Source organism: Oncorhynchus kisutch, linkage group LG17 (assembly GCF_002021735.2).
Source record: "Oncorhynchus kisutch isolate 150728-3 linkage group LG17, Okis_V2, whole genome shotgun sequence".
Lineage (NCBI taxonomy): Eukaryota > Metazoa > Chordata > Actinopteri > Salmoniformes > Salmonidae > Oncorhynchus > Oncorhynchus kisutch.
Genome location: NC_034190.2, coordinates 73,969,036 through 74,041,124, shown reverse-complemented (window position 1 = coordinate 74,041,124; position 72,089 = coordinate 73,969,036). Strand labels below are relative to the sequence as shown.

The 72,089-nt window shown below is 44.0% G+C and overlaps 1 protein-coding gene across 1 annotated transcript; it reads left to right on the top strand.

Annotated features, from left to right (window-relative positions):
- The first annotated feature begins 26,107 nt into the window (after positions 1–26,107).
- On the top strand, positions 26,108–29,952 carry LOC109908301 (homeobox protein Hox-C1a-like). The gene is given in 3 exon segments (XM_020506920.2): positions 26,108–26,702; positions 29,453–29,766; positions 29,769–29,952. Coding segments are annotated over 3 exon segments (984 nt in total). The 3' UTR covers positions 29,844–29,952.
- Positions 29,953–72,089: the final 42,137 nt, after the last annotated feature.

Here is a 72,089-nt window from a genome sequence, read left to right as displayed (position 1 = left end):
TATCTGTCCTGTCTCTATCCTGCCTCTGTCCTGTCTCTGTCCTGTGTCTGTCCTGTCTCTGTCTTTGTCCTGTCTCTGTCCTGTCTCTGTCCCTGTCTCTGTCTCTGTCCTGTCTCTGTTTCTGTCCTATCTCTGTCCTGTCTCTGTTTCTGTCCTGTCTCTGTCTCTGTCCTGTCTCTGTCTCTGTCTCTGTCTCTGTCTCTGTCTCTGTCCTGTCTCTGTCTCTGTCTCTGTCCTGTCTCTTTCTCTGTCTCTGTCCTGCCTCTGTCCTGTCTCTGTCCCATCTCTGTCTCTGTCCTGTCTCTGTCGTGTCTCTGTCTCTGTCCTGTCCCTGTCTCTGTCCTGTCTCTGTCCAGTGTCTGTCCTGTCTCTGTCTCTGTCCTGTCCCTGTCTCTGTCCTGTCCCTGTCTCTGTCCTGTCTCTGTCCTGTCTCTATCCTGTCCCTGTCTCTATCCTGTCCCTGTCTCTATCCTGTCCTGTATCTGTCTTTGTCTCTCTAAAACGGCATACTGATCATGCACTGCTATTGTTCTCTTACTATTCATATATTCTAATTGGTTGTTTTCATCCGTAGGTTAAGAAGAAATAAACGCGTATTGCTATGCTGCCTGAAGAATCGGAGCGGGTTCCTCGGGCGCCATTAAGTTCCTTTCAGACTATTGGAGGACACCTGCAAGTGACTTCACGGTTTATCCATCTGGTTATATCCAATACAGTCTTACATCTTATTCAAAGTCATTTAAGTTCTGTGTAAAGCTATATATTTATCATGCAAAAGTTCATTCCTTCCCAACTTTTGAGGTCATATCCATTTGAAGTGCACCCTGCTATATCTATGGACCACCACCATATGTCATCCACAGGGCTACTACAACACTAGCACCTGCTGGATATGGCACTGGACACAGTAGAGGCCACGCGCCACAATTCAGAGAGATCCCACTCTTTCGTCCTACTGTCACATCTTCTGCTTGTGTCAGCTGCACTCTGTTCCTGTCTGACCTGTTCTGAGGCACGCCTGACCAGGTGGATACCCGCCATGTCTGGTGAGAGCGCCTAGATCTCCAACCCTCCTCTTCATAGATTAAGATGGTGCCCCTGCTCTGGTTGATTTTAACAGTAGAAATGACAGTGAATGTTTTTGTCTTTCCTCCATGGATCTTCCCCATTTCACCACCATACCTGCACCTGTCTCTTACTGTTAGAGACAGCAGTTGTTTGTCCACAGGTCTCTCAGAACCTTCCTCATGGCACAATGATGCACACCTATCTTATGACATCAGTGCATGCTTCAAACGTCACGGCTTCCCCCTAGAACCTCCTACTCACCCTTGAGAGTAGGGCACAACCCTAACACCAACAGTGAGGGAAAAAGTATTTGATCCCCTGCTGATTTTGTACGTTTTCCCACTGACAAAGAAATTATCAGTCTATAATTTTAATGGTAGGTTTATTTGAACAGTGAGAGACAGAATAACAATAAAAACATCCAGAAAAACGCATGTCAAAAAAGTTATAAATTCATTTGCATTTTAATAAGGTAAATAAGTATTTGACCCCTCTGCAAAACATGACTTAGTACTTGGTGACAAAACCCTTGTTGGCAATCACAGAGGTCAGACGTTTCTTGTAGTTGGCCACCAGGTTTGCACACATCTCAGGAGGGATTTTGTCCCACTCCTCTTTGCAGATCTTCTCCAAATCATTAAGGTTTCAAGGCTGATGTTCGGCAACTCGAACCTTCAGCTCCCTCCACAGATTTTCTATGGGATTAAGGTCTGGAGACTGGCTAGGCCACTCCAGGACCTTAATGTGCTTCTTCTTGAGCCACTCCTTTGTTGCCTTGGCCGTGTGTTTTGGGTCATTGTCATGCTGGAATACCCATCCCGACCCATTTTCAATGCCCTGGTGGAGGGAAGGATGTTCTCACCCAAGATTTGATAGTACATGGCCCCGTCCATCGTCCTTATGATGCTGCGAAGTTGTCCTGTCCCCTTAGCAGAAAAACACCCCCAAAGCATAATGTTTCCACCTCCATGTTTGACGGGACAGGACAAACCTCCAAACACGGTGAGTTGAGTTGATGCCAAAGAGCTCCATTTTGGTGTCATCTGACCACAACACTTTCACCCAGTTGTCCTCTGAATCATTCAGATGTTCATTGGCAAACTTCAGACGGGCATGTATATGTGCTTTCTTGAGCAGGGAGACCTTGCGGGCGCTGCAGGATTTCAGTCCTTCACAGGACTACCAATTGTTTTCTTGGTGACTATGGTCTCAGCTGCCTCGAGATCATTGACAAGATCCTCCCTAGTAGTTCTGGGCTGATTCCTCACCGTTGTCATGATCATTGCAACTCCACGAGGTGAGATCTTGCATGGAGCCCCAGGCCGAAGGAGATGACAGTTCTTTTGTGTTTCCTCCAATTGCGAATAATTGCACCAACTGTTGTCACCTTCTCATCAAGCTGTTTGGCGATGGTCTTTTAGCCCATTCCAGCCTTGTGTAGGTCTACAATCTTGTCTCTAACATCCTTGGAGAGCTCTTTGGTCTTGGCCATGGTGGAGAGTTTGGAATCTGATTGATTGATTGCTTCTGTGGACAGGTGTCTTTTATACAGGTAACAAGCTGAGATTAGGAGCACTCCCTCAGTTCATTACCTGTATAAAAGACACCTGGGAGCCAGAAATCTTTCTGATTGAGAGGGGGTCAAATACTTATTTCCCTCATTAAAATGCAAATCAATTTATAACATTTTTGACATGCGATTTTATTTTATATATTTTATCCTGTCTCTCACTGTTCAAATAAACCTACCATTAAAATTATAGACTGATTACTTCTTTGTCAGTGGGAAAACGTACAAAATCAGCAGGAGATCAATTACTTTTTTCCCTCACTGTAGATTGTGAGTCGAAGGGCTCAATTCAATCAAACCAGCCCTGCAGACGTTACCTTTCATTCAACGTTTTGATAGCGGCTTCCTGAACAAGGCATAATTATTACCTGTAGGTTATCCTGAGTATCCCTGGGACTAGGTTTCTATTCCAAAGCAACCACCACTGCCCCCTCTGTTGCTATTCTATTATACCTTGTGGCAGATGTAAGGCATGATGTACTGTACATAGCATACCAGTAATCTTTTGGCATAATTGACCTGATTTAGCTTATAGCAATAAACTCCTCAAATACCTTCTACTGGTATTATTGTACTGTTTTGCATGATGAATGCATGTTTTGAGTACATTATAAATCTGTGTCAGATAATGTATCAGATAATTGACTTGTGGTTGTCATCTCTGTAAATCGTAGAGAAAATAATTTTACTTTGCTATAGTTGTTAGATGTTATGTTCTGATCGTGTAAGTAACATAATTTACTAGCCATCAATTTAGTATTTTCAAGACCTCCTCCTGTGTCAAATACATGTGGCTGTTGTATCCGTAGATCAGAGGGAGAGACTTGACTTTGGCTGCAGGTGTCATGTGTTAGGTCTTGTTTCATGTGTTCTTATCATGTTCATAGCTGCTCATATGTGTAAGTTGTTTATATGTGTAAGTTGTTAAGGCTAAGTGTGAAAACAGAAGCAAGCATATGTTCATACTGAACAAAGTTCTATTTTTGTTATGTATGTATTATGTAAACTAAAATCAGTTTTTGATACTGTTCTTGATTATTTGAGATGTTTAATAAATGCATTTGTGTAAAATCAATATCAGTGGAATCCTTATCTTCATTCATTTCTTATCAGAATGACTTCATTCTCCAACAGCATTTTATTGAGATTAAAGAGCATATGCTACTTCTGGAAAACAGGGTTTGTAATGAAATGAACCCATTCTGTAGAATAGATTCTATAACAACTCTGTGATATTATGTTTTCATGTTACACAATCTCTGGAAACAGCTTCTCCCTGGCTCCTGCTTCCTAGCTACCATACATTAATCATGGAGACAAGGTAGCATTACCAGCCATCCAATCACAGGCTCTCAACTCAACCCTCTCCTTTTCAATTGGCTAATCGAAGAAGTGCAAGCGGGGACTAACAGGCTTAGAGTATTGGTTTCTTGGCCCAGCACCCTATAGGCTACAGCACCCTATAGGCTACAACACCCTATAGGCTACAGCACACTATGGGCTACAGCACCATATATGCTAAGGCACCTGTAGTAGGCTTTCAGGCAAAACAGTTTCTACTTGTAATTACACATAGAGAGAGAGAGTGTGTGAGACAGAGCGTGTGAGAGAGAGGGAGAGAGTGTGTGAGAGTGACGGAGAGAGAACGGGAGGGAGGGAGATGGGGAGAGAGAGAGAGAGAGAGAGAGAGAGAGAGTGAGAGTGACAGAGAGAGAACGGGAGGGAGGGAGATGGGGAGAGAGAGAGAGAGAGAGAGAGTGTGTGTGTGAGACAGCGTGTGAGAGAGAGGGAGAGAGTGTGTGTGAGAGTGACAGAGAGAGAACGGGAGGGAGGGAGAGAGAGAGAGAGTATAGAGTAAATGTCAGCAGTGTTCAAATCAAATCAACCTTTCATTTCTCACTTGAGCTGAATACAACAAGTGCAGACCTTACTGTGAAATGCTTACATACAAGCCCTTAACCAACACTGTAGTTCAAGAAGAGTTAAGAAAATATTTACCAAATAAACTGAAGTAAAATATTATAAAAGGTAACACAATAGAATAGCAATAACTAAGCTATGTACAGGGGGAACTGGTAATGTGCGGGGGTACAGGTTAGTCAAGGTAATTTGTACATGTAGGTAGGGGTGAAGTGACTATGCATAGATAATAAACAGCGAGTAGAAGCAGTTTGGTGGCGATTTGATTAATTGTTCAGCAGTCTTATGGCTTGGGGGTAGAAGCTGTTAAGGAGTCTTTTGGTCCTAGACTTGGCGCTCCGGTACCGCTTGTTGTGTGGTAGCAGAGAAAACAATCTATGACTTGTGCGACTGGAGTCTCCAACAATTTTTGGGGCTTTCCTCTAACACGCCTATTATATAGGTCCTGGATGGCAGAAAGCTTGGCCCCGGTGATATACTGGGCAGTACGCACTAACCTCTGTAGCGCCTTACGGTCAGATGTTGAGCAGTTGCCACACCAGGCAGTGATGGAACCGGACAGGATGCTCTCGATGGTGCAGCTGTAGAACGTTTTGAAGATCTGGGGACCCATGCTAAGTCTTTTCACTCTCCTGAGGGGGAAAAGGTGTTGTCGTGTCCTCTTCACAACTGTCTTGGTGTGTTTGGAACATGATAGTTCATTGGTGTGGACACCAAGGAACTTGAAACTCTCGACCCGCTCCAATACAGCCCCGTAGATGTTAATGTGGGCCTGTTCGGCCCACCTTTTCCTGTAGTCCACGATCAGCTCCATTGTCTTGCTCACATGGAGGGAGAGGTTGTTGTCCTGTCACCACACTGCCAGGTCTCTGACCTCCTCCCTATAGGCTGTCTCATCGTTGTCGGTGATCAGGCCTACCACTGTTATTACCACTGTTATGTTGTCAGCAAACTTAATGATGTCGTTGAAGTCGTGTTTGGCCAAGCAGTCGTGGGTGAACAGGGAGTACAGTAGGGTTACTAAGTACACACCCCTGAGGGGCCTCAGTGATGAGGATCAGGGTGGCAGACGTGTTGTTGCCTACCCTTACCACCTGGGGGCGGCCCATCAGGAAATCCAGGATCCAGTTGCAGAGGGAGGTGTTTAGTCCCAGGGTCCTTAGCTTAGTGATGAGCTTCACAGGTACTATGGTGTTGAACGCTGAGCTGTAGTCAATGAAAAGCATTCTCACATAGGTGTTCCTTTTGTCCAGGTGAGAAAGGGCAGTGTGGAGTGCGATTGAGATTGTGTCACCTGTGGATCGGTTGGGGCGGTATGCGAATTGGAGTGGGTCTAGGGTATCCGGGAGGATGCTGTTGATGTGAGCCATGACCAGCCTTTCAAAGCACTTCATGGCTACTGACATGAGTGCTACTGGGCAGTAATCATTTAGGCAGGTTACCTTAGCTTCCTTGGGCATAGGGACTATGTTGGTCTGCTTGAAACATGTAGGTATTACAGGGAGAGGTTGAAAATGTCGGTAAAGACACTTGTCAGTTGGTCCGTGCATGCTTTGAGTACACGTCCTGGTAGTCTGTCTGGCCCAACGGCTTTGTGAATGTTGACCTGTATAAAGGTCTTGCTCACTTTGGCTACAGAGAGCGTTATCACACAGTCACCCAGAACAGCTGGTGCTTTCGTGCACGTCTGGGTTTCCCTTTGTCTGTAATAGTTTTCAAGCCCTGCCACATAAAAGCGGCAGTTCTAGCCTTTGGCTTGAAGCGGATGTTGCCTGTAATCCATGGCTTCTGGTTGGGATATGTACGTACTGTCACTGTGCGGATGACGCCGTCGATGCACTTATTGATGAAGCCGATGATTGAGGTGCTATACTCCTCAATGCCATTGGATGAACCCCAGAACATATTCCAGTCTGTACAAGCAAAACAGTCCTGTAGCGTAGCGTCCACATCATCTGACCACTTCTGTATTGAGTGAGTCACTGGTACTTCCTTCTTTAGTTTTCGCTTGTAAGCAGGAATCGGGAGGCAAATGGAGGGTGAGGGAGAGCTTTGTATGCTGTATGCATCGCTGTGTGTGGAGTAAAGGTGGTCTAGAATGTCTTTCCCTCTGGTAGCACATGTGACATGCTGGTAGAAATTAGGTAAAAACCAATTTAAGTTTGCCTGCATTAAAGTCCCCGGTCACTAGGAGCGCCGCTTCTGGATGAGCTTTTTTTTTCTTCTAATGGACTTAAATAGACGGCTACAAATAATATAGAGAACTCTCTTGGTAGATAGTGTGGTCTACAGCTTATCATAAAGTACTCTACCTCAGACAAGCAATACCTGAAGACTTCTTTCATTTTAGACATCTTCACCAGCTGTTTTTGATAAATAGACACACACCCCCACCCCTCATCTTAACAGACTTCTCTGTTCTGCCCATGCATGGAAAATCCCACCAGCTCTATATTATCTGTGTCATCGTTCAGCCACGACTCTGTGAAACATAAGATATTACCGTTTTTAATGTCCCACTGGTAGGATAATCTTGATCGTCAGTCATCGATTTTATTTTCCAATGATGGCACGTTGGCCAATAGAACGGATGGCAGTGGGAGTTTACTGCTCGCCTACGAATTCTCAGAAGGCAGCCCGACATCCACCCCTTTATTCTCTGTCTTTTCTTCACGCAAATTACAGTGATTTGGGCCTGTTCCCATTAAAGAAGAATTAAAGAAGACTCATTAAGGAAAAATTATTCTTCCAGTTTGAGGTGAGTCATCACTGTTCTGAGTTATTTTCAGTCATAAGAGACCGTAGCAACAACATGATGTACAAAATAAGTTAAAAAAATTATTACAAACAACGCGAAAAACAAACAAAATAGCACAGTTGGTTAGAAGCACGTAAAACGTCAGCCATCCAATAGGCGGTGTCAGAGGAAGGCCCATAAAATTGTCAGAGACTCCAGTCACACAAGTTGTAGACTGTTTTCTCTGCTACCGCACGGCAAGCGGTACTGGAGCGTCAAGTCTAGGACCAAAAGGCTCCTCAACAGCTTCTTCCCCCAAGCCATTAGACTGCTGAACAATTCATAAAATCACCACCAGGCAATTTACATTGACCCCCCCTTTCCCTTTTGTACACTGCTGCTGCTCGCTGTTTATTATCTGTGCATAGTCACTTCACCCCCACCTACATGTACAAATTACCTCAACTAACCTGTACCCCAGCACACTGATTCGGTACCGGTACCCCCTGTATATAGCCTCATTATTGTTATTCTTATTGAGTTACTTTTTATCATTATTTTTTATTTTAGTCTACCTGGTAAATATTTTCTTAACTCTTCTTGAACTGCACTGTTGGTTAGGGGCTTGTAAGTAAGCATTTCATGGTAAAGTCTACACTGTTGGTTAGGGGCTTGTAAGTAAGCATTTCATGGTAAAGTCTACACTGTTGGTTAGGGGCTTGTAAGTAAGCATTTCACGGTAAAGTCTACACTGTTGGTTAGGGGCTTGTAAGTAAGCATTTCACGGTAAAGTCTACACGTGTTGATTAGGGGCTTGTAAGTAAGCATTTCACGGTAAAGTCTACACTGTTGGTTAGGGGCTTGTAAGTAAACATTTCATGGTAAAGTCTACACGTCTTCGTTAGGGGCTTGTAAGTAAGCATTTCACGGTAAAGTCTACACTGTTGGTTAGGGGCTTGTAAGTAAGCATTTCACGGTAAAGTCTACACGTATTGGTTAGGGGCTTGAAAGTAAGGACTTCACGGTAAAGTCTACACTGTTGGTTCGGGGCTTGTAAGTAAGCATTTCACGGTAAAGTCTACACTGTTGGTTAGGGGCTTGTAAGTAAGCATTTCACGGTAAAGTCTACACGTGTTGGTTAGGGGCTTGAAAGTAAGGACTTCACGGTAAAGTCTACACTGTTGGTTCGGGGCTTGTAAGTAAGCATTTCACGGTAAAGTCTACACTGTTGGTTAGGGGCTTGTAAGTAAGCATTTCACGGTGAAGTCTACACTGTTGGTTAGGGGCTTGTAAGTAAGCATTTCACGGTAAAGTCTACACTGTTGGTTAGGGGCTTGTAAGTAAGCATTTCACGGTAAAGTCTACACTGTTGGTTAGGGGCTTGTAAGTAAGCATTTCACAGTAAAGTCTACACGTGTTGGTTAGGGGCTTGTAAGTAAGCATTTCACGGTAAAGTCTACACTGTTGGTTAGGGGCTTGTAAGTAAGCATTTCACGGTAAAGTCTACACTGTTAGTTAGGGGCTTGTAAGTAAGCATTTCACGGTAAAGTCTACCCTGTTGGTTAGGGGCTTGTAAGTAAGCATTTCACGGTAAAGTCTACACTGTTGGTTAGGGGCTTGTAAATAAGCATTTCACGGTAAAGTCTACACTGTTGGTTAGGGGCTTGTAAGTAAGCATTTCACGGTAAAGTCTACACGTGTTGGTTAGGGGCTTGTAAGTAAGCATTTCACGGTAAAGTCTACACTGTTGGTTAGGGGCTTGTAAATAAGCATTTCACGGTAAAGTCTACACTGTTGGTTAGGGGCTTGTAAGTAAGCATTTCACGGTAAAGTCTACACGTGTTGGTTAGGGGCTTGTAAATAAGCATTTCACGGTAAAGTCTACACTGTTGGTTAGGGGCTTGTAAGTAAGCATTTCACGGTAAAGTCTACACTGTTGGTTAGGGGCTTGTAAATAAGCATTTCACGGTAAAGTCTACACTGTTGGTTAGGGGCTTGTAAATAAGCATTTCACGGTAAAGTCTACACTGTTGGTTAGGGGCTTGTAAGTAAGCATTTCACGGTAAAGTCTACACTGTTGGTTAGGGGCTTGTAAGTAAGCATTTCACGGTAAAGTCTACACGTGTTGGTTAGGGGCTTGTAAGTAAGCATTTCACGGTAAAGTCTACACTGTTGGTTAGGGGCTTGTAAGTAAGCATTTCACGGTAAAGTCTACACTGTTGGTTAGGGGCTTGTAAGTAAGCATTTCACGGTAAAGTCTACACTGTTGGTTAGGGGCTTGTAAGTAAGCATTTCACGGTAAAGTCTACACTGTTGGTTAGGGGCTTGTAAGTAAGCATTTCACGGTAAAGTCTACACTGTTGGTTAGGGGCTTGTAAGTAAGCATTTCACGGTAAAGTCTACACTGTTGGTTAGGGGCTTGTAAGTAAGCATTTCACGGTAAAGTCTACACGTGTTGGTTAGGGGCTTGTAAGTAAGCATTTCACGGTAAAGTCTACACTGTTGGTTAGGGGCTTGTAAGTAAGCATTTCACGGTAAAGTCTACACTGTTGGTTAGGGGCTTGTAAGTAAGCATTTCACGGTAAAGTCTACACGTGTTGGTTAGGGGCTTGTAAGTAAGCATTTCACGGTAAAGTCTACACTGTTGGTTAGGGGCTTGTAAGTAAGCATTTCACGGTAAAGTCTACACTGTTGGTTAGGGGCTTGTAAGTAAGCATTTCACGGTAAAGTCTACACTGTTGGTTAGGGGCTTGTAAGTAAGCATTTCACGGTAAAGTCTACACTGTTAGTTAGGGGCTTGTAAGTAAGCATTTCACGGTAAAGTCTACACTGTTGGTTAGGGGCTTGTAAGTAAGCATTTCACGGTAAAGTCTACACTGTTGGTTAGGGGCTTGTAAGTAAGCATTTCACGGTAAAGTCTACACTGTTGGTTAGGGGCTTGTAAGTAAGCATTTCACGGTAAAGTCTACACTGTTGGTTAGGGGCTTGTAAGTAAGCATTTCACGGTAAAGTCTACACTGTTAGTTAGGGGCTTGTAAGTAAGCATTTCACGGTAAAGTCTACACTGTTGGTTAGGTTGCTTGTAAGTAAGCATTTCACGGTAAAGTCTACACTGTTGGTTAGGGGCTTGTAAGTAAGCATTTCACGGTAAAGTCTACACTGTTGGTTAGGGGCTTGTAAGTAAGCATTTCACGGTAAAGTCTACACTGTTGGTTAGGGGCTTGTAAGTAAGCATTTCACGGTAAAGTCTACCCTGTTGGTTAGGGGCTTGTAAGTAAGCATTTCACGGTAAAGTCTACACTGTTGGTTAGGGGCTTGTAAGTAAGCATTTCACGGTAAAGTCTACAATGTTGGTTAGGGGCTTGTAAGTAAGCATTTCACGGTAAAGTCTACACTGTTGGTTAGGGGCTTGTAAGTAAGCATTTCACGGTAAAGTCTACCCTGTTGGTTAGGGGCTTGTAAGTAAGCATTTCACGGTAAAGTCTACACTGTTGGTTAGGGGCTTGTAAGTAAGCATTTCACGGTAAAGTCTACACTGTTGGTTAGGGGCTTGTAAGTAAGCATTTCACGGTAAAGTCTACACTGTTGGTTAGGGGCTTGTAAGTAAGCATTTCACGGTAAAGTCTACACTGTTGGTTAGGGGCTTGTAAGTAAGCATTTCACGGTAAAGTCTACACTGTTGGTTAGGGGCTTGTAAATAAGCATTTCACGGTAAAGTCTACACTGTTGGTTAGGGGCTTGTAAGTAAGCATTTCACGGTAAAGTCTACACTGTTGGTTAGGGGCTTGTAAGTAAGCATTTCACGGTAAAGTCTACACTGTTGGTTAGGGGCTTGTAAGTAAGCATTTCATGGTAAAGTCTACACTGTTGGTTAGGGGCTTGTAAGTAAGCATTTCACGGTAAAGTCTACACTGTTGGTTAGGGGCTTGTAAGTAAGCAATTCACGGTAAAGTCTACACTGTTGGTTAGGGGCTTGTAAGTAAGCATTTCACGGTAAAGTCTACCCTGTTGGTTAGGGGCTTGTAAGTAAGCATTTCACGGTAAAGTCTACACGTGTTGGTTAGGGGCTTGTAAATAAGCATTTCACGGTAAAGTCTACCCTGTTGGTTAGGGGCTTGTAAGTAAGCATTTCACGGTAAAGTCTACACTGTTGGTTAGGGGCTTGTAAGTAAGCATTTCACAGTAAAGTCTACACTGTTGGTTAGGGGCTTGTAAGTAAGCATTTCACGGTAAAGTCTACCCTGTTGGTTAGGGGCTTGTAAGTAAGCATTTCACGGTAAAGTCAACACTGTTGGTTAGGGGCTTGTAAGTAAGCATTTCACGGTAAAGTCTACAATGTTGGTTAGGGGCTTGTAAGTAAGCATTTCACGGTAAAGTCTACACTGTTGGTTAGGGGCTTGTAAGTAAGCATTTCACGGTAAAGTCTACCCTGTTGGTTAGGGGCTTGTAAGTAAGCATTTCACGGTAAAGTCTACACTGTTGGTTAGGGGCTTGTAAGTAAGCATTTCACGGTAAAGTCTACACTGTTGGTTAGGGGCTTGTAAGTAAGCATTTCACGGTAAAGTCTACACTGTTGGTTAGGGGCTTGTAAGTAAGCATTTCACGGTAAAGTCTACACTGTTGGTTAGGGGCTTGTAAGTAAGCATTTCACGGTAAAGTCTACACTGTTGGTTAGGGGCTTGTAAATAAGCATTTCACGGTAAAGTCTACACTGTTGGTTAGGGGCTTGTAAGTAAGCATTTCACGGTAAAGTCTACACTGTTGGTTAGGGGCTTGTAAGTAAGCATTTCACGGTAAAGTCTACCCTGTTGGTTAGGGGCTTGTAAGTAAGCATTTCACGGTAAAGTCTACACTGTTGGTTAGGGGCTTGTAAGTAAGCATTTCACGGTAAAGTCTACACTGTTGGTTAGGGGCTTGTAAGTAAGCATTTCACAGTAAAGTCTACACGTGTTGGTTAGGGGCTTGTAAGTAAGCATTTCACGGTAAAGTCTACACTGTTGGTTAGGGGCTTGTAAGTAAGCATTTCACGGTAAAGTCTACACTGTTAGTTAGGGGCTTGTAAGTAAGCATTTCACGGTAAAGTCTACCCTGTTGGTTAGGGGCTTGTAAGTAAGCATTTCACGGTAAAGTCTACACTGTTGGTTAGGGGCTTGTAAATAAGCATTTCACGGTAAAGTCTACACTGTTGGTTAGGGGCTTGTAAGTAAGCATTTCACGGTAAAGTCTACACGTGTTGGTTAGGGGCTTGTAAGTAAGCATTTCACGGTAAAGTCTACACTGTTGGTTAGGGGCTTGTAAATAAGCATTTCACGGTAAAGTCTACACTGTTGGTTAGGGGCTTGTAAGTAAGCATTTCACGGTAAAGTCTACACGTGTTGGTTAGGGGCTTGTAAATAAGCATTTCACGGTAAAGTCTACACTGTTGGTTAGGGGCTTGTAAGTAAGCATTTCACGGTAAAGTCTACACTGTTGGTTAGGGGCTTGTAAATAAGCATTTCACGGTAAAGTCTACACTGTTGGTTAGGGGCTTGTAAATAAGCATTTCACGGTAAAGTCTACACTGTTGGTTAGGGGCTTGTAAGTAAGCATTTCACGGTAAAGTCTACACTGTTGGTTAGGGGCTTGTAAGTAAGCATTTCACGGTAAAGTCTACACGTGTTGGTTAGGGGCTTGTAAGTAAGCATTTCACGGTAAAGTCTACACTGTTGGTTAGGGGCTTGTAAGTAAGCATTTCACGGTAAAGTCTACACTGTTGGTTAGGGGCTTGTAAGTAAGCATTTCACGGTAAAGTCTACACTGTTGGTTAGGGGCTTGTAAGTAAGCATTTCACGGTAAAGTCTACACTGTTGGTTAGGGGCTTGTAAGTAAGCATTTCACGGTAAAGTCTACACTGTTGGTTAGGGGCTTGTAAGTAAGCATTTCACGGTAAAGTCTACACTGTTGGTTAGGGGCTTGTAAGTAAGCATTTCACGGTAAAGTCTACACGTGTTGGTTAGGGGCTTGTAAGTAAGCATTTCACGGTAAAGTCTACACTGTTGGTTAGGGGCTTGTAAGTAAGCATTTCACGGTAAAGTCTACACTGTTGGTTAGGGGCTTGTAAGTAAGCATTTCACGGTAAAGTCTACACGTGTTGGTTAGGGGCTTGTAAGTAAGCATTTCACGGTAAAGTCTACACTGTTGGTTAGGGGCTTGTAAGTAAGCATTTCACGGTAAAGTCTACACTGTTGGTTAGGGGCTTGTAAGTAAGCATTTCACGGTAAAGTCTACACTGTTGGTTAGGGGCTTGTAAGTAAGCATTTCACGGTAAAGTCTACACTGTTAGTTAGGGGCTTGTAAGTAAGCATTTCACGGTAAAGTCTACACTGTTGGTTAGGGGCTTGTAAGTAAGCATTTCACGGTAAAGTCTACACTGTTGGTTAGGGGCTTGTAAGTAAGCATTTCACGGTAAAGTCTACACTGTTGGTTAGGGGCTTGTAAGTAAGCATTTCACGGTAAAGTCTACACTGTTGGTTAGGGGCTTGTAAGTAAGCATTTCACGGTAAAGTCTACACTGTTAGTTAGGGGCTTGTAAGTAAGCATTTCACGGTAAAGTCTACACTGTTGGTTAGGTTGCTTGTAAGTAAGCATTTCACGGTAAAGTCTACACTGTTGGTTAGGGGCTTGTAAGTAAGCATTTCACGGTAAAGTCTACACTGTTGGTTAGGGGCTTGTAAGTAAGCATTTCACGGTAAAGTCTACACTGTTGGTTAGGGGCTTGTAAGTAAGCATTTCACGGTAAAGTCTACACTGTTGGTTAGGGGCTTGTAAGTAAGCATTTCACGGTAAAGTCTACACTGTTGGTTAGGGGCTTGTAAGTAAGCATTTCACGGTAAAGTCTACACTGTTGGTTAGGGGCTTGTAAGTAAGCATTTCACGGTAAAGTCTACCCTGTTGGTTAGGGGCTTGTAAGTAAGCATTTCACGGTAAAGTCTACACGTGTTGGTTAGGGGCTTGTAAATAAGCATTTCACGGTAAAGTCTACCCTGTTGGTTAGGGGCTTGTAAGTAAGCATTTCACGGTAAAGTCTACACTGTTGGTTAGGGGCTTGTAAGTAAGCATTTCACAGTAAAGTCTACACTGTTGGTTAGGGGCTTGTAAGTAAGCATTTCACGGTAAAGTCTACCCTGTTGGTCAGGGGCTTGTAAGTAAGCATTTCACGGTAAAGTCTACACTGTTGGTTAGGGGCTTGTAAGTAAGCATTTCACGGTAAAGTCTACAATGTTGGTTAGGGGCTTGTAAGTAAGCATTTCACGGTAAAGTCTACACTGTTGGTTAGGGGCTTGTAAGTAAGCATTTCACGGTAAAGTCTACCCTGTTGGTTAGGGGCTTGTAAGTAAGCATTTCACGGTAAAGTCTACACTGTTGGTTAGGGGCTTGTAAGTAAGCATTTCACGGTAAAGTCTACACTGTTGGTTAGGGGCTTGTAAGTAAGCATTTCACGGTAAAGTCTACACTGTTGGTTAGGGGCTTGTAAGTAAGCATTTCACGGTAAAGTCTACACTGTTGGTTAGGGGCTTGTAAGTAAGCATTTCACGGTAAAGTCTACACTGTTGGTTAGGGGCTTGTAAATAAGCATTTCACGGTAAAGTCTACACTGTTGGTTAGGGGCTTGTAAGTAAGCATTTCACGGTAAAGTCTACACTGTTGGTTAGGGGCTTGTAAGTAAGCATTTCACGGTAAAGTCTACACTGTTGGTTAGGGGCTTGTAAGTAAGCATTTCATGGTAAAGTCTACACTGTTGGTTAGGGGCTTGTAAGTAAGCATTTCACGGTAAAGTCTACACTGTTGGTTAGGGGCTTGTAAGTAAGCATTTCACGGTAAAGTCTACACTGTTGGTTAGGGGCTTGTAAGTAAGCATTTCACGGTAAAGTCTACCCTGTTGGTTAGGGGCTTGTAAGTAAGCATTTCACGGTAAAGTCTACACGTGTTGGTTAGGGGCTTGTAAATAAGCATTTCACGGTAAAGTCTACCCTGTTGGTTAGGGGCTTGTAAGTAAGCATTTCACGGTAAAGTCTACACTGTTGGTTAGGGGCTTGTAAGTAAGCATTTCACAGTAAAGTCTACACTGTTGGTTAGGGGCTTGTAAGTAAGCATTTCACGGTAAAGTCTACCCTGTTGGTTAGGGGCTTGTAAGTAAGCATTTCACGGTAAAGTCTACACTGTTGGTTAGGGGCTTGTAAGTAAGCATTTCACGGTAAAGTCTACAATGTTGGTTAGGGGCTTGTAAGTAAGCATTTCACGGTAAAGTCTACACTGTTGGTTAGGGGCTTGTAAGTAAGCATTTCACGGTAAAGTCTACCCTGTTGGTTAGGGGCTTGTAAGTAAGCATTTCACGGTAAAGTCTACACTGTTGGTTAGGGGCTTGTAAGTAAGCATTTCACGGTAAAGTCTACACTGTTGGTTAGGGGCTTGTAAGTAAGCATTTCACGGTAAAGTCTACACTGTTGGTTAGGGGCTTGTAAGTAAGCATTTCACGGTAAAGTCTACACTGTTGGTTAGGGGCTTGTAAGTAAGCATTTCACGGTAAAGTCTACACTGTTGGTTAGGGGCTTGTAAATAAGCATTTCACGGTAAAGTCTACACTGTTGGTTAGGGGCTTGTAAGTAAGCATTTCACGGTAAAGTCTACACTGTTGGTTAGGGGCTTGTAAGTAAGCATTTCACGGTAAAGTCTACCCTGTTGGTTAGGGGCTTGTAAGTAAGCATTTCACGGTAAAGTCTACCCTGTTGGTTAGGGGCTTGTAAGTAAGCATTTCACGGTAAAGTCTACACTGTTGGTTAGGGGCTTGCAAGTAAGCATTTCACGGTAAAGTCTACACTGTTGGTTAGGGGCTTGTAAGTAAGCATTTCACGGTAAAGTCTACACTGTTGGTTAGGGGCTTGTAAGTAAGCATTTCATGGTAAAGTCTACACTGTTAGTTAGGGGCTTGTAAGTAAGCATTTCATGGTAAAGTCTACACTGTTGGTTAGGGGCTTGTAAATAAGCATTTCACGGTAAAGTCTACACTGTTGGTTAGGGGCTTGTAAGTAAGCATTTCACGGTAAAGTCTACACTGTTAGTTAGGGGCTTGTAAGTAAGCATTTCATGGTAAAGTCTACACTGTTAGTTAGGGGCTTGTAAGTAAGCATTTCATGGTAAAGTCTACACTGTTGGTTAGGGGCTTGTAAGTAAGCATTTCACGGTAAAGTCTACACTGTTGGTTAGGGGCTTGTAAATAAGCATTTCACGGTAAAGTCTACACTGTTGGTTAGGGGCTTGTAAGTAAGCATTTCACGGTAAAGTCTACACTGTTGGTTAGGGGCTTGTAAGTAAGCATTTCACGGTAAAGTCTACACTGTTGGTTAGGGGCTTGTAAGTAAGCATTTCACGGTAAAGTCTACACTGTTGGTTATGGGCTTGTAAGTAAGCATTTCACAGTAAAGTCTACACTGTTGGTTAGGGGCTTGTAAGTAAGCATTTCACGGTAAAGTCTACACTGTTGGTTAGGGGCTTGTAAATAAGCATTTCACGGTAAAGTCTACACTGTTGGTTAGGGGCTTGTAAGTAAGCATTTCACGGTAAAGTCTACACTGTTGGTTAGGGGCTTGTAAGTAAGCATTTCACGGTAAAGTCTACCCTGTTGGTTAGGGGCTTGTAAGTAAGCATTTCACGGTAAAGTCTACACTGTTGGTTAGGGGCTTGTAAGTAAGCATTTCACGGTAAAGTCTACACTGTTGGTTAGGGGCTTGTAAGTAAGCATTTCACGGTAAAGTCTACACTGTTGGTTAGGGGCTTGTAAGTAAGCATTTCATGGTAAAGTCTACACTGTTAGTTAGGGGCTTGTAAGTAAGCATTTCATGGTAAAGTCTACACTGTTGGTTAGGGGCTTGTAAATAAGCATTTCACGGTAAAGTCTACACTGTTGGTTAGGGGCTTGTAAGTAAGCATTTCACGGTAAAGTCTACACTGTTAGTTAGGGGCTTGTAAGTAAGCATTTCATGGTAAAGTCTACACTGTTGGTTAGGGGCTTGTAAGTAAGCATTTCATGGTAAAGTCTACACTGTTGGTTAGGGGCTTGTAAGTAAGCATTTCACGGTAAAGTCTACACTGTTGGTTAGGGGCTTGTAAATAAGCATTTCACGGTAAAGTCTACACTGTTGGTTAGGGGCTTGTAAGTAAGCATTTCACGGTAAAGTCTACACTGTTGGTTAGGGGCTTGTAAGTAAGCATTTCACGGTAAAGTCTACACTGTTGGTTAGGGGCTTGTAAGTAAGCATTTCACGGTAAAGTCTACACTGTTGGTTAGGGGCTTGTAAGTAAGCATTTCACGGTAAAGTCTACACTGTTGGTTAGGGGCTTGTAAGTAAGCATTTCACGGTAAAGTCTACCCTGTTGGTTAGGGGCTTGTAAGTAAGCATTTCATGGTAAAGTCTACACTGTTGGTTAGGGGCTTGTAAGTAAGCATTTCACGGTAAAGTCTACCCTGTTGGTTAGGGGCTTGTAAGTAAGCATTTCACGGTAAAGTCTACACGTGTTGTATTCGGTTTGATAAAGTTTTATTTGATTTGATCCCCTCCGGCGCCAATATTAGAATGACCCAGTGGCCTATGGCCTCATTATTGCAGTCTGTCTTAGATAAAAAGGTACAGTATAATGAAATCGATTGACTCTGAACACAAAACAGAAAATGCAAACCCACTTAATTAAGCATAAAATATGTTCATAGGATTCAAACTTGTACCTTTACAAGAAAGAGAGAAAGCGAGCGAGAGAAAGCGAGCGAGAGAAAGCGAGCGAGAGAAAGCGAGCGAGAGAAAGCGAGCGAGAGAAAGCGAGCGAGAGAAAGAGAGAGAAAGAGAGCGAGAGAAAGAGAGAGAAAGCGAGCGAGAGAAAGCGAGAGAGAGAAAGCGAGCGAGAGAAAGCGAGAGAGAGAAAGCGAGAGAGAGAAAGCGAGCGAGAGAAAGCGAGAGAGAGAAAGCGAGAGAGAGAAAGCGAGCGAGAGAAAGAGAGAGAAAGTGAGACAGAAAGAGAGAGAAAGGGGGCGAGAGAGAGCGAGCGAGAGAAAGAGACTGAGACAAAGAGAGAGAAAGCGAGCGAGAGAAAGCGAGCGAGAGAAAGCGAGAGAGAAAGCGAGCGAGAGAAAGAGAGAGAAAGCGAGCGAGAGAAAGCGAGAGAGAGAAAGAGAGAGAAAGCGAGCGAGAGAAAGCGAGCGAGAGAGAGAAAGCGAGAGAGAGAAAGCGAGCGAGAGAAAGAGAGCGAGAGAAAGTGAGCGAGAGAAAGAAAGAAACCAATCAGGGAGAGATTGAGTGAGAGAGAATAGAAGGCAGGCAGCAGCGTTGGAATCTTTGCATTGTTGCATGTGCTGTGTGAGTAGAACAGATGGAATTTATGGTTGTAATACAGAGCATTGCTTACATGAGGCCTGGCCCAGTATCTGAGGAGCTCTGCTGTGCTCCATCCTAAACATTAAACTTTTAGACATTTAAAACCAGAGACATATCACACTAAACAATTCCACTACAAACACTGTCAGTGCCATTGCAGAATACAAAACAGAATCCAGGTTTAAGAATGCATTACATTATACATTCAGGAACTTGAGGTCAGATTCTAGCAGGCTAGCACTTCAAAACAGAACATCAATTGGTGGTTACATAAAATAAGAGACAGTCAGACTCTCTCCCAAACTGCCCATAACACTTTCAACGTGAGATCGTTCTTGGTGACCATTTTTTTATCATTGTGTTGTTATATTTTCATTAGGTTTATTTTTGGCCAAGCAAGTAACTATTATAACTGTATTATACTTGACTCCTCCAATGATTAACGAGACACTAAACTTCACGGGTGGCCTTTAGCCAATCATGTCTCTCTCTCTTTCTTTCTCTTTCTTGCTCCCTCTCTCTCCATCCCCAGCAGTAATTCCCACTGTTCATGACTCTTTCCAGGTGCTTGTTGCTCAAGAGAGAATTGTTAAGTATCAATTTCCTGTGTCATCTTTATAGGTTGTATTTCTTTGTCTGCTCTGTGGTGTGTAACGGAGCGAAGGAGAGCATCACTCAGGTAGATGGATGATAATAACTCACCTGCTCACCCATCTCACGATTTGACTTCCTGGTTGACCAGACAACTGTTACTGTCATATTTAAGCAAGATCAATTACATTTTAAATGCATCCCAGTTAAGGACAATCTGTGACAATAAAAAAGGTAAAGCCACTGATGAAAGTGTGTCAGACAGTACAGGAAAGGAGTGCTCAGAGTAAACAGAGAGTGTGACCTACTGTACTTGCAGAGTGGTCCTGTGTGGCTCAGTTGGTAAGCGCCTTGCTAAATAGCAATGCTAAGGTTGTGGGTTCAAGTCCCAGAAGCATGATGTACTGTTAAAATTGCTTTTGTTAAGAGAGTTTTCTGACTGGCATCTTTATCTGCCGCTAGAACAAATTGTACAGTTAAATGAAGTTATAATCACACCAATCATCATGGATAAATGTCAACATGTTGATCGCCAGTGATCTTTCAGGAAGGACAGGACATATGATGGAAAGACCAGATGGCTTCACTATACAGCTTCAAAATCAACACATTCTATGGTAAAACATGAAATTAAAAACCAGGCCATTTGTGTTACAAGAATTTGAAAACTATTAATTTCCACAATAAAGGTTTTAAAACGGCTTTGTCTTCCTGTTCATATTCTATTTCCCACATTTAATTGTGTGATTGTGGACAGAGAATGCCATATGGCAATGTGCTGCTATGATGAACACACCGACACACACACACGACACACACACACACGTTGAACCCTTTTCATTTCCGTTAGTAAGTGCTCTGGAAAGAAACAGACAAGTGTGCACAGCAGCTTGTGGGGAAAGGAGATGATGGATGCTTTGTTGTCATGATGTTTGGGATACTGCTTGCTGAGAACCTCTCTGGGGTCCAAGGATCTGTGAAGCATCATACATACATATTGTTGTGAAGCCCCAGAATGTATTCATATTGTTGTGGAACACCAGGATGTATTCACATTGTGGTGGAACACCAGGATGTATTCATATTGTTGTGGAGCATCAGGATGTATTCATAGTGTTGTGGAGCATCAGGATGTATTCATAGTGTTGTGAAGCCCCAGAATGTATTCATATTGTTGTGGAGCATCAGGATGTATTCATATTGTTGTGGAGCATCAGGATGTATTCATATTGTTGTGGAGCATCAGGATGTATTCATATTGTTGTGGAGCATCAGGATGTATTCATATTGTTGTGGAGCATCAGGATGTATTCATATTGTTGTGGAGCATCAGGATGTATTCATATTGTTGTGGAGCATCAGGATGTATTCATATTGTTGTGGAGCATCAGGATGTATTCATATTGTTGTGAAGCCCCAGAATGTATTCATATTGTTGTGAAGCCCCAGAATATATTCATATTGTTGTGGAACACCAGGATGTATTCATATTGTTGTGAAGCCCCAGAATGTATTCATATTGTTGTGAAGCCCCAGAATGTATTCATATTGTTGTGGAACACCAGGATGTATAGATATCATTGTGGAACACCAGAATGTATTCATATTGTTGTGAAGCCCCAGAATGTATTCATATTGTTGTGGAACACCAGGATGTATAGATATCATTGTGGAACACCAGGATGTATAGATATCATTGCGGAACACCAGGATGTATAGATACAGGATGTATAGATATCATTGTGGAACACCAGGATGTTTAGATATTATTGTGGGACACCAGGATGTATAGATATCATTGTGGAACACCTGGATGTATAGATATCATTGTGGAACAACAGGATGTATAGATACAGGATGTATAGATATCATTGTGGAACAACAGGATGTATAGATATCATTGTGGAGCCCCAGGATGTATAGATATCATTATGGAGCCCCAGGATGTATAGATATCATTGTAGAACACCAGGATGTATAGATATCATTGTAGAACACCAGGATGTATAGATATCATTGTGGAGCCCCAGGATGTATAGATATCATTGTAGAACACCAGGATGTATAGATATCATTGTGGAACAACAGGATGTATAGATATCATTATGGAGCCCCAGGATGTATAGATATCATTGTGGAGCCCCAGGATGTATAGATATCATTGTGGAACAACAGGATGTATAGATATCATTGTAGAACACCAGGATGTATAGATATCATTGTAGAACACCAGGATGTATAGATATCATTATGGAGCCCCAGGATGTATAGATATCATTGTGGAGCCCCAGGATGTATTGATATCATTGTGGAGCCCCAGGATGTATAGATATCATTGTGGAGCCCCAGGATGTATTGATATCATTGTGGAGCCCCAGGATGTATAGATATCATTGTGGAGCCCCAGGATGTATAGATATCATTGTGGAGCCCCAGGATGTATAGATATCATTGTGGAGCCCCAGGATGTATAGATATCATTGTGGAGCCCCAGGATGTATAGATATCATTGTGGAGCCCCAGGATGTATTGATATTATTGTGGTGCACCAGGATGTATAGATACAGGATGTATAGATATCATTGTGGAGCCCCAGGATGTATAGATATCATTGTGGAGCCCCAGGATGTATTGATATTATTGTGGTGCACCAGGATGTATAGATACAGGATGTATAGATATCATTGTGGAGCCCCAGGATGTATAGATATCATTGTGGAGCCCCAGGATGTATAGATATCATTGTGGTGCACCAGGATGTATAGATACAGGATGTATAGATATCATTGTGGAGCCCCAGGATGTATAGATATCATTGTGGAGCCCCAGGATGTATAGATATCATTGTGGAGCCCCAGGATGTATTGATATTATTGTGGTGCACCAGGATGCATACATACAGTTGAAATCGGAAGTTAACATACACATTAGCCAAATATATTTAAACTCAGCTTAGTGATCCCCACTAAACAGATTGCTGCAGGCCTCAACACGTATATCACCTAGCTGCTTACACTGCTCGGGTGGGCCCCACTGAGATCCTCACCACTGTACAGATCGCCCAGCTTTAACCGCTCAGCCCCACACTGCATTAAAGGCCGGCTGTGACCTCTCTGGTTGGTGGTGACAGTTATCTGTCATCGCACAGTTAATTCCCAGAGCTCCCAGGGTCGAGAGATGACACATAATGAGTCTTTGACGGTGTTCCTGGGTTAGACCAGGGCCTCATCCTCATCGTGTCAATGTCAGCATCATCACCACTGCAGCATCATTACCGAGCACTGTCAGCAAGGTATGTGTGTGTGTGTGTGTGTGTGTGTGTGTGTGTGTGTGTGTGTGTGTGTGTGTGTGTGTGTGTGTGTGTGTGTGTGTGTGTGTGTGTGTGTGTGTGTGTGTGTGTGTGTGTGTGTGTGTCAGCAGGGTGAGGGGTCAATACAAACCTATAGGAGATGATCCCATCCGGGCATCACCACCACCATGATCCCTGGGCCTCAGCAGTTCAGCTCCTCTATTGACGACAGATCACAGACATCACTGACATCAGAGGATGGAGGAGAAAACTAATTAGCAGTATCAGTTAATCAATAATCCCTGGGGGGGGGGGGGGGCTACTGGTTTGTTTTATTCCAGTTGTATTTTTTAAGCTTGAATCTTTCCCTTCTCCATTCTGAACATGAGCCCAGATTGTTTATCATCACCTGTCCCTGTAAATGTGTCTGTTTTGGGGATACAAGCTGTTGAGAGGGAGACTCCAGATTACTTGTTTTTCTTCCTGGGGTCTATGTGATAATATCACTCCTGTTGCCAGGAAGTGTACAACCACTTGTATTTACGCCACTGAAAAGATGGTTGCACTTTTTCCTTGTAAAAAAAACTATTTTTAATTTGTCCAGTGGCTACTGGGATCATTATTATTTTTCATTCAACAATGACATGTATTTCCATGAAGGAAGAGGAGAGATGCTCATACCACTTTTTTTCTTTATATCCCTGCAAGCCCCTTTCCTCCTCCCTCTGATGAAAGCCGTTAGAGAAATACAATTTCTAATATCTCCACACAGGTCTACGATCGACTGAAAACAAATTTATATTCAGGCGGTAAACAGAACGAGTTTTATTTATTGAGTGTAGGGGAGAGAAACAGGCTAGCGTGTGAACCCTGGGTAACCTCGCGAGCTGACAACAAGATGGATAAGTGTTGCATGCAAATGCGCGGAGGGAAGGAATATATCGCACTCAGTCATTCAGCTCATCGCTGCCTGTAGAATTCCATTACCTCCCCCAGCTGCGACCGGGTTTCAGGGGTGTAGTCTATAGAAGGTTGTATGCCGTTATAGGCCTAAATCGTTGATTATATAGAATTGCTTTGTAATTACTGTTGTGGATAAATATGATGTGATCAGGTTAGTGATATGGTCTTTGATAGAAAATAATGTTATATGTGATAATAATAATTTAAACAAAAATGCAGATTGCAAATACAATGAATAACAAGAAAACAAGAACAGCATAGTAACAATGATATATGCTTTATAATAATCATAATAATACGATAATTAGTAGGCCTACAATAATACAAATAAACAAACCATTACTTTATTGCAATGTTGGTGTACCGGTATATGTTATATTACACACTAAACACACTAAACTCAAGACTATCCACAAATTAATTTGAAGGAGAAAAAAACTAAAGTTTTGTGGCATCCCCACCTACTTCGGTCTCACCCAGTCAATATCTGGAGCGCAACAGACATGATTACTTTATCATTAATAACGTTGTAATTATCTTTATTTCTAAATACAATACAATACAACAATACAATTGTGTAACCTTTCTAAATTATTTTGTTCACGAGCTAATACTAATATGTTTTCTCATGTTATGTGAATGTGGTGGTATAGATTTTTCTATGTAATCTGAAAATATACAAATTTAATGTAAAGGGCAATTAAACAGGTTTAGCTCTGCTTGTAGTACAATGAAATGAGGATAAGCGTCTAGGAATATACACGTAACTATGGGAATTATATCGGATGAACCAAATGGAATATACACGTAACTATGGGAATTATATCGGATGAACCAAATGGAATATACACGTAACTATGGGAATTATATCGGATGAACAAAATGGAATATACACGTAACTATGGGAATTATATCGGATGAACCAAATGGAATATACACGTAACTATGGGAATTATATCGGATGAACCAAATGGAATATACACGTAACTATGGGAATTATATCGGATGAACAAAATGGAATATACACGTAACTATGGGAATTATATCGGATGAACCAAATGGAATATACACGTAACTATGGGAATTATATCGGATGAACAAAATGGAATATAAAGTTTGATGTTGTATTCCTTTATTTATTGAATTAGCACTTTTACAATTTCCCATGAAAATATACTTTACTGTCGAGAAAAAGGCTTGCTGTGTTTGTGGAATAGTAAAGATCAAGTCCTATTTATCTGAAATAACAGCATTGAATGTGCAATATTGACATAGTTAGATCATTTATAGTTACTAACTTTATATTAGTTTAGCATCCCATTTCATTAAGTAAACTGTGTAGAGGCTGCATAGCTAATTGTCGGTAATTGGGAACACAAACCGGAACGTGCATGTCCACCTGTCACCACCGATGTTCCTAGTTATTCGGAGACTATTGACAGTTCCGATGCCAGTGGGTAGCCTAGCGGTTAAGAGCATTGGGTCAGTAACGGAAAAGTCGCTGGTTCGAATCCCCCAGCTGACTAGGTTAATCTGTCGATGTGCCCTCGAACTAGGCACTTAACCCTAAATGCTCCTGCAAGTCGCTCAAGATAAAAGGGTCTGCTAAATGACTAACGTGTAAATGTCAGTAAAGATCTCAACAGCCACGGTCACGACCTTTGAACCCATTAAGTGTGTCTTTCACATGACCTTTAGCCCTGCACTGATCACGGCCTCTGCTGCTGAAGAAACCATAATTGTGTACGAGACTAATGTCAATCAATGACTAGTCTGGATTCCCTTAGTCTATTATATTTTGAGGGTTTTTGTATAATGAACGGCTTAGGCCTATATTCCTATTGGCAAACATTTAAATCCAGGACCTGCTAACAAATTTCATTACTTTCATTGGACCTTAAAACCAGTTATAAAAAAACATCTAGCCCTAATCGTTAATAATTGATAACAACAAAGCTGGCATGATAGTCACAAAGTTGGTAGATCACCGCAGGCCTGCAGCACTGTGTGGTACAAACATACCACAGCTGACGTCATCTTACCTGTGCCTGTTTTAAAAACGAGCAGTGATACTTTGATGAAAGCCAGACTTCCGAAGCGTCGGTCCATCGTCTTAGCAAACTTGACTTACTTGTTTCTCCATATCCCAGTCCTATTTGATGACCAAGTACCTCTTCTATGTCCATCTAATGTGTAAATCCTACTCATTTAAACAGCCCTGTTTGAGAAAAGAAAGTTACCATGAACGATGGGGACTAAACAGCTATTGTCTGCTGTACTGGAGTTTGTTAATTTGACCACATGAAATGAGTCTACAACTTGATTGGCTTGATTAATCATTGTGTTGTCCCCGGTGGATGACATAGATGTCCATCTATTGGCCAAGACCAAGAGGGCACGTCATCTCCATCAATCAGAGATCGAATTTCTCCAGGGCATGTCCCTCTGACTGTCTATGGTCGCTATCTCGGTCATCCATGCGTTATTGGGTGTTAGCTAGAGGCCACCCGTCCATGTGTCCTATAACCGTCCTATAACCGTTTAACCGATCCAATGTGTAGGTGATAATGAATTTGTATCAAGAGTTAACGTGCGATGGGGAGAGTAGCGCTCTGTTCGCAGGGGGACACCGACCAGGGGAGGTCAGGATAGGTGACTTGGGCCAGATCATTTCTCCAGAACTTGGAGCTGGCAATGAGGGTAACTCTTTATCAGAGGGTGACCCGGGATATTCATTACAACACAGTTACCCGTATTTCTCCGGTGCCAATTCTGCGACCGACTGCACGGTAACTCAGCTACCAGTCTACTCAGGCTCGAGCAGCTCTCCTCTGACACAGAGTCAGGGCTTTTCAACCACGCCACCGGCCTGCATTCACTACTCTCGTCTCCCCTCCTACCTCCGGGTGCAAGAACACGACTTCCCGGGACTTGGATACTCCTCTTCCACACACATCACCGGGACTGAGGCGCTAGCGCACGCAGAATTCGGGTCTATAAATGCGCACATTAAAATCTACACTCACGATGGGTCTAATGTTCACTTTGCTGTTGTGGACAGTAGCTCTCACTCCGACCCCAAGTGTAAGGTACCCGAACTAAGTCACAGGAGCAAAACTTTTGATTGGATGAACGTGAAGAAGAGAAGTCAAGTCCGGACGGGTAAGTTTTGGAGTTTACATTTCCATTTGGAAAGACAATAAGCATCTTATTGACAAACTACTTTTTAAACATTGTATTTATTGTTGATACGAAAAACAATAGCACCTATAAACTTTTAGTAAACTGCCCATTGATTCATCAACATAGCCTACTATTGGAAAGTATACATTTTAATGTGCCATATTCACAATTCAGTATGAAGGACAGTGCTGTGCTGTGAGAAAGTACAGTCTAGGCGACTGTGCAACGGGCAACAAAGTGTGACGTGTTCGAGCGTGGATGAAGTTTCGTAAAGTCGCTCAACATCATCAACAAAAAAAAAAAAATAAGAAAATGATACATTTGTATGCATGTAACCTATTTTTCAGCAGTGATGGCTCAAAATGTACAAATACATGCATACTTGTGAATTTACCTTTAACAAAACTTCCAGCAAAAATATTAATATGATAACTGTAATACTTACGATTCCTGAATCAGCCTACTACAATAACCATATGTGACAATTGAACTATGTATTCTACCCGGATTGGGATCATCGGAATGGACTGGGATGCGGGCAGGGGAGGCTGGGCGAGGTGTACATGGTTATTATACAGTATAGGCCAACTTGCCTCTCTCTACCTATTGGGCGCAGAAAAAGGGTGGAGATATTTCCCACACTATAACACAATAGAAGTGAATCAAATAAAATAATATAATAGAATGAAATATAATAGCTATCCACGTGCTTTGCTTTCACATCATTGTGCTCTGACAATGCAATATTGCCTGAGCGTGCAGTGTGCAATGCTGCTAATCTTAAATTTTGTCAAACGCACTCCCTATAACGTTAGTAACATTAGAGCTCTCTGCCTATTGATTATCTGTCTGTACAGTAATGAGAGCCTTGTGTATTGATCTCAGTGCCCAGCACCTTTACATGTGTCCGTTTTAACATAATCATTGTCACATATCATCAGTCCATCAACATCTCATGAGCCTTTACTGTGACACTCAGCATAAACGTTCTGATTTCACAGAAATTAGATCATACAACTCATGTAGAATACGTGGTATATTTTTAAAAAATACCTTGAGTATCTTGACATTGCCCATTAAAAGTAATTTCTCATCCTGACAAAAAGATGTCGTCTCACAAGACCTCACAGCACAATATCTAAATCTGAGTATCCAGTGTGAGGTGAAAAGGGAAAACTGTGAGCTCACAGCCTTCGGAAGAAGTGCATCTCAAACACATCTGAATAAAGGGATGCTTTATTGGGGTGATATGGACCCAATAGAGATCCTTCTGTCTGGCTCTATTATGATGTGCAATCTGGGCCTGTATTCACAAAGCGCCTCAGAATAGGAGTGCTGATCTAGGATCAGTTTGCCTTTTTGACCACCATGAATACAAATGATATGGACAGGGGGAACGCTTCATGAATACGGGCTCCAGAGTTTGAAGATGACCTTCTTTGTTGTCCATCTCAGAGACATAAGAATACAGCGGAACAATTAATGCTGTCGACGCTTATCAGTTGGTACCAGGCTGACAGTTCATATAGTCACCACATATGTCTTCATTTATATTGATTGTTTATGTTGCTTGCCGGGACTGCTATCAATGTCCTCTAGCCAGCGTTCTAAGCTATCATACAAACAGCTGTAAAGATATTGATATAGTATCTGTAAGGATGATTTCCAGGGTTGGAGTAGATCTCTTTAGCGCCACATTGTTAGCAGTAGTATGATTAGTGACAGCAGCAGCAACGTTTCAGGGGGGTATATTAGTCTTGGCACGAAGCAAAGCATCCCTATGTTCTCTCTTGCATAAAGGCCTATCACCCCTCTGCCTCTTGATCTGCTGGTACAGTGTATATACTCCCAGTGTGTCATTCTTCGATTATGCTCTGACAGCACCTGAATTACTGTGGGCAGGATGCCCAGATGGCTGAGGCAATGTGTATCGATCTCGCTCTCTCTCTGACTCTCTCTCTCCCTCCTTATCGTCTTTTTCTCTCTCTCTCCTTGGCTGGGAAGGCCTCGGCTCGGCGGCTTGCCCTGGCTCTGCTGGCTGGCTATTCCTCAAATATTTTCATTTTACGCCTTGTGGCCAGCGCCAATTTCTATTATCTTAGACGTCATTAATCAGAATGTGATTATCTATTCATGAGAGCCAAAGCGCTTATTTACTTACTGTACTGTTTTGTCTGTCGAGGTTTTTTGATATCCACTATTGGCTACTGCACTCTCATTTCAGGTTAGGTTTGGTAGCCTCTGTATATGTAACGTGTCTCTGACATTCTTCTTTGTCTAAAACATGGATGTCAACATTTATCATATGAGCTTTCTGTTCTCTCTGATATAGGCCCTGTTAGATAGCCTATACCTGTACTGTGATATACGTTATTACATCCAACACCTGTCCTCGTGGTACAGATACAACAGTATCAGGAACTTCACAGCTGAATGTTTGGCACAAGAGCATGTGAATGTGGCGCTAGAGCCAAGTTTCCCCCGCGCAATCATCTACTCCAATTTATGGATGTTAATACACTTAACCAATGAACTGAATTAACCAATTTAATATATGTTTTATAAGTAATTGTGATTGATATAAACCGGTAGTGATTGATATAAACCGGTAGTGATTGATATAAACCGGTAGTCATACATTTTGTACTGTCTATATTTTATGGCTGGGTTACTTCATTGAATTCAACCGATATATTTATACTATACCTGTGTTTGAACTGTCTTTTCAGCCAAGATGCACATGGCCTGTGGATTAAGTATAGTCGCTCCGGGCGTCAGTATGGACAGAGGAGGTGGAGGTAACCACAGCATTCCCACCGATGGGCATCATATTACCGCTAACGGGGTACTAAGGACCAATTTCACCACCAAACAGCTCACAGAGCTCGAGAAGGAGTTCCACTTCAACAAGTACCTGACGCGAGCCAGACGCGTGGAGATCGCGAGTGCCCTGCAACTGAGCGAGACGCAGGTGAAGATTTGGTTCCAGAACCGGCGCATGAAACAGAAGAAATTAATGCGCGAGGGTCTTCTCCCGGTGGCCCCTTCCGTGTCCTCGAGCTGCTCAGAAAGCTCACGCTCCAACAGCCTGGACACTTATTCCTCTCCTGGACAACTTGAACCGACCTCATGCTCTCCCAAACACCTGCCGCCCATTAACACTCAACTAGAGGAACTGTCTCATGCATTACAAAACAAGGTGTGTAATAGTGGCAGACAGTATCATCAACACGCAGGTTCTTTGATTCTCCATTAGGAGGAATTTCTTCCTAATTGGTTAATCAGGGTCATGTTGTTTTTCACACAAAAAAACAACACGGAAAGCAGGGTAAGTTTTGTGAACTCCAGAATGTGTTATTGTAAGTGTTTGAGTCAGTGATTCCTCATTTTAGGGGCGCATGTAGGCCTACCTGAGACTTTTCATTGGAGTAGCCTATTCAAGAGGACATTTGAGTTGCGCTCGCTTGTCAGGTGAAATGATATAATGATTATTGCACTTTATGAGTTCATATCAAATAACATAACTTTATTCAGACAATCAATATTATTATATTTATTTGTGTATTTAGTAGGCCTACTAAACTTGATTTAGTTATTTATTGTCTCTTGCATGTCATTAAAGCATCACTGCATTAACGTTGTGGCCAGCTCTTTCTTCGGTACAGCCTACTTCAAATATTTTGGACTAAAAAGCCTACATTTCCGTCAGGGTTTATCTTGTTTTAAAATAATATCCAATTCATTTAAAATTTTCGAGCGAGTTTCAAGTATCGCATAAGGCTGAAAGCTTTTTCCAAAATAATGTATATCAATAGCCTATCTAAAGTACATGTCTTTTGTTTATACGCATTTTGAATAACTTACAAGTGATTTGAATTGTAATATGTTATATTGACCTATTTCAAATATGTATTTTTGCATTTCTTTTTCTTTCTCTATTCAACATTGTTGGTTCCTCTCTCTTTCTCTCTCTCTCTCTCTCTCACTCTCTCTCTCTCTCTCTCTCTCCCTCTCTCTCTCTCTCTCTCTCTCTCTCTCTCTCTCTCTCTCTCTCTCTCTCTCTCTCTCTCACTCTCTCTCTCTCTCCCTCTCTCTCTCTCTCTCTCTCTCTCTCTCGTTTCACTTTCACCCGTTGTTTTTCTTTTTCTCAATGGTTTTAATTATCCCGCCAGCACTGAAGGATTCATGTGGTAATTGACTGATAGATCTATTGACTGGCAGGTTTAATGCATTGATCAAAGTTAATCATACCATTTGAATCAAATATTTGAACGCATTTCAACGGAACTGCGAGAGCAAATGATGGTAGAATCCTCTTTCCTAAACTAGTGAGCTATAGCCTAATCATAAACATATTTCAGAAAATAAGAATCCACTTCTTGAATATTTTTTTACAGTTTGAACACTCATGGTTCGACGATAAAACGCTCTCTAAAATGTCATGTTCTCTTATAAATGAACAAATGAATTGCCTGGGCACGCACGACACCTCTGAAATGCATTCGGTAGAGATTCGTTTAATGCCTCATAAAAACGTTATTAATGGTGTAACAGGTTATCCGGGGTGTTCATGTATAGGACTTATAGCTTAATGTCACCTTTAAAACCACACAAGTGATAAACCATTTTTTTGTTGAAATATCGAATACGCTCCTAATTTAATTTAGTAGATTAGTTTTTGTGTGTGTTATTTATCACCAGTAAATGTGGTGCAGGGCTGAAAATTACAAAACAATTGGAAACACGGAATTGCTTCATTTACTTGGTGTAAACTATTGGCCTACTTACCAGTGCCTTCATTTAAATTAATTGCAAGTGTAGACAATTGTACTTGTATTTTGGGATTTTCAATGCATATTTTTTTTACATGAATGAATATGCCACTATTATAGAGTTATTATGGACACATGCACATAAGTTTGTGCAAGTCATGCTAATGTATGCAGTTACTCCAGAGTTCAACTCTGACCCGGTGACCTTCAACATGCCTACAGACGACAGTGATCTGGTCAGTGAGTCAAGGAGAGAAAGATGATCCTTCATCTGGGTGACCTCAGAGGCTCACAAGCTTTTTGGCTTTTTCAACAAGGAAAAAACTTTTGTTCAGGACAATATTTCATCCAGCATTGAAACGGCCCGAGAAGAATAGTATTCTATAGCCTGATACTAGAGCACTATTCATTTTACTATAATTATGGATCTGTTACGATCATGCTTATTTTTTGATAACATTCCATTTTGTAGTCCTTGTTATGCAACAATTTCATATGGAAATGATGTATTCAGTATGCTCCTCCATTGCATGTCAACAGTTAATCGACAAAAACGTATTGCCTCCTTTGTCAAATAATTCTGCCAAAAGTGCTCCCTACAGCCATTTTTTAGTTAATTAGTTTTCACCTACAATAACTTGAAAAAAACAATGAAACTATACAGACTTAATTCATAAAGCTGAAGTCTAATGCCTTTAATGCCTTATGACCTGAGAAAGATGAGCTTGGATGAATCAATGGGAGGATAACTGTGCAACCTCAGGCAGTGCACAGTACCATATTTATTTTTATATTTTACACAGTAATTTAAAGTAATTTAAATACACACCATTAGTTTTGCTTCCTGCAATAATACATGATGACCATATTAGGAATGCTATAAGGAATTCGTTTTTTTCAAACAAAGTTACAAAATGTACTCACTATTACAGTGTGATGTTGATGATGATGATGTTTCTGATGTACATGATAAAGATGATAATGATGATTATGATTTTTATGCACTGTTATTTGACTCAATTAATGGACTTTAACCTTGTTAAATATGCCCCCATATCTCCTGGACACAGAGGCACTGCACAGCTAGCAATAACTGGTTTTAAGCATCTGTACATATATCCTTGAGCTCCTGAAAACACCTTATTAGTCGTCCTCTGACAGTTTCAGCATTGGGCTGCCTGCCTGTCAATTGATGAGAGCACCTTTGCAATTTTGTGTAGACTGACATTTAGTTTGAAACCATTCAACCATTGTTGTCTGATGGATCATTACTCCTCTTTCCTCTCTTTTCCCAAGATGCACAGCTCACTCATCACAGTGACAGCTCTGTCATACTCTGACACTAGTATTAATAAGGGTTCTATTCAAAATGTGCCTTGATAAGGTTGAATCCAGTCAAAACGTTTTATATTGCATAGTGAGTTCAACACGTTTTATATTGCATAGTGAGTTCAACACGTTTTATATTGCATAGTGAGTTCAACACGTTTTATATTGCATAGTGAGTTCAACACGTTTTATATTGCATAGTGAGTTCAACACGTTTTATATTGCATAGTGAGTTCAACACGTTTTATATTGCATAGTGAGTTCAACACGTTTTATATTGCATAGTGAGTTCAACACGTTTTATATTGCATAGTGAGTTCAACACGTTTTATATTGCAAGCATTCAGAGACATATCTAAAGTTATACCATAAATCCTTGAGTTTTTCCGGGACCAAATGGCTATAATAGGAGCCTTGCAATTATTCCGGTTATAGCAATATTGACACCTGTTCTCATGCTTACGACCCCAATAGCATTAGACACCGTAACTCATTTAAATGCAGAATGATTCAGAGGCATGTTGCATTACTTTTGCATTTACATGTGTAAGTGATTTCTTACTTGCTTATTGTAATTAATTAATTCAGTAAACCTAGTATTAACATAATGCATAATGTACATGCAATAAGTGTACTCTGAAATTACATCAATTTAAACATTTCATTGCTACTAATGAATTTAAATAAATACGGTGTCCTGGGGTTTCTCTCTCTCTCTCTCTCTCTCTCTCTCTCTCTCCTCTCTCTCTCTCTCTCTCTCTCTCTCTCTCTCTCTCTCTCTCTCTCTCTCTCTCTCTCTCTCTCTCTCTCTCTCTCTCTCTCTCTCTCTCTCTCTCTCTCTCTCTCTCAGCTATCCTATGTTTGTTTGACAATTGATTATTCAAAGCAGCGATAAACATACAACACCAATAATCATATGCACACACATACACACATGCACACACACACCCACACCACAGTTCTTGCTTCTCCTTTCCTCTTCTCCTCCTCCTCCTCCTCCTCCTCCTCCTCCTCCTCCTCCTCCTCCTCCTCCTCCTCCTCCTCCTCCAGGGACCAGGTGTTTGGGGACAGCTTACAGTCTCAGCGTATTTCTGTATATAAAGAAAACAGCAGCGCTCAGCACTTCTGGCTGCCGGACCAGGGAAATGTCCTCTTGGACAGGTCTGCGATCAAGTCATCTCAAGGTAGAGGTAGAGCGAGGAAGAGAGAGGTAGAGCGAGGAAGAGAGAAAGAGAGAGAGGAGGGAGAGAGAGAAAGGAGGGATGCACACAGAGGTGAAACTATGTCAAGGTTGCATGTTTATTGCATAGGAATTCTCCTGTTATTTCCGCACACAGACATTGAATAGAGACAGGTTTGTCTCTGAGCCTTAGACGAAGCAGTTGGCTGCAGGCTCAGAAAGGATTTCTCCTCTCTTCAGGAAAACACACATCAGTAAAATGAATGGATGTCACAGCAGATTGTGTGTGCGGAGCTACTGACCTCTATCCTACAGCTCTGTTTACATTGGTGCTACTGACCTCTATCCTACAGCTCTGTTTACATTGGAGCTACTGACCTCTATCCTACAGCTCTGTTTACATTGGTGCTACTGACCTCTATCCTACAGCTCTGTTTACATTGGTGCTACTGACCTCTATCCTACAGCTCTGTTTACATTGGTGCTACTGACCTCTATCCTACAGCTCTGTTTACATTGGTGCTACTGACCTCTATCCTACAGCTCTGTTTACATTGGTGCTACTGACCTCTATCCTACAGCTCTGTTTACATTGGTGCTACTGACCTCTATCCTACAGCTCTGTTTACATTGGTGCTACTGACCTCTATCCTACAGCTCTGTTTTCATTGGTGCTACTGACCTCTATCCTACAGATCTGTTTATATTGGTGCTACTGACCTCTATTCTACAGCTCTGTTTACATTGGTGCTCCTGACCTCTATCCTACAGCTCTGTTTACATTGGTGCTACTGACCTCTATCCTACAGCTCTGTTTACATTGGAGCTACTGACCTCTATCCTACAGCTCTGTTTACATTGGTGCTACTGACCTCTATCCTACAGCTCTGTTTACATTGGAGCTACTGACCTCTATCCTACAGCTCTGTTTACATTGGTGCTACTGACCTCTATCCTACAGCTCTGTTTACATTGGAGCTACTGACCTCTATCCTACATCTCTGTTTACATTGGAGCTACTGACCTCTATCCTACAGCTCTGATTACATTGGAGCTACTGACCTCTATCCTACAGCTCTGTTTACATTGGAGCTACTGACCTCTATCCTACAGCTCTGTTTACATTATAGCTACTGACCTCTATCCTACAGCTCTGATTACATTGGAGCTACTGACCTCTATCCTACAGCTCTGTTTACATTAGAGCTACTGACCTCTATCCTACAGCTCTGTTTACATTGGAGCTACTGACCTCTATCCTACAGCTCTGTTTACATTGGAGCTACTGACCTCTATCCTACAGCTCTGTTTACATTGGTGCTACTGACCTCTATCCTACAGCTCTGTTTACATTGGAGCTACTGACCTCTATCCTACAGCTCTGTTTACATTGGTGCTACTGACCTCTATCCTACAGATCTGTTTATATTGGAGCTACTGACCTCTATCCTACAGCTCTGTTTACATTAGAGCTACTGACCTCTATCCTACAGCTCTGATTACATTGGAGCTACTGACCTCTATCCTACAGATCTGTTTATATTGGAGCTACTGACCTCTATCCTACAGCTCTGATTACATTGGAGCTACTGACCTCTATCCTACAGCTCTGTTTACATTAGAGCTAGTGACCTCTATCCTACAGCTCTGTTTACATTGGAGCTACTGACCTCTATCCTACAGCTCTGTTTACATTGGAGCTACTGACCTCTATCCTACAGCTCTGTTTACATTGGAGCTACTGACCTCTATCCTACAGCTCTGTTTACATTGGTGCTTTGTGTTGCCCTTTTAAAAAATGCACACAGGCATAAAGTGAGTTGGGGAACACAAAACAATGAGCCTCTACAGGGAATGCTGATGCTGCATTAAAGATGTCAGACATACTTTAGTCTATCTGTTGTAATGAAGGAGTCCTAAAGTTATTTTTTGAATTCATTTTAATAGAAGATAGATTTTTGGACTGATGGTTTTGTAGAATGCATAAAAAATATTTCAAACAAAATAATCAATATTTGATTCTGATTTTTTCACTTCAAATGAGGCAATAGCATTTACTTTCCGTACCAGTATTTAGAGTGTATATTTCATACACACACACACACACACACACACACACAAAACAAAATATCATAAATGAGCCATGCAATGCCTATTTGCCTGAACTAAAGTCAACCCCCCCTTCTCTGCTGCCCCGGGGGAGGTTACCATAATGACAGGCTCTCAGACATATGGAGAAGAGCGAGGGTAGCACAGGGGAGCAGGGAGGTGGGGCAGCGGGCAGAGGAGAGAGGAGAGTAGAGAGGAGAGGAACAGGGAGGTGGGGCGGCGGGCAGAGGAGAGAGGAGAGGAGAGAGGAGGGGAACAGGGAGGTGGGGCAGCAGGCAGAGGAGAGAGGAGAGTAGAGAGGAGAGGAACAGGGAGGTGGGGCGGCGGGCAGAGGAGAGAGGAGAGGAGAGAGGAGGGGAACAGGGAGGTGGGGCAGCAGGCAGAGGAGAGAGGAGAGGAGAGAGGAGGTGAACAGGGAGGTGGGGCGGCGGGGTAGAGGAAGGGGGAGAGGAGAGAGGAGGGGAACAGGGAGGTGGGGCAGCGGGCAGAGGAGAGAGGAGAGTAGAGAGGAGAGGAACAGGGAGGTGGGGCGGCAGGCAGAGGAGAGAGGAGAGGAGAGAGGAGGGGAACAGTGAGGTGGGGCAGCGGGCAGAGGAGAGAGGAGAGGAGAGAGGAGAGAGGAGGTGAACAGGGAGGTGGGGCGGCGGGCAGAGGAAAGAGGAGAGGAGAGAGGAGCAGGGAGGTGGGGCGGTGGCCAGAGGAGAGAGGAGGGGAGCAGGGAGGTGGGGAGGCGGGCAGAGGAAAGAGGAGGGGAGCAGGGAGGTGGGGCAGTGGCCAGAGGAGAGAGGAGGGGAGCAGGGAGGTGGGGCGGTGGCCAGAGGAGAGAGGAGGGGAGCAGGGAGGTGGGGCAGTGGCCAGAGGAGAGAGGAGGGGAGCAGGGAGGTGGGGCGGTGGCCAGAGGAGAGAGGAGGGGAGCAGGGAGGTGGGGCGGTGGACCAAGAAGAGAGGAGGGGAGCAGGGAGGTGGGGCAGTGGGCAGAGGAGAGAGGAGGGGAGCAGGGAGGTGGGGCGGTGGGCAGAGGAGAGAGGAGGGGAGGAGAAGAGAAGGGGTGGGTGCGGTTCGAGGACATTTTCTTTCAGATATGTCTTTGTGCCTCATCTGTGAATCATCCGTGCGTGCTGAATAGGAGCCCAGTTCATGAAACTTTCTCAATCAGGTCTGTGCCAGGCGTCAGCCACTATTTTTGTTTCTTTTTCACAGAGCAGAGAAAAGAAAACTGATTTCCGTACAATCACGCCCCTGAACCTACGTTTTCCTGAGGAGACATAACAATACTACAGTTATATGGACAAAATGTTTACACATGCAGTACTGTTTGAAACATTATACACATTTCATAGTCCTTGGCTGCTTTTTAAACTAACATGTCTAAATGTTGAGATATTTTGTCATATACTCTAGGATAAGGATCAAATCCACACAGATTAGGCAGATGAGTGGTACAGAGGCGTGAGACGGACTGTGGCACTGGATGACTATAAAAATGTATTTTCATCAGTCCCTTTATGAAAAGAGGGTCAATCAAACCTCAGGCCTCTTTCTCTCCTACTGCCTCCTCACTCCCCTCGCACCATTCTTCTCTTCCCCCTCGCCTTCCCTCTCTCCTTCCTTCCCTCTCTCTCTCTTTCTCAATTCAAAAATGATTATAAATGAATAGTAAATATTGCACTAAAAAAGATAAAGACATTTCACGTGTTATATTATCTATGTACAGTGTTTTAGCAGTGTACAAATAGTTGTAGTATGAATAGTGGGGGAAGATAAATAAACAGAGAAATATTGGTGGTATTTGAATGTTGTTTGCGTTCCACTGGTTGCCTTGTTTCACAGAGATGCTGGCCCATGTTGACTCCAATGTTTCCCACAGTTTCAATTTGTCTGGATGTCCTTTTGGTGGTGGACCACTCTTGAAACACAGAGGAAACTGTTGAGCATGAAAACCTCAGCAGTGTTGCCTGACACCTACTACCATACCCTGTTCAAAGGCACTTCAATCTTTTGTCTTGCCCATTCACCCTCAATGTACACTCAACCCTCAGTGTACACTCAACACTCAATGTACACTCAACACTCAGGGTACATTACACTCAGTGTACACTCAACACTCAGTGTACACTCAACACTCAATGTACACTCAACACTCAGTGTACACTCAACACTCAATGTACACTCAACACTCAATGTACACTCAACACTCAGTGTACACTCAACACTCAATGTACACTCAACACTCAGTGTACATTCAACACTCAGTGTACACTCAATCCTCAGTGTACACTCAGTGTACACTCAACCCTCAGTGTACACTCAACCCTCAATGTACACTCAACCCTCAGTGTACACTCAACCCTCAATGTACACTCAACCATCAATGTACACTCAACCCTCAGTGTACACTCAACCCTCAATGTACACTCAACCATCAATGTACACTCAACCCTCAGTGTACACTCAACACTCAATGTACACTCAACCCTCAGTGTACACTCAACCATCAATGTACACTCAACCATCAATGTACATTCAACCATCAATGTACACTCAACCCTCAATGTACACTCAACCCTCAATGTACACTCAACCCTCAATGTACACTCAACCCTCAGTGTACGTGTCTAAAAGGTGGTCATACATTTGGCAGGAGGTTAGGAAGTGCAGCTCAGTTTCCACTTCATTTTGTGGGCAGTGTGCACATAGCCTGTCTTCTCTTGAGAGCCATGTCTGCCTATGGTGACCTCTATCAACAGCAAGGCTATGCTCACTGAGTCTGTACATATTTAAGGATTTTCTTAATTTTGGGTCAGTCACAGTGGTCAGGTAATCTGCCGCTGTGTACTCTCTGTTTGGAGCCAGATAGCATAACAATTTGCTCAGTATTATTTTTTATATATTTATTCAGTGTGTCAAATAGTTCTCTTTTTCTTCCTCATGATTGGGTCTAATTGTGTTGCTGTCCTAGGGCTCTGTTGGGTCTGTTTGTGTTTGTGAAATGGCTGAGAGGACTCTTCTCTAAGTTAATCTCTCTGTAGGTGAGGGCTTTGTGATGGAATGTGTGAGCATCGCTGCCTTTTAGATGGTTGTCGAATGTCACAGCTCTTTTCTGGATTTTGACATCTAGCGGCTATAGTCCTAATTCTGCTCTGCATGCATTGTTTTGGGGGTTTGCATTGGACACAAAGTATATTTTTACAGAAATCTGTATGTGGAGCCTCAATCGGATGTTTGTCCCATTTTGTGAATTATTGGTTGGTGAGTGAACCCAGACTTCACAACCAAAGAGGGAAATGGGTCCTTTAACTGATTGCAGTATTTTTAGACAGATTCTCTATCTCTCTCTATGAGTGACTGACCCTCAGGGCTGGGGAGATCAAGTGATACAAGGTCATTGGCAGGTCATCTCCTCTGACTGGCTGACTTCTAAAAGCAATTCTGGCAGCAGCCAATCACGTCTCTCTCGCTCTGACTCCCCTTCTAAACACACACACACACACACACACGCACGCACACGCGCAAGCACACTCACATACAGAAACACACACCCACACACACATGCGCACCCTTACCAATCTCCCCCACAGCTCCACACTCCGCTCTTGTCACGTGACGATGGTGAGGCGGGTGTCAGTGATTGGATGATGGATGATGCTTTTAGTACCTGTTTAGAATGAAGCTGTCTACATAGCACTGTAATTACCCACTCCCAGGCGGCAGCTGCCCAACATCATTTCTGTTTTCTGACCTGATCTAGTGCAGAGTAAGATGGCTTCCTTCAGGTAGTGGGTGTGTGTACAGTTACAGTTAGTAAAGATATAGTGTGTGTGTGTGTGTCTACAGTATGTGTGGATGAAAATATGGGTGTGTCTACAGTATGTGTGGATGAAAATAGGGGTGTGTGTGTACAGTATGTGTGGATGAAAATAGGGGTGTGTGTCTACAGTATGTGTGGATGAAAATAGGGGTGTGTCTACAGTATGTGTGGATGAAAATAGGGGTGTGTGTCTAAAGTATGTGTGGATGAAAATACGGGTGTGTGTTTACAGTACGTGTGGATGAAAATAGGGGTGTGTCTACTGTGGATGAAAATAGGGGTGTGTCTACAGTGCATGCAGATGAAAATATGGGTGTGTCTACAGTATGTGTGGATGAAAATAGGGGTGTGTCTACAGTATGTGTGGATGAAAATAGGGGTGTGTCTACAGTATGTGTGGATGAAGATAGGGGTGTGTCTACAGTATGTGTGGATGAAGATAGGGGTGTGTACAGTATGTGTAGATGAAGATAGGGGTGTGTACAGTATGTGTAGATGAAGATAGGGGTGTGTACAGTATGTGTGGATGAAAATAGGGGTGTGTCTACAGTATGTGTGGATGAAAATAGGGGTGTGTCTACAGTATGTGTGGATGAAGATAGGGGTGTGTACAGTATGTGTAGATGAAGATAGGGGTGTGTACAGTATGTGTGGATGAAAATAGGGGTGTGTCTACAGTATGTGTGGATGAAAATAGGGGTGTGTCTACAGTATGTGTGGATGAAGATAGGGGTGTGTCTACAGTATGTGTGGATGAAGATAGGGGTGTGTACAGTATGTGTAGATGAAGATAGGGGTGTGTACAGTATGTGTAGATGAAGATAGGGGTGTGTACAGTATGTGTGGATGAAGATAGGGCTGTGTACAGTATGTGTGGATGAAGATAGGGGTGTGTACAGTATGTGTAGATGAAGATAGGGGTGTGTACAGTATGTGTGGATGAAGATAGGGCTGTGTACAGTATGTGTGGATGAAAATAGGGCTGTGTACAGTACGTGTGGATGAAGATAGGGGGGTGTCTACAGTATGAGTGGATGAAGATAGGGGTGTGTCTACAGTATGTGTGGATGAAGATAGGGGTGTCTACAGTATGTGTGGATGAAGATAGGGGTGTCTACAGTATGTGTGGATGAAGATAGGGGTGTCTACAGTATGTGTGGATGAAGATAGGGGTGTCTACAGTATGTGTGGATGAAGATAGGGGTGTCTACAGTATGTGTGGATGAAGATAGGGGTGTCTACAGTATGTGTGGATGAAGATGCACATTTCCGGTAGCTTTCTCAAATGTGTAGGTATTTCAGAAATCCTGGCTGAAGGATTTCAGATGTTCTGCCTATTCCCACCTGATTCTAGGAATCTTCCTTCCTGGATTTCTGGAAAAACCTTGGTAATTTGGGAAAGTTACCAGTATTTTGCAACCCTAGTGTGTGTACAGTATGTGGGAAGCTGTGTTTGTATTCTGGATTTGGGTGAAGCTGTGTTTGTGTTCTGGACTTGGGTGAAGCTGTGTTTGTGTTCTGGACTTGGGTGAAGCTGTGTATGTGTTCTGGATTTGGGTGAAGCTGTGTTTGTGTTCTGGATTTGGGTGAAGCTGTGTTTGTGTTCTGGATTTGGGTGAAGCTGTGTTTGTGTTCTGGATTTGGGTGAAGCTGTGTTTGTGTTCTGGACTTGGGTGAAGCTGTGTTTGTGTTCTGGACTTGGGTGAAGCTGTGTTTGTGTTCTGGACTTGGGTGAAGCTGTGTTTGTGTTCTGGACTTGGGTGAAGCTGTGTTTGTGTTCTGGATTTGGGTGAAGCTGTGTTTGTGTTCTGGACTTGGGTGACGCTGTGTTTGTGTTCTGGATTTGGGTGAAGCTGTGTTTGTGTTCTGGATTTGGGTGAAGCTGTGTTTGTGTTCTGGATTTGGGTGAAGCTGTGTTTGTGTTCTGGATTTGGGTGACGCTGTGTTTGTGTTCTGGATTTGGGTGAAGCTGTGTTTGTGTTCTGGATTTGGGTGAAGCTGTGTTTGTGTTCTGGATTTGGGTGAAGCTGTGTTTGTGTTCTGGATTTGGGTGACGCTGTGTTTGTGTTCTGGATTTGGGTGAAGCTGTGTTTGTGTTCTGGATTTGGGTGACGCTGTGTTTGTGTTCTGGATTTGGGTGACGCTGTGTTTGTGTTCTGGACTTGGGTGACGCTGTGTTTGTGTTCTGGATTTGGGTGAAGCTGTGTTTGTGTTCTGGATTTGGGTGAAGCTGTGTTTGTGTTCTGGATTTGGGTGAAGCTGTGTTTGTGTTCTGGATTTGGGTGACGCTGTGTTTGTGTTCTGGATTTGGGTGACGCTGTGTTTGTGTTCTGGATTTGGGTGACGCTGTGTTTGTGTTCTGGATTTGGGTGACGCTGTGTTTGTGTTCTGGATTTGGGTGACGCTGTGTTTGTGTTCTGGATTTGGGTGACGCTGTGTTTGTGTTCTGGATTTGGGTGAAGCTGTGTTTGTGTTCTGGATTTGGGTGAAGCTGTGTTTGTGTGCAGTTAAAGTATGTGTGGGTGCAAATTGGTGTGTGTACAGTATGAAGATGTGTGTCTGTTGTGGATTACACTAAGGTCAAAAGGTCAATAGAATTCAGTAAACCTATGCTGTATAGCCTGAGGCAAGTATGAACATTTCACTATGTACTGCATAGATCCAGTCGTGCCAACGGGACCTGCGCCATAACAATGACAATGAAACATACATAAACAACTCCTCGTTTGACCTATGGAAGGATCATAAATTGCCCGTCCATAAATCCTAAATGAAGTAGCGTTTCAGCTCTGTTTTTGCCTGGACTTCCATCCCCAGCTGGCTTGCCTGTCTCTCAGAGATGGACAGTATTTCTGTTACATCTATTTGAAATAAGTATTTGAATTACTCCTGAGTTTTTTGTATTACATTGGGCTGAACTACACGCCAATGTATTTTGCAAGAAGATGCTTTTGAAAGCTTTCATTTTGTATTTTGAAAAGACAAAATACTTTTCTATACCATTTCTTTATAGCGGTTGACAATTGTGTGGCACCATGCATTTCACCATGCATTGGTATCAAATGTCTGGTGGCACTATGGAGTGATAAGAGCATCTGCTAAATGAGCTAAATATAAATGTATATGTAACAATGAACAATTGCAAAGCATTCTATGTATTACTCTAATGAGCTCCTCGCCGAAACCAGGCCAACGACAGAACCTAATGTGCTTTGTAGTTGTTCATTATCACATATACACTGTGTGTATAAAACGTTAGGAAAATCTGCTCTTTTCATAACATAGACTGACCAGATGAATCCAGGTGAAACTATGATCCCTTATTGAAGTCACCTGTTAAATCCACTTCAATCAGTGTAGATGAAGGGGAGGAGACAGGTTAAATATACAGAGTGACAGTGCATTCAGCCAAGGCAGATAAACAATAACATATCACAGTCAGAGCAAGTAAAACCTTTCTGTAAGAGTTACTGAGAATGTTGTTGCTGTTCAGCCAGCTACTTACAAGTTTATTTTTGTATTTTTGTATACAAAATACATGTATTTTAATTAACTACAATACTTTGCAAAATTATCTAACATTTTATTTTGATACATGGTTTTTAGGTTATTTGTAGTTGTATTTTGTAATTGTAATTTGTAATTTATGCCCATCCCTGCTCTCTCTCTACGCAGACACAGTGCCAAGCAGCGGGTATCAGTGTTGTGTATGAGCACCTTTCATCCAGAGTGTGGTTCTCACATAACTCAGTCTCCAAGCCTTTATCTCCGCCTCATAAATAACCAGGCCATCGGATGATAATGTCCACTTAATGCTTAGTCAATAAACTCCAGAGTAAGAGGAGGTCTTTTCTCTCCCCACTCTGTCCTCTGTACAGAAATATAAACAGTACTGCTGTTAGATCAATGGGCAGGGCCTGGTTTCATCTGGACAAAGACTAGGAGTGTATAGGCCCTGGTGATACTGTGTGCTTGTGTGTGTGTGTGTGTGTGTGTGTGTGTGTGTGTGTGTGTGTGTGTGTGTGTGTGTGTGTGTGTGTGTGTGTGTGTGTGTGTGTGTGTGTGTGTGTGTGTGTGTGTGTGTGTGTGTGTGTGTGTGTGTGTGTGTGCAGCTACTGTATAATACTACTGATGGCTGGGCTGCAGGTGTTTATGGGAGATAGCAGGGGAAGGTAATGAGGGGATGAGTGAGAGGAGTGAAAAGGGGATGACTGGATAACCTTGACTGATCACCTGAGAGAGAGATAGACAGCACACACTAATGTTATAATTAGTTAACCCCTTGGTGCCACACACTAACCCCTTGGTCCTATCACTGATTATGTAGCACATTCTCCTCTGACCCATTTGGAAAACCGATGATCAACATTTGGGGGCATCTCAAATAGACTTGTCTTGCTCTTATATACACTCAATCAATAGATGGATCTGTCAAAGATACTTTAGAATGCATTGGTGAAAGCAACGAGTGGATGAAATGGATGAAAGATGATCTTAGTGCGATGATGCTTTTGGGAAACCCAACCCTGATTGACAGACTGACCAGACAGACAAGCCAGAGAGACAGGCCAGACAGACAGGCAGGCCAGATTGGCAGAGAGACCAGAGCCACCAGATAGATAGAAAGACAGACAGGCCAGACAAACACAGACAGACAGGCCAGACAGCGATGGTTCTGGACTGAATGAGAGGATTTATTGTGATCCATGAGACATCACTCTGGGTGCAGCAGCTGGGTACAATGGGGACACTGGGAAGGAGTGTGTGTGTGTGTGTGTGGGGGGGGTTATATGATGTAGTGTGGACATTCAGTCTGCCAGGTGAAGGGGGGGGGGGGTTGCAATATGATGTGGCACAAGAGGTCACACTGTTCCGACCCATAACTAGCCTACGGATATTGTTGCACTTGCTTTGTCTAGGGTTCCTAGGCCTAGTTACATGGTCTGTAACCTGAATGAATGTGTGCATTTATGTGAGAAATCAGTGTAAATACGCCTAGGTGTTGAATGTGCATGTGCCCAGAGAGACAGCAACCTTACCTTGGTCGAGGGCCAGCTCTGTCTCTCTTGACCTGTTGGTCGGCCAGTCCAAGCGTAGAATTATTTGTTCGGATGGTGACGAAACATAAATATGTACAAAAAGGAAAAATACCAAAAGCCTGCTCCCCCAAAAATACATCCTAACACTAACCTTCCCCCCATATCATAACAATACTGATGGACAGGTCATTGAATATGATTCAAGTGGAACTGACAGCATTTGAACTACTTTGTAGATATGAAACACACACAAAGTCATAGTATTAGTAAAAAATATAAAATTCCCAGTTTATGCTACAAAACCAACTTTATAAGAGGTTTTAAGAATTGGTTCTATTTGACTCAACATTTCATGATGTACAATACAAGGTATTGTTGGCAGAACAGATGGATGCAGTTCAATGCATGATTAATATAATTCACCAATACATTTCTTGGAAGTCCAAATAATATTGCTATCAGGTTGTCCATCACAGCTGGCCTGGTACATTGTTTGCTACCTTCATTCGGATGGACGGTTTCAGTTTCAACAGCTCAAAATTTTGGACAAAAACAGATGAATGTAGGCTGGGAATGTCAATACAATCAAACTAGCCAGGGCAATGATCACAATTCAGTCATAACGTGGCTAATAAGATAGCGTATCTATTTAGGTAGCATGCTAAAAACACAGAGCCTAATGGTAGCTAGCTGACACCTGCATCTCTAGCTGTGTATAGTCACCAAAATATGATATGAGGGGAAAAAGTCAGTCACTCCACTCCTCCACTCCACTCCTCCACTCCTCCAAATTACGTTCGCCTAACGTTCGGCTAATATTAAATATATTTTGATTTGTTTAACACTTTTTTGGGGTTACTACATGATTCCATGTGTTATTTCATAGTGTTGATGTCTTCACTATTATTCTACAATGTAGAAAATAGTAAAAATAAAGAAAAAGCCTTGAATGAGTTGGTGTGTCCAAACCTTTTACCGGAGGTGTAGCTAGCTGGCAAGGGGGGGAGGGCAGTGAGCTCTGGGTGCTTGGTTGGGACAAGCATGCATTGTTGGCAGGGAAGCTGCAGAAGGATGATGAGGCTACAATTCCCCATCATTTATCAGGGAAATGTTGATGGCCAACTAACTGAAACAGTTTTAGAGGGTTTATCTGTTTTCCTGCTTAGGATTTGAGCTCATCTTTCCCTGGCTAACTTTAGTTGTTGATCTTTTATGGTTGTTTGATCAATAGGACTGTACAGTTCCCAAATGTTAGAGGACTCTGGTGGTGTTTACATATTTGCAGACATCCATTCAGGTGTATTTTGTGGCTTTTGGTGAATGCGTTCTAATGATCTAAAGTTTTGCTGTTGCAATGATGAATGTGAATGGTGACAGGCCTGTTTGGCAAATAAAGGCCTACTGTAGCTCTGAAGTGCTATGGAACACTGGTCTGCATAGAAACGGGTCATGGACAAAACAGAGGTTTTTATTGAGTTTTATTTACTACAGTTAATTATCCAAACACACTTTCCCTATCGAATTTTCACAAATGCCTTAGTTTAAGTAATGCCCAAACATTATAAGAATTTATGAAGATATTTAATTGTCATATTCTTCCTGAAAAGATTTTAAAAATATTTAATCTTGCTAAATTGCTGTCAGTTCCACTTTAAGGCATTGAGACTACTGAATGGGATTCTTGTCTCTTGATCAGATAGCCATTTAATTGCCTGTAAATGTGCAAAATATCAACCGTTCAGAAATACTTGTGCCGTTTACAAGGACTCTTTTAAGGAGTACAATGTCAAAGTACAAAGTGTCAATACACTGACTGCATTACAAGGACGGCCCAGGTGAAAGACAGAGAGATGTAGAGGGCGTAAGGAGGGGGCAGTTTTGGGAGAAGGAGGGTATAAACTGGTAGGCATTTGTTGAGGTTTTCCAAACTCAGACACACACACACCGACAGACAGACAGACAGACAGACAGACAGACAGACAGACAGACAGACAGACAGACAGACAGACAGACAGACAGACAGACAGACAGACAGACAGACAGACAGACAGACAGACAGACAGACAGACAGACAGACAGACAGACAGACAGACAGACAGACAGACAGACAGACAGACAGACAGACAGACAGACAGACAGACAGACAGACAGACAGACAGACAGACAGACAGACAGACAGACAGACAGACAGACAGACAGACAGACAGACAGACAGACAGACAGACAGACAGACAGACAGACAGACAGACAGACAGACAGACAGACAGACAGACAGACAGACAGACAGACACACAGACAGACAGACACACAGACACAATGCGGCAAATGAATCTCCTTGGGTAATGAAGACAGAAGCATTCTGAAATTAGGGGGGACATTAACTGGGCTATCAATAAATAAAGCACTAATCAGGAAAAAAGAACAGGAGGAGAGGACAGGGAGAGAATATCAATGGCAGGCCCGTTCAGTCACATCTGCATTCAGACAGCGATTCAAACGTGACATCCAAATGGCACACAATCCCCTATATAGTGCACTACTTTTAACCAGTGCCTATAAGGTTTTGGTCAAAAGTAGTGCACTTTATAGGGAATAGGGTGCCATTTGGAACATACAGAGAGCTCTGCTGGTGAGGGGCTGGTCCTCATTGAGGCTTCACCAATCACGTTGCCTCATTGGTTTCATCACCACCTCCCTCCCTCCGTCCCCTGCCCCCCGCCCCAGCAGTGAGTGTGCCCACTCTTTGACTGTGCAGTGAACCCATTGTCTTCCCCTCCCAGCACAGCTCAGACCTTCTCTACTCCACCTCTCCTTCTCCTTCTCTTCTCCCCCAGCCTATCTGCTGCGTCCTGAGTGTGCCGCTGTGCTTTGTGACTTCACCATGATTGATTGTGGTGGGGGTTCTCTCATCGCTTGATAAGAGAGAGAGAGACAGAGACAGAGAGAGAGAGAAATAGAGAGAGCGAGAGAGAGACAGAAAGAGAGAGATACAGAAAGAGAGAGACCGACCCAGAGAGAGACAGAGACAGAGGGAGACAGAGAGAGAGTGAGAGAGAGACAGAGTGAGAGAGAGACAGAGAGAGAGACAGAGAAAATGGAGGGTTAAATAACATGAGGAAATAGAGGAGAGATTGGGTAAAGCATTGGGGAAAACAGAGAGAGAGAGAGCCTGAGAGGTGGAAGAAGAATGGAGGTGAGTGTATGTGTGTATGTAAGGTTTAATGCATGACCAGCAGGGGGGACATTACATTCCTGGCATGGTGCGATGGGGCCGATGGGGCCCATACCACTGACCGCTCCTTGTCTCTCCCTCTCTGCTCCCTCCTCCTCTTTTCGTCCTCCTCTCTTCCCAGGAGGATAATAAAGACAGATGACATCGAGGCCTTGCCATCCGGCTTCCCATTCTCCTCTCCACACTGCACTGCGCATGCAGGCACACACACGTACAGCCAGCCATTTGTAGTCATCATTCATGCCAGTTCTCCCCCTCCCCGCTCTAACTCTGCTTTAATAACCATAGCGACCATCCATCAGCGTATTGACGTGTGTGACAGGTGCTGCGGATCACACCAACTCCCCACCCTGTACTCACACACCGCCAGGGTCACCGGCAGGTCAACACAGTCAATAATCACACACACGCACACCACTGGCTGTCACCTTGGAGGTGTGTACATGCTCTGCATATTTACATACTTCACTAAACACGTTGTGATAAACACGTCGTGATGGTCATTGACTGAGCCGATTAGGAGGCACAACCATGCTGCATGCACATGCTGCACTTATAATACTGTACAGTGTACACATACTGTCGGTGCTTGTTAGGAGTGTGGATATTGCAAATGTAAACATGGGATCACTTTAAGTTATTACTTTATCACTATTAATAACTACAAATTCATGTTTCGAGCTAAACTATACTGTTACGGTTCTCTCTGTAATTTCCACCTCTTCAGACGCAAAACATGTTCCGTTGTCCTCCACAGAACAGTTTGTTGTCTTCTGCTATGCCACGTTCCGTTGTCCTCCACAGAACAGTTTGTTGTCTTCTGCTATGCCACGTTCCGTTGTCCTCCACAGAACAGTTTGTTGTCTTCTGCTATGCCACGTTCCGTTGTCCTCCACAGAACAGTTTGTTGTCTTCTGTTATGCCACGTTCCGTTGTCCTCCACAGAACAGCTTGTTGTCTTCTGCTATGCCACGTTCCGTTGTCCTCCACAGAACAGTTTGTTGTCTTCTGCTATGCCACGTTCCGTTGTCCTCCACAGAACAGTTTGTTGTCTTCTGCTATGCCACGTTCCGTTGTCCTCCACAGAACAGTTTGTTGTCTTCTGCTATGCCACGTTCCGTTGTCCTCCACAGAACAGTTTGTTGTCTTCTGTTATGCCACGTTCCGTTGTCCTCCACAGAACAGTTTGTTGTCTTCTGCTATGCCACGTTCCGTTGTCCTCCACAGAACAGTTTGTTGTCTTCTGTTATGCCACGTTCCGTTGTCCTCCACAGAACAGTTTGTTGTCTTCTGCTATGCCACGTTTCTTCTTAATTTCAGTTTGACAGTGACATTTCTGTTGATTTGCTCTGTGGAGGAGCAAGGCATCTGGAGAGGCTGCTTTAACATTTTCTCCTATGTTTTCATTCTGACAGTAATATGAATAGTGATTTGCACACCACAGTGACCAAGCCCTTGATGAACACTTGGATCTAAGGGAGACACACGGAAAGAGACCTCTATGATTATACATAGCAATGACGCTAAGAGGGCAAGAACTCTCAGGGAGTCTACGATCATTGAATACAATACCATAAAATACAATACCATAAAATACAATACAATACAATAAAATAAAATACAATACCATAAAATAGAATAAAATACAATACAATAAAATACAATACCATAAAATGCAATACCATAAAATACAATACAATACAATAAAATACAATACCATAAAATACAATACAATACAATACAATAAAATACACTACCATAAAATACAATAGAATACAATTAAACACAATGTCATAAAGTATAATATAATACAATAAAATGCATTACAATGAAATATAATACAAATTCTTGTCATGTGGAAATCACCAATCACGACAAGAGATTACACAGCACTGCCTTAACAAACAACAGACTACAGCACAATACTACTGAGCAGGTAACAGTCAAACAACCAGTCTTATGGACTACACCAGGAGGAGCTGATTCTGCAGGTACAGATTATGTTTGGACCTGGCGAAATGTGGAAGCTAACCGTCCACTAGGGTCAACCTGACCATCTATTACCATCTAGGGGTAGGCAGGGTTGTGGGTTCTGGGGGTAGGCAGGGGTGTGGGTTCTAGGGGGATGCAGGGGTGTGGGTTCTGGGGGTAGGCAGGGGTGTGGATTCTGGAGGTAGGCAGGGGTGTGGGTTCTAGGGGGTATGCAGGGATGTGGGTTCTAGGGGGTAGGCAGGGGTGTGGGTTCTGGGGGTAGGCAGGGGTGTGGGTTCTGGGGGTATGCGGGGGTGTGGGTTCTGGGGGTAGGCAGGGGTGTGGCTTCTGGGGGTAGGCAGGGGTGTGGGTTCTGGGGGTAGGCAGGGGTGTGGGTTATAGGGGGTATGCAGGGGTGTGGATGCTGGGGGTAGACAAGGGTGTGGGTTCTGGGGGTAGGCAGGGGTGTGGGTGCTGGGGGTAGGCAGGGGTGTGGGTTCTGGGGTAGGCAGGGGTGTGGGTGCTGGGGGTAGACAGGGGTGTGGGTTCTGGGGGTAGACAGGGATGTGGGTGCTGTGGGTAGACAGGGATGTGGGTGCTGGGGGTAGACAGGGATGTGGGTGCTGTGGGTAGACAGGGATGTGGGTGCTGTGGGTAGACAGGGGTGTGGGTGCTGTGGGTAGACAGGGGTGTGGGTTCTAGGGGGTATGCAGGGATGTGGGTTCTAGGGGGTAGGCAGGGGTGTGGGTTCTGGGGGTAGGCAGGGGTGTGGGTTCTGGGGGTATGCGGGGGTGTGGGTTCTGGGGGTAGGCAGGGGTGTGGGTTCTGGGGGTAGGCAGGGGTGTGGGTTCTGGGGGTAGGCAGGGGTGTGGGTTCTGGGGGTAGGCAGGGGTGTGGGTTATAGGGGGTATGCAGGGGTGTGGATGCTGGGGGTAGACAAGGGTGTGGGTTCTGGGGGTAGGCAGGGGTGTGGGTGCTGGGGGTAGGCAGGGGTGTGGGTTCTGGGGTAGGCAGGGGTGTGGGTGCTGGGGGTAGACAGGGGTGTGGGTTCTGGGGGTAGACAGGGATGTGGGTGCTGTGGGTAGACAGGGATGTGGGTGCTGGGGGTAGACAGGGATGTGGGTGCTGTGGGTAGACAGGGATGTGGGTGCTGTGGGTAGACAGGGGTGTGGGTGCTGTGGGTAGACAGGGGTGTGGGTGCTGGGGGTAGACAGGGGTGTGGGTGCTGGGGGTAGACAGGGATGTGGGTGCTGGGGGTAGGCAGGGATGTGGGTGCTGGGGATAGACAGGGGTGTGGGTGCTTGGTGTAGGCAGGGATGTGGGTGCTGGGGGTAGACAGGGATGTGGGTGCTGTGGGTAGACAGGGGTGTGGGTGCTGTGGGTAGACAGAGATGTGGGTGCTGGGGGTAGACATGGATGTGGGTGCTGGGGGTAGACAGGGATGTGGGTGCTGGGGGTAGACAGGGATGTGGGTGCTGTGGGTAGACAGGGATGTGGGTGCTGTGGGTAGACAGGGGTGTGGGTGCTGTGGGTAGACAGGGGTGTGGGTGCTGGGGGTAGACAGGGGTGTGGGTGCTGGGGGTAGACAGGGATGTGGGTGCTGGGGGTAGGCAGGGATGTGGGTGCTGGGGATAGACAGGGGTGTGGGTGCTTGGTGTAGGCAGGGATGTGGGTGCTGGGGGTAGACAGGGATGTGGGTGCTGTGGGTAGACAGGGGTGTGGGTGCTGTGGGTAGACAGGGATGTGGGTGCTGGGGGTAGACATGGATGTGGGTGCTGGGGGTAGACAGGGATGTGGGTGCTGGGGGTAGACAGGGATGTGGGTGCTGGGGGTAGACAGGGATGTGGGTGCTGGGGGTAGACAGGGATGTGGGTGCTGGGGGTAGACAGGGATGTGGGTGCTGGGGGTAGGCAGGAGTGCAGGTGTTGGCTGCTGGGTACGCTAATCCACAGCACAGGTCCCATCGGCAAGGATCATTGAGCTAATTAATAACGTGGCACAGAGAGGGATGACAGTCATTAAGGAGCCGCGCCACGGCTGTGTGTGTGTGTGTGTGTGTGTGTGTGTGTGTGTGTGTGTGTGTGTGTGTGTGTGTGTGTGTGTGTGTGTGTGTGTGTGTGTGTGTGTGTGTGTGTGTGTGTGTGTGTGTGTGTGTGTGTGTGTGTGTGTGTGTGTGTGTGTGAGAGAGAGAGAGGTGTGTGAGGTGTGTGTTTGTGTGTGTCTGTTTGTGAGTGTGTGAGAGAGAGAGAGAGAGAGAGAGGTGTGTGAGGTGTGTGTTTGTGTGTGTCTGTTTGTGAGTGAGAGAGAGAGAGAGAGGTGTGTGAGGTGTGTGTTTGTGTGTGTCTGTTTGTGTGAGAGAGAGAGAGAGAGAGAGAGAGAGAGAGAGAGAGAGAGAGAGAGGGGGAGGGAGGAAGGGAGGGAGGGGTGCAAAGCACTGCAGACACACACACATAGAGACACAGCAAGATACACACACTCACACAGTCAGAAGCATTTCAGCACACAACACCTCTGATGTATACTCTACTAAGAACCAACAGAGAACACAGACACACACACATGCATGCACTCATGTGGACAGGACAGTATGGTACTGAACAAAAGGTCAGATAGAGCTGAAATAAATGAATCCCTCTCTCTCCTTCATTTACTGAGCTGAGACAGTGTCTGGTTGGACCAATAATACCAACATTGTTAACATAGACTATAGAACCAGAACATGAGTCCATAGGGGTTTTATTTTATAGATCCCATGACTCCCGGGAAAATTACTGTCACTGAGTGGACCATCCTGGTTAAATAAATGAAAGGAAATGAAATGAATGATGGGTCTATAAAACAGAGATTTTTCCAGCTCTGTGGTGGAGTGTACACACAGCTCAGGTCTTTTATACCCAGTAACACAGCCATATGTTACCAGCTACATATCGCCAATATTTACTGTACACTACTCTGAGAGCTGGAAGAGTAAGACTGAGCACTTCAGCTGCATTTACACAGGCAGCCCAATTCTGATCTATTTTTCCGCCAATTGGTCTTTTGTCCAATCACATCAGATCTTTTAACATCAGATCCTTTTCAGAGCTGATCTGATTGCTCAAAAGACCAAATAGTGAAAAAAAGATCTGAATTAGGCTGCCTGTGTAAACGTAGCCCATGTTGTTGGAGCATGTGTGATAGGCTGCTCCACTAATGAAAGGAAACTACAGGGGTAATTAGCAGAGCAAACAAGACACTCAACAACCTTCTTTTTTAGGCCCCAGTAGTCCACACAGCCTCCCTCTGACAGCACAGTGACAAACACACATGCACACACACACACACACACACACACACACACGAATAGACAGACACAGATGTGTGCACACAAACGCACACACACACTCATGCACACACTGACGGGCTGTGGCTGAAGGTAATTGGGGAAGCTGGGAGCCTGAGACTAAATCAATGGCAACGACATACACACACAGGATGACTACTAGCCGTGATGTGTCGATGGGCGTGCAGTGCGTTGTTTTGGCGCCCTGGGGACTCGACAAGATAATGTAACGGGTTTGACCTGCCGTAGTCAGGGCAACAGGGAACGGTGTTCGACTAGTGCAGCTCAACAACCTACACACACACACACACACACACAAGACTGAATACAGCCACATCAAACATATTGGTCATGAATCGCACACAGGGCTTATGCATGTTCTACCAATCAGATTGGTCTTTGTAGCCCACCACTCTCCTTTTGCCATGTCAACATCTTTAAATCTGCTCTGTCTATTTCCTTCTCCTCTCCCTCTCTGTCCAGAGTGAGCCAAGTTAATAAAAGGCATTAGTGTCTGTACCTGCCTATGGCTCGGTCCTGCAGACAGATACAGTAACCTACACAGAGGAGAGTCTGATGTCTGGTCTGATATCTCTCGCTCAGTGGAGCCACAGGGCACAGAATGTAGAGGCTTTACGAATGTAGGAGTCTGGCTGTGTCTCCCTCTTCACAGTCTTCTGCTAGCATTCTAATGCTCATCCTGACTCTGGCCTCCACACAGGATGAAGCACAGCACAGGGCCAGTGGAGGGGGAGATGAGGAACAGAGGAGACTCAATCCAGTCTACTGGTGTCTTACTGCGAAGTGATGATCAGGATTTAATGTTGTCCTCTTGAGCCACACCTTTCCCCTTAAAAGCCACATCTTCCACCCTGTGTCCCCCCAAGCAGTCAGACAAAACCTACCCCGCATTACAGTCCTGTTGCTCATCGACTGGCAGCTCATTACAGTCCTGTTGCTCATCGACTGGCAGCGCATTACAGTCCTGTTGCTCATCGACTGGCAGCTCATTACAGTCCTGTTGCTCATCGACTGGCAGCTCATTACAGTCCTGTTGCTCATCGACTGGCAGCACATTACAGTCCTGTTGCTCATCGACTGGCAGCACATTACAGTCCTGTTGCTCATCGACTGGCAGCTCATTACAGTCCTGTTGCTCATCGACTGGCAGCGCATTACAGTCCTGTTGCTCATCGACTGGCAGCTCATTACAGTCCTGTTGCTCATCGACTGGCAGCTCATTACAGTCCTGTTGCTCATCGACTGGCAGCACATTACAGTCCTGTTGCTCATCGACTGGCAGCACATTACAGTCCTGTTGCTCATCGACTGGCAGCACATTACAGTCCTGTTGCCCCTCGACTGGCAGCACATTGCAGTCCTGGTGCTCATCGACTGGCAGCACATTACAGTCCTGGTGCTCATCGACTAGCAGCACATTTACAGTCCTGGTGCTCATCGACTGGCAGCACATTGCAGTCCTGGTGCTCATCGACTGGCAGCACATTACAGTCCTGGTGCTCATCGACTAGCAGCACATTACAGTCCTGGTGCTCATCGACTGGCAGCACATTACAGTCCTGGTGCTCATCGACTGGCAGCACATTACAGTCCTGATGCTCATCGACTGGCAGCACATTACAGTCCTGTTGCTCATCGACTGGCAGCACATTACAGTCCTGTTGCTCATCGACTGGCAGCACATTACAGTCCTGGTGCTCATCGACTGGCAGCACATTGCAGTCCTGGTGCTCATCGACTGGCAGCACATTACAGTCCTGGTGCTCATCGACTGGCAGCTCATTACAGTCCTGGTGCTCATTGACTGGCAGCTCATTACAGTCCTGGTGCTCATCGGCTGGCAGCTCATTACAGTCCTGTTGCTCATCGACGAGCAGCACATTACAGTCCTGTTGCTCATCGACTGGCAGCTCATTACAGTCCTGTTGCTCATCGACTGGCAGCACATTGCAGTCCTGGTGCTCATCGACTAGCAGCACATTACAGTCCTGGTGCTCATCGACTGGCAGCACATTACAGTCCTGGTGCTCATTGACTGGCAGCTCATTACAGTCCTGGTGCTCATTGACTGGCAGCTCATTACAGTCCTGGTGCTCTGTGGCTGGCAGCTCATTACAGTCCTGGTGCTCATCGACTGGCAGCACATTACAGTCCTGGTGCTCATTGACTGGCAGCTCATTACAGTCCTGGTGCTCATTGACTGGCAGCTCATTACAGTCCTGGTGCTCATTGGCTGGCAGCTCATTACAGTCCTGGTGCTCATCGACGAGCAGCTCATTACAGTCCTGGTGCTCATCGACGAGCAGCACATTACAGTCCTGGTGCTCATCGACTAGCAGCATCTATAAAACTAGTAGCAACTCCAGCATATATTCTAAGTTTAAAGCATTGGATTGCCTCTCCCCAGAGATATTGTGTAACTGCCTTGTTGCTCATGGATGCATGTTGGGCTTCCTCTGCATGACTAAACACATGTACATGACTAGTGGTGTAGGAACCTAACTTCTAACAATGTAAACATTTACATACAGCAAGACATATGCATTCAGTGCAGTGAGCTTCTGGGTGTTACTATGGTCCTATACATTCCCCAATATATCCACATGTCCTTTGCCCACAACCATGAACTACACATTTCCTAGCCTGGTCCCAGATCTGTTTATGCTGTTTTTGCCAACTCCTACTCCCATTGTCACTCCCAACACAATGACCATAGGAGTTGGCGATACAGCACAAACTAATATGGAACCAGGCCACACATACCCCACAGGAAAGATTAAGACAAATAGGCTACATTCATCACACAGTCTTACTGTCTCAACCATATCGATAGGACGAGCTGCCACTGTCATAATGCATATATAGAGTAGCACACCCATAGCAAAGTCATGTGGTTTATCAGTCCGATTACAACAGTGGGATAAGATAGTGTACCTTAACAGTAACAGTATCAGGTTCATCTGAAATTCATCTCCCAAAAGATGGAGGAACGCCATGACTCATTCTCCTGGGCAGCAATGCAAAGTGTCTTAGTGTCTATCTCTCTCAGGAAATCCAGCAATATCTGCCTTTAGAGGCCACTATCTTGGACCTCCTAATTTACCACACTTAGTTTCAGTTTCTCACCATCTATTTTGAAAACAAGTAGGTTACAGAAAGTGTGAACAAATGACAGACTTGATTCCCTTGTCTACAACACCAGCGTCATCCATTTAATCCTATTTTAGTTGTCTACAACCCCAGCGTCATCCATTTCATCCTATTTTAGTTGTCTACAACACCAGCGTCATCCATTTCATCCTATTTTAGTTGTCTACAACACCAGCGTCATCCATTTCATCCTATTTTAGTTGTCTACAACAACAGCGTCATCCATTTCATCCTATCTTAGTTGTCTACAACACCAGCGTCATCCATTTCATCCTATTTTAGTTGACATTGAGACACTAGAGATGATTTGCCCTTCCTTTCCCTTCTCATATCTCTTCTGTATTTCAACAACTAGTGCTATGGTCTCTCTCCCGCTGTGTTTTATGTACACAGCTCCATCTACTGGCAGACCAGTACAACTACATGGGAAATTAAAACCAAGCTCAGTCATGTACACTCATTTGGACACAGTCAGCTTAGGATGTATCCAGAAATATTCAGCAAACCATTACAAGTTCAAATAAAAGCAAAAAAACATAAAAAATACATAAAGAATACATGCTTTTGGCTATTCTGAGTAGAATACATGCTTTTGGCTATTCTGAGTAGAATACATGCTTTTGGCTATTCTGAGTAGAATACATGCTTTTGGCTATTCTGAGTAGAATACATGCTTTTGGCTATTCTGAGTAGAATACATGCTTTTGGCTATTCTGAGTAGAATACATGCTTTTGGCTATTCTGAGTAGAATACATGCTTTTGGCCATTCTGAGTAGAATACATGCTTTTGGCCATTCTGAGTAGAATACATGCTTTTGGCTATTCTGAGTAGAATACATGCTTTTGGCTATGCTGAGTAGAATACATGCTTTTGGCTATTCTGAGTAGAATACATGCTTTTGGCCATTCTGAGTAGAATACATGCTTTTGGCCATTCTGAGTAGAATACATGCTTTTGGCTATTCTGAGTAGAATACATGCTTTGGCTATTCTGAGTAGAATACATGCTTTTGGCTATTCTGAGTAGAATACATGCTTTTGGCTATTCTGAGTAGAATACATGCGTTTGGCTATTCTGAGTAGAATACATGCTTTTGGCTATTCTGAGTAGAATACATGCTTTTGGCTATTCTGAGTAGAATACATGCTTTTGGCTATTCTGAGTAGAATACATGCTTTTGGCTATTCTGAGTAGAATACATGCTTTTGGCCATTCTGAGTAGAATACATGCTTTTGGCTATTCTGAGTAGAATACATGCTTTTGGCTATTCTGAGTAGAATACATGCTTTTGGCTATTCTGAGTAGAATACATGCTTTTGGCTATTCTGAGTAGAATACATGCTTTTGGCTATTCTGAGTAGAATACATGCTTTTGGCCATTCTGAGTAGAATACATGCTTTTGGCCATTCTGAGTAGAATACATGCTTTTGGCCATTCTGAGTAGAATACATGCTTTTGGCTATTCTGAGTAGAATACATGCTTTTGGCCATTCTGAGTAGAATACATGCTTTTGGCTATTCTGAGTAGAATACATGCTTTTGGCTATTCTGAGTAGAATACATGCTTTTGGCCATTCTGAGTAGAATACATGCTTTGGCTATGCTGAGTAGAATACATGCTTTTGGCTATTCTGAGTAGAATACATGCTTTTGGCTATTCTGAGTAGAATACATGCTTTTGGCTATTCTGAGTAGAATACATGCTTTTGGCTATTCTGAGTAGAATACATGCTTTTGGCTATTCTGAGTAGAATACATGCTTTTGGCTATTCTGAGTAGAATACATGCTTTTGGCTATGCTGAGTAGAATACATGCTTTTGGCTATTCTGAGTAGAATACATGCTTTTGGCTATTCTGAGTAGAATACATGCTTTTGGCTATTCTGAGTAGAATACATGCTTTTGGCTATTCTGAGTAGAATACATGCTTTTGGCTATTCTGAGTAGAATACATGCTTTTGGCTATTCTGAGTAGAATACATGCTTTTGGCTATTCTGAGTAGAATACATGCTTTTGGCTATTCTGAGTAGAATACATGCTTTTGGCTATTCTGAGTAGAATACATGCTTTTGGCTATTCTGAGTAGAATACATGCTTTTGGCTATTCTGAGTAGAATACATGCTTTTGGCTATTCTGAGTAGAATACATGCTTTTGGCTATGCTGAGTAGAATACATGCTTTTGGCTATTCTGAGTAGAATACATGCTTTTGGCTATTCTGAGTAGAATACATGCTTTTGGCTATTCTGAGTAGAATACATGCTTTTGGCTATTCTGAGTAGAATACATGCTTTTGGCTATTCTGAGTAGAATACATGCTTTTGGCTATTCTGAGTAGAATACATGCTTTTGGCTATTCTGAGTAGAATACATGCTTTTGGCTATTCTGAGTAGAATACATGCTTTTGGCTATTCTGAGTAGAATACATGCTTTTGGCTATTCTGAGTAGAATACATGCTTTTGGCTATTCTGAGTAGAATACATGCTTTTGGCCATTCTGAGTAGAATACATGCTTTTGGCTATTCTGAGTAGAATACATGCTTTTGGCCATTCTGAGTAGAATACATGCTTTTGGCTATTCTGAGTAGAATACATGCTTTTGGCCATTCTGAGTAGAATACATGCTTTTGGCTATTCTGAGTAGAATACATGCTTTTGGCCATTCTGAGAAGAATACATGCTTTTGGCCATTCTGAGTAGAATACATGCTTTTGGCTATTCTGAGTAGAATACATGCTTTTGGCCATTCTGAGTAGAATACATGCTTTTGGCTATTCTGAGTAGAATACATGCTTTTGGCTATTCTGAGTAGAATACATGCTTTTGGCTATTCTGAGTAGAATACATGCTTTTGGCTATTCTGAGTAGAATACATGCTTTTGGCCATTCTGAGTATAATACATGCTTTTGGCTATTCTGAGTAGAATACATGCTTTTGGCCATTCTGAGTAGAATACATGCTTTTGGCTATTCTGAGTAGAATACATGCTTTTGGCTATTCTGAGTAGAATACATGCTTTTGGCTATTCTGAGTAGAATACATGCTTTTGGCTATTCTGAGTAGAATACATGCTTTTGGCTATTCTGAGTAGAATACATGCTTTTGGCTATTCTGAGTAGAATACATGCTTTTGGCCATTCTGAGTAGAATACATGCTTTTGGCTATTCTGAGTAGAATACATGCTTTTGGCTATTCTGAGTAGAATACATGCTTTTGGCTATTCTGAGTAGAATACATGCTTTTGGCTATTCTGAGTAGAATACATGCTTTTGGCTATTCTGAGTAGAATACATGCTTTTGGCTATTCTGAGTAGGATACATGCTTTTGGCCATTCTGAGTAGAATACATGCTTTTGGCTATTCTGAGTAGGATACATGCTTTTGGCTATTCTGAGTAGAATACATGCTTTTGGCCATTCTGAGTAGAATACATGCTTTTGGCCATTCTGAGTAGAATACATGCTTTTGGCTATTCTGAGTAGAATACATGCTTTTGGCTATGCTGAGTAGAATACATGCTTTTGGCTATTCTGAGTAGAATACATGCTTTTGGCTATTCTGAGTAGAATACATGCTTTTGGCTATTCTGAGTAGAATACATGCTTTTGGCTATTCTGAGTAGAATACATGCTTTTGGCTATTCTGAGTAGAATACATGCTTTTGGCTATTCTGAGTAGAATATGTAGTTGGAATAGCTTGTCATATAGCTGGTCACATGAAATAATTAGACGTGAAATAGTTATTCATGATTTACTTGATGGCAATGAGGGTGTGTGTGTGTGTGTGTGTGTGTGTGTGTGTGTGTGTGTGTGTGTGTGTGTGTGTGTGTGTGTGTGTCCACAGAGAAACTACCAAAGCTTAGATAACTGACAGAACTTTTATACAGAGAGGAGGAAAGGGAGATTAGAGCCTCTTGAAGCACTTGAGATAAACATTGTTCTTCTCTAAGCATGGCTCTAAGGATAAATACTTGTTACTCCACAATTAAAGGGGCTCCCAACCTCACACAGACTGGGATCAAATGCCAAACTTGAATTACTGTACATTAATGAATCAAGATTCAAGAGACATCATCAAAGAGGGAGATTCAAGTAGTTAAACGTCAAAGCCTGGTTTAGAGTAACACCAATAACATGTATCATATTGTGGGGAAGGATAGAGGGAGAGAAAGAGAGAGAGATATGTGGAGAGATAGAGAGAGGGATAGAGGGAGAGAAAGAGAGAGAGAGATATGTGGAGAGAGAGAGAGAGGGAGAGAGAGAGAGAGAGATATGTGGAGAGAGAGAGAGAGGGATAGAGGGAGAGAAAGAGAGAGAGAGATATGTGGAGAGAGAGAGAGAGAGAGAGAGGGAGAGAGGGAGAGAGGGAGAGAGGGAGAGAAAGAGAGAGAGATATGTGGAGAGAGAGAGAGAGGGATAGAGGGAGAGAAAGAGAGAGAGAGATATGTGGAGAGAGAGAGAGAGAGAGAGGGATAGAGGGAGAGAAAGAGAGAGAGATATGTGGAGAGAGAGAGAGGGAGAGAGAGAGAGATGTGGAGAGAGAGAGGGATATGTGGAGAGAGAGAGAGGGGGAGAGAGAGAGAGAGAGAGAGAGAGAGAGAGAGAGAGAGATGTGGAGAGAGAAGGAGAGGGAGAGAGAGAGAGAGATATGTGGAGAGAGAGAGAGAGGGAGAGAGAGAGAGAGAGGGAGAGAGAGAGAGAGAGAGAGAGAGAGAGAGAGAGAGAGAGAGAGAGAGAGAGAGAGAGTGAGAGAGAGAGAGATGGGAGAGAGAGAGAGGGAGAGAGAGAGAGAGAGAGAGAGAGGGGAGAGAGAGAGAGGGAGAGAGAGAGAGAGAGAGAGATGTGGAGAGAGAGAGGGATATGTGGAGAGAGAGAGGGGGAGAGAGAGAGAGAGATGTGGAGAGAGAGGGAGAGGGAGAGAGAGAGATATGTGGAGAGAGAGAGGGAGAGAGAGAGAAAGAGAGAGAGATATATGTGGAGAGAGAGGGAGGGAGGGAGAGAGAGAGAGAGATATGTGGAGAGAGAGAGAAAGAGATATGTGGAGAGAGGAAGAAAGAGAAAGGGAGGGAGAGAGAGAAGGAGACAAAGAGAGAGAAGTGGAGAGAGGAGAGAGAGAGAGAGAGAGAAAGAAAGAAAGAGATGAAGGGAGAGAGAGAGAGAGAGAAAGAAAAGAGGGGGGTTGCCAGAGATAGAGGGTGAGAAAAAGCGAGAGCTTTTCTGAAATGGGTCTCTCCAGGTGTTATGGTTGTGAACCGACATGCTTGGCTCTGACTGCCTCGAGGGCTCAGACTCAAACCAGGTGGAGTAAATCACCATGAAAGAGCTGCTGGATGCCGCTGCTGCTCCTCCCTATTCATTAAAAGTCACATGCCCTCCCTCTCCTCATTCTCTTTCCCTCCCTCTCCTCATTCTCTTTCCCTCCCTCTCCTCATTCTCTTTCCCTCCCTCTCCTCATTCTCTTTCCCTCCCTCTCCTCATTCTCTTTCCCTCCCTCTCCTCATTCTCTTTCCCTCCCTCTCCTCATTCTCTTTCCCTCCCTCTCCTCATTCTCTTTCCCTCCCTCCCTCTCCTCATTCTCTTTCCCTCCCTCCCTCTCCTCATTCTCTTTCCCTCCCTCTCCTCATTCTCTTTCCCTCCCTCTCCTCATTCTCTTTCCCTCCCTCTCCTCATTCTCTTTCCCTCCCTCTCCTCATTCTCTTTCCCTCCCTCTCCTCAATCTCTTTCCCTCCCTCTCCTCATTCTCTTTCCCTCCCTCTCCTCATTCTCTTTCCCTCCCTCTCCTCATTCTCTTTCCTCCCTCTCTTTCTTTCTCTCTATTTTTCTCTCTCCTTCTCTACCTCTCTATCTTTCTATCGCTCCTCTTTATTTGACCTCAGAAGACTTGTCCGTGCCTCTCCGTCATCCTCCTAGGTAATCATTTAACATCAATCATTTTGTGATGTATGAAACATATTTTTGGAATATGTGGTGCTCTTGTCCAAATAGTGGATGTAAGCAGCCATCTTAAAGTTTATGGTTGAGTTTGAAATGTTTTTATATCCTCTGAGTGTGTAGTAGTTTCTCCATCACATAATTAACTAGCTTGTACTTCTAATTGGTGTTGCAATTAGCAGAGAACACCACGCCAATCAAGCTCTACCTCTGACTGTATTTACGGCCATCTCAAACTCCAAAAGCCTCTTCAACCACAACATCCCCATATGCTCTAAATGGGATGTGACATTTTGAAAAGGTGTGAAGGGGTTTGGTGCTATCACTGACTTGAAATGGTCATTATGTGGTTATTTTAATAGTGGAGAGTGGTCTAAAATGACCAACTCTGCTCTCCACTCTCCCCCACCGCCTCCTCTCCACTCTCCTCTCCTCTCTCCTCTGCTCTCCACTCCTCTCCACTCTCCTCTCCTCTCTCCTCTGCTCTCCACTCCCCCTCACCGCCTCCTCTCCACTCTCCTCTGCTCTCTCCTCTGCTCTCCACTCCTCTAAACTGTCTCCTCTCCACTCTCCTCTGCTCTCCACTCCTCTAAACTGCCTCCTCTCCACTCTCCTCTGCTCTCCTCTTCACTGTCCTCTTTTATCTCCTTTCCACTGAATCCTCCCCTCTCTCCTCTGCTCTACTCATCTCTCTCCTCTCCACTCTCTCATCTCCTCTCACTCTCCTCTACTCTCCTCTCCACTGACTCCTCTCCTCTCACTCTCCTCTACTCTCCTCTCCACTGAATCCTCTCCTCTCTCCAATCCACTGACATCTCTCCACTCCTCTGCTCTCCTCTCCACTGTCTCCTCTGCTCTACTCTCCTCTTTCCTTTCCACTGTCTCCTCTCCAGTCTACTCCACTACTTTCCACTCTGCTCTCATCTCTTCTCCTCTCCACTGTCTCCTCTCCTCTGCTCTGCTCTCTCCCCTCCACTCTCCTCTCCTCTCCACTCTCCTCTGCTCTCCTCTCCACTGTCTCCTCTCCTCTCTCCTCTGCTCTACTCTCCTCTCTCCTTTCCACTGTCTCCTCTCCACTCTACTCTGCTCTCTCCCCTCCACTGTCTCCTTTTCTCTCCTCTGCTCTGCTCTCTCCCCTCCACTGTCTCCTCTTCTCTCCACTGTCTCCTCTTCTCTCCTCTGCTCTGCTCTCTCCCCTCCACTGTCTCCTTTTCTCTCCTCTGCTCTGCTCTCTCCCCTCCACTGTCTCCTGTCCTCTGCTCTGCTCTGCTCTCTCCCCTCCACTGCCTCCTTTTCTCTCCACTGTCTCCTCTTTTCTCCTCTGCTCTGCTCTCTCCCCTCCACTGTCTCCTTTTCTCTCCTCTGCTCTGCTCTCTCCCCTCCACTGTCTCCTGTCCTCTGCTCTGCTCTGCTCTCTCCCCTCCACTGTCTCCTTTTCTCTCCACTGTCTCCTCTTCTCTCCTCTGCTCTGCTCTCTCCCCTCCACTGTCTCCCTTTCTCTCCATTGTCTCCTTTTCTCTCCACTGTCTCCTCTTCTCTCCTCTGCTCTGCTCTCTCCCCTCCACTGTCTCCTTTTCTCTCCACTGTCTCCTTTTCTCTCCACTGTCTCCTCTTCTCTCCTCTGCTCTGCTCTCTCCCCTCCACTGTCTCCTCTTCTCTCCTCTCCTCTGCTCTGCTCTCTCCCCTCCACTGTCTCCTCTTCTCTCCACTGTCTCCTCTTCTCTCCTCTGCTCTGCTCTCTCCCCTCCACTGTCTCCTCCTCTTTTCTCTGCTCTGCTCTCTCCCCTCCACTGTCTCCTCTTCTCTCCACTGTCTCCTCTTCTCTCCTCTGCTCTGCTCTCTCCCCTCCACTGCTCCTCTCCTCTGCTCTGCTCTTCTCTCTCCCCTCCACTGTCTCTTCTTCTCTCCACTGTCTCCTCTTCTCTCCTCTGCTCTGCTCTCTCCCCTCCACTGTCTCCTTTTCTCTCCTCTGCTCTGCTCTCTCCCCTCCACTGCTCCTCTCCTCTGCTCTGCTCTTCTCTCTCCCCTCCACTGTCTCCTCTTCTCTCCACTGTCTCCTCTTCTCTCCTCTGCTCTGCTCTCTCCCCTCCACTGTCTCCTTTTCTCTCCTCTGCTCTGCTCTCTCCCCTCCACTGCTCCTCTCCTCTCCTCTGCTCTGCTCTCTCCCCTCCACTGTCTCCTTTTCTCTCCACTGTCTCCTCTTCTCTCCTCTGCTCTGCTCTCTCCCCTCCACTGTCTCCTCTCCCCTCCACTGTCCTCTCCTCTCCTCTGCTTTGATCTGTCATCTAGTTGCCAGTTGCCATGGCAGCAGCAGCAGCTGTATCCAAGGCCACGGAAGGAGGAAGCTGGGCTGGCACCCTTCCTCACTCCCCCACCTCCCCCACACCCGGCTCCTGACCCACTGGTGAACCTGGCTGGGGTTCAAAGGTCAGGTGGCTCGGAGCGATGGAGAGACACTGAGGGATGACAAGGGAGATAATGAGAAAGAGTCACACCACAGAGACGGGGAAATGATTTGTTGGGGATGAGGATGGGATGAGTCAAAATGTGATTATTATCAAAGAGAGGATATTTTCTTTCTTTTTTTTGTAGGAAATGGAAGCTTTTTTGCAGCAACCCTTGTAAAATGGAGAAGCCATGAAAATACGTTTAAAACTGAATATTGTTTGTGTCTTTTTTACCCTGCGTCAAAAAGTGTGTGTTTGTTTTCGATGTGGCCCGGTTGGGTTTGTAAAAAGGGGGGGGCACCTTGAGCATTGAAAGATGGATTTTAAATCACTTCCATTACTTATTTACAGATTGTGTGTGTGAGTTTGTGTGGGGGATTGTGTGGGGGATTGTGTGGGGGATTGTGTGGGGGATTGTGTGGGGGATTGTGTGGGGGATTGCCTGTGTCTGCATGTGTTTGCCTCTGGTCAGTTTGAAAAAGATTTCGGAACTCCACTCAGGCGTCTTTCAACGCTACATTAGGTTCATCTGGTCAAAGAGGTCAAATGAGTTGACCCTGTGCCCCTCTACCTCAGAGAGGTCAGACAGTTTATGTTAGGGTACAGAATGACCTGAATTTCCCCTCACCTTCTATATCTATCTACGTTTAGTGCATCTTTAGCATTACACAGGTACACTCATTTACCAGTTCTATTCAGGTGGAGCACTATTTCACTAATCGAATTGTTTTGTTTGGAAATCTCAACATATTTGAAGTCCTCCCAAAGAGCAGTGGTTCAATGTGTAAAGAAAGGCATATGATGTTAGTCAAGGATGATCAGAAAAAATAACATGTAACCTTAAATTATTCTGCAAATGAGCACATTCCCTACCATTATGTCAGATTATTTTAGGAGCATTTCTGTTTTTTTATACTGAACTATCCTGTTTTATATGGCATTTATACACCTCGCTAATATCTGGTGAATCTGTGTTTTAGGCAATAACTGTGTTTACCTAATCCTGTACCTTATAACAAATTATCTCTTTTCCTATTGGCCAATGCTTTAATTGTGTGGGGAAAAGCTTCATTGAAACAGGAAGTGATGGTCAGTCTGGTGTGGTTGCTGGCGGTGTTCAATGTGGTTTGACCATTAAAGCTACTAAACAGTCTCCATCCAGTCCTTGCTCATACAGAAAGTCATCCATCCATCTGTCCTCGAACACTCAATTTCCAAGAGACAAAGCACAGTGGTCTCTCAATAACACACTGATGCTAACAGCACCCCCTAGTGGGCTCCATCTCTAACAACACTTTGAACCCTGCAGAGCTCTACAAATGTCAACAACCAACGACCAATACAATAAATCCTCACTCTTATCACTGTTTATTTCAAGCTGCTCTTGTGTATATATATATATATCAGACAATTTCCTCTTAATGTTATTAAATGAATCAATAGCATTTCAAACAAACCTTATCGTTTCATAGTGTGTGTGTGTGTGTGTGTGTGTGTGTGTGTGTGTGTGTGTGTGTGTGTGTGTGTGTGTGTATCAGTCCGCTACACAGAATCTAGCCCAGGGCAGTCGCATCACTGCAGCAGGGTGTGTGTGTGAATGTGTGGAGTGTATTTGTTTTACCGCCTTACATACTCTCAGGGCACGATGCGACACACCCAGCCCTCTCGCCGCAGCGGCAACATTCTTTTTCATTTGCGTGTCTTCCAGATGTCTTGTCCTCTTTGTCACCCCTTCGTTCCTCACTCCGCTCCCCCCTCTCATCCTCCACACACACACACACACTCCTCATCCACCTTGCCAGGAGAATTGCCACAGCCCCTAACCATATTCGGAGCACTGCTAGATTGAATATACAGGAGCTGCACATCCATCAATGGAGAGGGAAGAGAGAGAGAGAGAGAGAGAGAGAGAGAGAGAGAGAGAGAGAGAGAGAGAGAGAGAGAGAATGAGGGAAAGGAGAGAGAGAGAGAAAATGAGGGAAAGGAGAGAAAGAGAGAGAGAACGAGGGAAAGGAGAGAGTGAGAGCGAACGAGGGAAAGGAGAGAGAGAGAGAGAGAGAATGAGGGAAAGGAGAGAGAGAGAGAATGAGGGAATGGAGAGAGAGAGAGAGAGAGAGAGAGAGAGAGAGAGAGAGAGAGAGAACGAGGGAAAGGAGAGAGAGAGAGAGAGAGAGAGAAATAGGGAAAGGAGAGAGAGAGAAAGAGAACGAGGTAAAGGAGAGAGAGAGAGAGAGAGAGAGAGAAAGAGAACGAGGGAAAGGAGAGAGAGAGAGAGAGAGAGAGAGAGAGAGAGAATGAGGGAAAGGAGAGAGAGAGAGAGAGAGAGAGAGAGAGAGAGAGAGAGAGAGAGAGAGAGAGAGAGAAAGAGACAAAAAGAGAGAGAAAACGAGAGAGAAAGAGAGAGTAAGATAAAAAATAAATAATTAAGTAAGGTACGAGGATAGTCCAGTGCTGATTGGCCATGACGTCACAGTCATAATAAGCAGCCTAGTGACCAGGTCATGACCTGTGGATCCACTTTATACACCATATCTATCATAATAAATAATAAACTATTTTTCTGTTCAACTTCCACTGTCCTGCAAGAGTGGCTGAATCTATATCTCACCGACCCAGTTTGTCTTTAACCCATGCACCGTGTTTGGATGGACTGCAAGGTCTCAACAGCATAGCCTTTGGTCTTTGGTCTGTTTCTGTCTGCAAGGTGTGTTAACTGGTGTCCATCCATGTGCTGCAGCATCACTACTGTAATGGCTCTCACTATAGCCGATAGCTGAGGATACTGAAATTAGAGCTGTAAGAGGTACTGTCTCTGAAATACTGAAATTAGATGGAGCTGTAAGAGGTTCTGTCTCTGAAATACTGAAATTAGATGGAGCTGTAAGAGGTTCTGTCTCTGAAATACTGAAATTAGATGGAGCTGTAAGAGGTTCTGTCTCTGAAATACTGAAATTAGATGGAGCTGTAAGAGGTTCTGTCTCTGAAATACTGAAATTAGATGGAGCTGTAAGAGGTTCTGTCTCTGAAATACTGAAATTAGATGGAGCTGTAAGAGGTTCTGTCTCTGAAATACTGAAATTAGATGGAGCTGTAAGAGGTTCTGTCTCTGAAATACTGAAATTAGATGGAGCTGTAAGATGTTCTGTCTCTGAAATACTGAAATTAGATGGAGCTGTAAGAGGTTCTGTCTCTGAAATACTGAAATTAGATGGAGCTGTAAGAGGTACTGTGTCTCTGAAATACTGAAATTAGTTGGAGCTGTAAGATGTTCTGTCTCTGAAATACTGAAATGAGTTGGAGCTGTAAGAGGTACTGTGTCTCTGAAATACTGAAATTAGTTGGAGCTGTAAGAGGTACTGTGTCTCTGAAATACTGAAATTAGTTGGAGCTGTAAGAGGTACTGTGTCTCTGAAATACTGAAATTAGATGGAGCTGTAAGAGGTTTTGTCTCTGAAATACTGAAATTAGATGGAGCTGTAAGAGGTTCTGTCTCTGAAATACTGAAATTAGATGGAGCTGTAAGAGGTTATGTCTCTGAAATACTGAAATTAGATGGAGCTGTAAGAGGTTTTGTCTCTGAAATACTGAAATTAGATGGAGCTGTAAGAGGTTCTGTCTCTGAAATACTGAAATTAGATGGAGCTGTAAGAGGTTATGTCTCTGAAATACTGAAATTAGATGGAGCTGTAAGAGGTTCTGTCTCTGAAATACTGAAATTAGATGGAGCTGTAAGATGTTCTGTCTCTGAAACACTGAAATTAGATGGAGCTGTAAGAGGTACTGTGTCTCTGAAATACTGAAATTAGTTGGAGCTGTAAGAGGTACTGTGTCTCTGAAATACTGAAATTAGTTGGAGCTGTAAGAGGTACTGTCTCTGAAATACTGAAATTAGATGGAGCTGTAAGAGGTTCTGTCTCTGAAATACTGAAATAAGATGGAGCTGTAAGAGGTTCTGTCTCTGAAATACTGAAATTAGATGGAGCTGTAAGATGTTCTGTCTCTGAAATACTGAAATTAGATGGAGCTGTAAGAGGTTCTGTCTCTGAAATACTGAAATTAGATGGAGCTGTAAGAGGTACTGTGTCTCTGAAATACTGAAATTAGTTGGAGCTGTAAGAGGTACTGTCTCTGAAATACTGAAATTAGATGGAGCTGTAAGAGGTACTGTGTCTCTGAAATACTGAAATTAGTTGGAGCTGTAAGAGGTACTGTGTCTCTGAAATACTGAAACTAGATGGAGCTGTAAGAGGTTCTGTGTCTCTGAAATACTGAAATTAGTTGGAGCTGTAAGAGGTACTGTGTCTCTGAAATACTGAAATTAGTTGGAGCTGTAAAAGGTACTGTGTCTCTGAAATACTGAAATTAGTTGGAGCTGTAAGAGGTACTGTGTCTCTGAAATACTGAAATTAGATGAAGCTGTACGAGGTCCTGAAATGCATAATTATTTTCGCATCTGAACTTCAATCGAACTGGGAGCTGTAACACACTGAGCCTGTTTAAGCACCTGTTGTAAAATGTGGGCGGCAGGTAGACTAGCGGTTAAGAGCGTTGGGCCAGTCACAGAAAGCCAACTAGGTGAAAGATGTTTTGATGTGCCCTTGAGCAAGGCTCTTAACCCTAATTGCTCCAGGATCCCTGTCAATAATGCCTGATCCCTGGCTGTGACCCCTCTCTGCAAGCATGTCTCAGGGGGAGGGGGAAATGCAAAAAACACATTTCCAATTCACACCTGAATAAAACACACTTGTACATGTGTGAAATAGGACAAACGTAAGCACCCACCTAATTCTTATTATAAATGGGGTCCACATATCGGAAACCTCAGGGAAGCTGGCTAGGAAACAGATTGTGGTCTGTAGCAACTAGATGAAGTATGGGTTTGGAGGCTATGCATGTGTGCTTAGCGAGGTGAGTTTTGCATCATACAGTATAGAGTATTTCATTTAGAAATACACCTATTGGGTGAACTGGAATCCTGACCAATAGGAACAGCCTTGTAATAGAGAGCCCATATTATGTGTCATACATCCAGTGTTTTATGGCATGTTGAATGTGTGCAGGGTTCAATCCCAGGTTGTCCTACCACTCTGTCCATCTTCTTATCTGTTCATGTGCTTCTCTATCTCTCCTCTCCCCCACGTTCTTCTCCCTTTCTATCTCTTCTCCCCCTCATCCCCTTTACATCAGTCTATCGCTTCTCCCCCTCATCCCCCTCCCCCTCCCCCTCCTATCTGTCTATCTCTTCTCCCCCTCCTCCATCTCCTATCTGTCGATCTCTTCTCCCCCTCCTCCATCTCCTATCTGTCGATCTCTTCTCCCCCTCCTATCTGTCTATCTCTTCTCCCCCTCCTCCCCCTCCTATCTGTCTATCTCTTCTCCCCCTCCTCCCCCTCCTATCTGTTGATCTCTTCTCCCCCTCCTATCTGTCTATCTCTTCCCCCCCCTCCCCTTGCTATCTGTCTATCTCTTATCCCCCTCATCCCCTTTATATCTGTCTATCTCTTCCCCCCTCCTCCCCTTGCTATCTGTCTATCTCTTCCCCCCCCTCCTCCCCTTGCTATCTGTCTATCTCTTCCCCCCCTCCTCCCCTTGCTATCTGTCTATCTGTCTACCCGTGCATCTGTATCTTACAACCCTCGCATGCAAGGCATCTCTCTTTCCCCATCCCTATATCGTTCTCCTTTACTCCTCTCTCTCCACTTTCTCAGACTCCCTCTTTCCCTTTCATCCTCTCTCTCCTTCCCTCTCTCTCACCATTTTCTCTCTCCTCTGTATCTCACTCTCTCCTCTGTATCTCTCTCTCCTCTGTATCTCTCTCTCCTCTGTATCTCTCTCTCCTCTGTATCTCTCTCTCTCCTCTGTATCTCTCTCTCCTCTGTATCTCTCTCTCTCCTCTGTATCTCTCTCTCTCCTCTGTATCTCTCTCTCTCCTCTGTATCTCTCTCTCTCTCTCCTCTGTATCTCTCTCTCCTCTGTATCTCTCTCTCCTCTGTATCTCTCTCTCCTCTGTATCTCTCTCTCTCCTCTGTATCTCTCTCTCCTCTGTATCTCTCTCTCCTCTGTATCTCTCTCCTCTGTGTGAATAATAGCCTTCCCCTCCTGGTGAACTCAGCTGATAATCCTGGGGAAGCAGTATGAGGTCATTGATCAGCCTCGCTGACAGGCCCACAAGCCCCAGCACAGAAACAACATGCAAACAACACACACTGCTGCAGGCTCTGCATGGATTGAAAATGTGTGTGTATGTATGGGTCTACCGATGTGACTACCGTCGGTCTACCGATGTGACTACCGTCGGTCTACTGATGTGACTACGTCGGTCTACCGATGTGACTACCGTCGGTCTACCGATGTGACTACCGTCAGTCTACCGATGTGACTACCGTTGGTCTACCGATGTGACTACGTTGGTCTACCGATGTGACTACCGTCGGTCTACCGATGTGACTACGTCGGTCTACCGATGTGACTACCGTTGGTCTACCGATGTGACTACCGTTGGTCTACCGATGTGACTACCGTTGGTCTACCGATGTGACTACCGTTGGTCTACCGATGTGACTACCGTTGGTCTACCGATGTGACTACCGTTGGTCTACCGATGTGACTACCGTCGGTCTACCGATGTGACTACCGTTGGTCTAACGATGTGACTACCGTCGGTCTACCGATGTGACTACGTTGGTCTACCGATGTGACTATGTTGGTCTACCGATGTGACTACCGTTGGTCTACCGATGTGACTACCGTCGGTCTACCGATGTGACTATGTTGGTCTACCGATGTGACTACCGTCGGTCTACCGATGTGACTACCGTTGGTCTAACGATGTGACTACTGTCGGTCTACCGATGTGACTACCGTCGGTCTACCGATGTGACTACGTTGGTCTACCGATGTGACTATGTTGGTCTACCGATGTGACTACCGTTGGTCTACCGATGTGACTACCGTCGGTCTACCGATGTGACTACCGTCGGTCTACCGATGTGACTACGTTGGTCTACCGATGTGACTATGTTGGTCTACCGATGTGTCTACGTCTG